We start from the raw sequence: 72,089 nt of genomic DNA on the forward strand, positions 1-72,089 counted from the left end.
GTCTAGGTGTTCAGAATCTTGAGCAGAAACTATCATGCTTCTACAATATATGTACATGCGTAGTCCCCAACTTCTAAATCCCTTGATATTTGTACTATTGAATGTGTATTTAAGGAAAATCTGTGTCACATATGTCAAGAGGGTAATTCAGATGATAAGAGACACAGATGCTTGTACAGCCATCAGGTTAACCTCACGGGAAAAAGAAAGGAACAAGCCTTCCACACTTACTGCTGTATAATACTTAAATAAGTGAATTATTCCATATTTTGGCATCTATAAATGTACTTATGTATGTGCATGTATTCAAAGGAGAGAAAGTAAAATGAATACAAACTAATTTTAGTAAAAGTGAATGTTTTTAGTATTTATTGCTGAGTATTGTCTTTCCGTGGGAGGCATTCTGAGACACAAGTCAAAAGCTCTTAAAGAAGAATGTTTCAATTGCTCACATATCCATCAAACTTTTATTTTGTCATGTCTGTAAATAATATCATAGTGTACTTAGTGCCTTCCAAATCATATTAGGAAATGTATAGAGGATAGATAACATTGGCCCTGTTATTCAAGAAGTTTACTTTCAACTGAAGTAGATAATGCATATTATGGCATTCTAAAAAGTCATCCAAAATTCAGGTTTGTCATGCATACATATTAAGTTAAGAATAATTAGATGCCTGAACCTTAATGTGATGATGATGACTATGAAAGAAGCAATAATAAAATTCAACAACTGATTCTAGTGGTATGGTTGCACAGTATTGTGAGTGTACTAAAAGTCACAGAATTGTACATTTAAAATTCCACCTTTAAAATGCTCTAAAGAGCAAATTTTATATTATATGAGTTTTACAACATTAAAAAAAAAGGTCATATACCTCTCTAATTGTGTGCATGCTAAGTCGCTTCAGTTGTGTCCAACTCTCTGTGGCCCCATGGGCTGTAGTCCACCAGACTCCTCTGTCTATGGGATTCTCCAGGCAAGAATATTGGAGTGGGTTGCCATGCCCTCCTCCAGGGATCTTCCTAACCCAGGGATCAAATCCATGTGCCTTACATCTCCTGCATTGGCAGACAGGTTCTTTACCACTAGCACCACCTGGAAAGCCCACCTCTCTTACTGAGATTAAGCTATGTTTTTTCTTGGTTAAGCCTTCCCCTAGTTGTAACAAGTTTTTAATTAGTATTGAGATTTGTGAAAGATTGATTCTGACAATTACTTTTTCAGGTTATCCATTGTTTTATTAGAGACAAACTTTTATATTCCTACTTTGCTATTTTTATTGATGTCATTCACCATCTACTGGCTTTTATGTGAACATAAATATTCATTGTTCTGGGATAAGTATCCAGAGATGTAACGCTAAGCTGAAATAGTTACAGATTGTGATTTAAACAAATTTCTAAAATATGTTCCAGAGTGGCTGTATCATTTTACATTCCCACCAGCATTCAGCATTCCCATTCAGTTTTTCCATATCCTTGCCTGAATTTCATCTAAAGTTATACCTATCCATTCTCATATTTGTGCATTCGTATTCTGTTTTAATTTATGCTTAATAATGCCAAACATTTTTCATGTGCACACTTACCATTTGTATATTCTTTCACTGAAATTTCTGCTTGTATTTTCTGTCCAGTTTCTAATTTTGTTTTGTTTTTGTTTTTGCATTTGAGAAATAAACACTGTACCTTAGAGCTGTCAGTTATTGTTTTCTGCATGAACTAGTCAAAATAAGATGCTTATCTTCTTCAGATCTCTGCAGGCATTTTGACCTTTCTAACCCTTGTTCTTCAGTTACTGAAAAAGTGAAAGTAGCTCAGACCTGTCCAGCTCTTTGTGACCCCATGGACTATACAGTCCATGGAATTCTCCATGCAAGAATACTAGAATGGGTAGCCTTTCCCTTCTCAAGGGGAATCTTCTCAACCCAGGGATTGAACCCAGGTCTCCTGCGTTGCAGGCAGATTCTCTACCAGCTGAGCCACAAGGGAAATCCTCAGTTACTGAAAAGACCTGTTTAAAGATCCAACTTTAATTTCACTGTGAATTTGCTAATTTTGCTTGGTTCTGTTAAATTCTTCTGTGTTTATGTATATATGTATATGTGTCCATAATGATATTAAGCACATGCAAATTGAGTCATTTTATATTTTTGTGTTGAAATACTACTGTAATCTTTATGAAATGCTGCAGTTTATCACTCCTAACATTTATTATGTTAAAATCTACTTTGTCTGTTATAGGCAGAACACAAGTTCTTTTTGTATTTGTATACACCTGATGTCTCTTAAAATCATATATTTTTATTGAAGATATTTTCTAAACTTTTATTTCATATTCTATCAGTTTGATTGCTTAGGCAACTTACATTATATAGTTTCTGACCTTTTTTCAGGTTTACTATGTTTCTATCATCTTAGCTTAGTTTCCTCTGTTCTCTTTTTCCTTTGTTCCTCTTGCCATTTTAGACCAGTAAAATAGGTGTTATTATTGTTATTGTATTTTTCTCCAATGGTAGTTTTTGTTATCCATTCCTTTACTTTTCTGTAGAGGTTAACATAGGTATCACATTGTATTTTACCTCCCAGTGTCTAATGTGCTCAAAGTAGCACATTTATCACTGTAATAATATAAGAACCTTACTAGACTTTGACTCCATTAACTCCATTCCTGCTCTTGCTGTTTATTGCTATAAATTTTACCTCTATGTATGTTTAGACCTTACATATTATTTTTCCCATTTAAAAGATAAATATTTGTCATTAATATCCTCGGCTTTTTCTTTCTAGCGGTTTAATTTCTGTAGTTCTTTCTTCCATTAGTAATCATTATTCTATACTCTGAATAACATAATTTATGCAAAGAAGTATTTATTTTTGATGGATATTTTCATTGGATTAGAATTCTAAGACAGAAATTGTTTTTCAGCACTTCAAAAATATAATTTCAGGTCTTCTGGCTTTTCGATGGTGTCTTTTGCAAAGTTGACTGCATGTATAAAGGCTACTGTATTAAAGGCAGTGTGCAGAGATTATTATTCGGCAAGCTCACTTCTTTGTGTATATTCTAAATAAAATATCCCTTGTTTCATAAGAATGTGCCCATGTGTGTATGTGTGTATGTAAGAGATGTTTGTCATAAAATTATTCTTGGTGACAGAGAAATTAGAAAAGGTTAGATATCAATAATCAGATAATAATTTTTAAAAATAGGGTCAGTTGCATGTTATGAAAGTCTATAAAGTAATTAGAAGCAAAAGTGAAATATAAATTACATAAACATTTAAAATGATTGAGTTGAAAGTAAGCAATATAATAATAGTTAACACAATATAATGAATACAAGTTTCTAAAATAAGCATTCAGTAAATGACTTTATATTTATGTATCTGAGGACATACGTCAAACACAGTATGAGTGAAGTCGCTCAGTCGTGTCCAACTCTTTGCGACCCCGTGGACTGTAACCTACCAGGCTCCTCCGTCCATGGGATTTTCCAGGCAAGAATACTGGAGTGGGTTGCCATTTCCTTCTCCAGGGGATCTTCCCGACCCAGGGAGTAAACCCGGGTCTCCCGCCTTGCAGGCAAACACTTTAACCTCTGAGCCACCAGGGAAGCCCAAGGATGCCAATGATTGATGGGCCTAAGGATTAGGAGTGAAATTGGAACATAAAAGTACAAACAAAAAGCAAAACGAGAACTAGACTCAGAAAAGATGCAGTTTGTGTACCATTAAGAAAAAGATATTAGGAAGCTTACTTCACCTTGAACTTGCAACTGAGCTTCAATAAATTTATTAATGAGTTAATCAGTTTTGGAGTCACTAGCATACATTGATGCTTATGGCCATTTAAATTGGAAGACCTAGGGAAAGAGTGAAAAAGAAATCTAAGTCCAAGGATGTCCTGGTGTAAAGAAATCCAGAAAAAAATAAAGGGCCAGAGGACGATCAGAAGAGTTTCATGAGAGTGAAAAGTAAGTTTGAATGTGTGGTATGCTCCAGAAGTCAAGCAAAGAAAATGTTTCTAGACAAAGGGACAAATCAGTTATATTTAGGATTGTTGAGAAGTAGAATATAATTGACATAGAGGTGAAAGTGCTAGATTTAATGACATGAGAGTAATATGTGAAATTGACAAATGCTATTTCAGTGAAATGTTCAGATGTAAGGTATTCTGGAGAAAGCCAGAGGTGGCTAAAAATTATTTTGTGATGAATAGGTAGAGAGAATAAACACTGGCAATCTTTCATTAAATTTTGCTTTCAAGATAAACTATTAAAATATGGTGAGTTTGTGATGAAAGATTGCTTTGTGCCTTTAAGAAGTGAAAAACACAAAATGATATATCAAAACATAGAAATTAGTGTAACAACATTGGGGAAAGTATTGTGAAATCTTGAAACTGGGCAGGAAGAATTAATGCTGAAATCTTTGCTATGATACCTGTGACAAGTCTATTAAAGTAAAATTACTCATTGTGTCTCACCTTCATATTAATTTTAAAAGATCCAGAATATTATACAGAAAACATTTAAGTCAATCTACTAATCTCATTTTCAGCTCAATGGGAAAAGCAACCACTGCTCTCCATAACCTTCTACTCATAGAAATACATTTGTTATAATATTTTATAAATGTCATTATTGTACTTCTCCCTCCAAAATGTGCATTCTTTGAAAGCCCTCTTAAAGAAAGGAGACAACTCAATAGGTGGGAATAAGCAAATACAAGTAAGACTCATGCAAGGAGAGACCTGGTCAGATATCAAGTCACTATGTTTCTCATAAGACAAACAGAGGCTTACAATTCATTATATTATTGACCTCATGGTAAACTCTCTATTTCATCTTTAAGATATCATTGAGAAACAGAGAACTTTGGTGAAAAATAAGAATGTACAGTACATTTTGTTCAGAGTTAAATCACAGTTATTAAATTGAAATTTCTTTCACAAGTGAAAACAGCAATTTCAGTCATCTGGCCCCAGATCATTGGTTTCTGTAGATATATGTTCAAGATGACTGCTCAGTTTCCCATTCATATTTTTCTTTCCTGGAACTTGATGTTATTGAGATTTGAATTACAGGGAGAACTCATGTGGAGGGTAAGATCGCATGAAATTTACTTGGTATTCTGCAAAAAATATCATGGAGATGGACATTCAAATTTAGAGTTTCTTAATAACCAAAGAGTTTGTTTAAAAAAATTAGCAAACAGAAATTTCAATTAAATAGAGTTGGGAGTTCAGAAAGGGAAGCTTTCACAGATTAGAGCCCAACAGGAAGAAAGACCTTGATTCTTTCAGGCAAGGATTCAGCCAGTAAAAAACACATGAAGCCTTAGTTCACTATGACTCTCCCAACTTTCTTTCTCCTGCTGCAGAAAAGTTCTTTCCTTGATATGCCAGATACTCATATGTTTCAGTAGGGTTTCAGAGCCCAGATTGCAATTCCCTTGTGATTGCAAATAGACCTATCTGTACTGGAAAAATATCTGTCAGTCTGTTTGCTTCAGGTCAATAGTATTGACATTTCAAAAAATCTCTAGTCTTATTGTACTCAGTTTTGAAATATTTTTTATTATTTCTCCTGTGGACCTCATTGAGGTTTTCTTTTTGATCTAATATCATCTTTTTCAGAACATGAAGGAAAACGTTGTAGACTTAGAAGAAAAGATAGGATAGTGTACTATCAAGGAAGTCAATAGCAGACAGATGGTGGAGAAGTACATTGGTCAATAATACAGCTTGTTGAAAAGTAGTCCAATTAGACAAGATACTGCTGACTTTGATGACCCACACTTCACTGGAAACTTCAACCTGCATTTGAAGCCAGATTATAATGGAGGGAAAAGATAGGAAGCAAGAAAGCAGAAATTATTAGTTCCAAATATATTTATCAAAAACTTGCATAAAAACGAAAAGTCACAAGGTCTCTGCTATTAGATATAAAAGTCAGTAAGTTCAAACACATTGTGAACATAAGAAATAGAGAAAGTGAGGGATGGTCTGAGCTCCCAAGAGCATGTTTTGAGAACTTTGCTTGATCAGAAAAATAAATTAGTAATAAACAAATACAATAATATGAGAAAATAATGACTGTAGATGTCAAAAGATTGGAATTTGAGATAGTTCGCTTCTATAGTAATAGTGAGATAGTGTTAGTCTTTCAGTCGTGTCCAATTCTTTGCACCCCCATAGACAGTAGCCTCCCAGGCTCCTCTGTCCATGGAATTCTTCAGGCAAGAATACTGGAGTGGGTTGCCATGCCCTCCTCCAGGGGATCTGCCCTACTCAGAGATCGAACTCGGGTCTCCTGCATAGCAGGCAGATTCTTTACCATGTGAGCCACCAGGGAAGTCCAGTTTACTTCTAATACTTTTATTTTTCTTTATGGAATAGAAATTAATGGAATATGGAAGCCACGAGGGGCAGCAGGTACATAACAGATTTAGTAGGATAAAAAATTTATTGCTCTAAACCATGTAATAGGTAAAGCATAGTTATGAAATGAGATACGAATTAAAATCTGAAATTATGAGCAAATGGTGCTTGAAATCGGCCCATTCTTATGCTTTCTTCAGAAGTGCTCCATACAGGGAGTATAGCAACACGTGACACAGAGCACAGAATTGTTCCAGAGTTGGTGTTGTAGGGCTTGTATGCCAGTATGATGGTCATTTTGAAGGATAAAATAGAAATTTAGTTGAGGAAACATGCTGTTAAGAATTGTATGCAATTCTTAAAAGTCTGTTAAGAACATTTCCATTTGAGGACTATAATTAAAAAAAAAAAATTAAAGTCAGTGCCACTCCACGCAATGGCAATCTTCCTATAGAACAGTGTAATGATTACCTTTCCTTTGAAAAATAGTGTTCGACATATTTTATTGACGTCTAATATTTGCAAACTGTTTATTCCCATCTATGTGAAGTATCAGAATTATTCATATTCATGAGAATGGAAGCTTTAGAAGCTCATCTTAGTATTTTGCCCTTGAGACTGGTGTGGAAAAATCTGTTAATTACAACAGGGAATTTCATGTCTCTTCCACCTAACAGTGTGAGATGGCGAACTGAGAGGATGGCAAGCAGACAATGAGAACCATCTATAAATTCACAACTGAAAATTAATTTGTCAGTTAAATGTGTCAGGCTGATTGTCTGAAGCTATTCTTTTTGGAAAGCAGAAGACTTAGGCTGTACAGTAACAATTTCTAAGCCCAGTTTCAAAGATGTGATTAAGACCTTTCCACTACATTGTGTTAGCTAAGACTGAAAGATTAAGATCAACTTGGGACCTTTTTCCTTCTACATAAATGTATGAATGAATGGCTAAGACTTCCTATCCCTACTAGTTTGAGCAAGTGATTATCCTGACTCCTAGGTTCAGAGTTACAAGTCAACGATCTCTGGAAAGACCTCTTAATTACATGAATGCATCATAATATTTAGAAACCTTTGTCCCAGAATGATTTCCAGGTCACTTGGACTTAGGTTGGATCCCTAGAGACTGGAGTCAGAAATGTATCTGTGAGATGAATATTCCAAGTTTAGAAACAGCTCTTCCTTACCTATGCTGTGCCCTCATCCATGAAGGCCTTAATGTTTTAGGAGTCTAGATTTCAAGCCCTTGATCTGCCACTTGCTAAAATTGAGAGTTTTGGTTAGTCTTTTTTCTCTTCCTGCCTTCAAGCTCTAATGGAGAAATATACCATTAATGCAAAAGCGCATAAGTTCCTTGCAGTTCTGATTTCTTTAACTGTGTATGGTCCTATTATTTGATCTTTCTGATGGTAGTGAAAGTGAAAGTGAAGTCTCCCAGTCGTGTCTGACTCTGTGACCCCATGGACTGTAGCCTACCCTCCTCCGTCCATGGGGTTTCCAGGCAAGATACTGGAGTGGGTTGCCATTTCCTTTTCCAGGAGATCTTCCCAACCCAGGGATGGAACCCAGGTCTCCCACATTGTAGGCAGACACTTTACTGCCTGAGCCACCAGAGAAGTCTGGTAATATACCTGCCTAAATTATGAGACTAGAAATCCATGCCCGCAGAACTGGAAGAGGGCCAGGTAGCGAGGAGAGTTCTGATGACTATGCCAAAGCTCCTCTAACCAAGTTTGGAAGAATCTCCCCATGTTATACTTCCTTGGATGAAAATTAAGAAGCACGAACCAACTTGACCTTCACTGTGATTTTTTATGCTTTAGAATGGTCTAGAAAATCCTGTAACCCAACATAACCTTGTTTAAACCTCTATCCAAGTATCAAAAACTAAGGACAGTTTAATCTTGAAAAGCTTATTACCATATGGACTAAGTCCCTTCAATACTCCTAGGTCACTCTGACACCTTGAGTCCAATTCCCTGCCCCTTTTGAAACACCCTGACAACTCTTTCCCGAATTTCTTTGGTCTTAACTCCATATACCATAGGGTTAAGAGCAGGTGGAAAGAGCAGATACACATTGGCCAAAAGAATGTGGATGTGGAGTGGAACATGGTGACTAAAGCGATGGGTGAAAAAAGAGAAGAGGGCAGGTGTATAAGAGATTAGGATGACACAGACATGAGAACCGCAGGTCCCGAGGGCCTTGGACTGAGCTTCATGAGATGAGAGGCGAAGGACAGCTCGTGCAATGAGGAAATAGGAAAGACCAATGCAAAACAAGTCCACCCCAATGACCAAAAGTGCTGCCGTCAGCCCATAAACACGATTAGGCCTGGTGTCTCCACAGGCTAGCTTCACTACAGCCATGTGCTCACAGTAGGTGTGCGGGATCACATGGCTTTGGCAGAAGCTCAAGCGCTGAATGAGGAAGGGGCATGGGAGCATGAGAATGGAACCTCGTACCATAGCTACCACCCCAATGCGGACAATGATGGTGTCAGTGAGGACAGTGGTATAGCGGAGTGGGTGGCAAATGGCCACATAACGATCAAAGGCCATGGCCAGCAACACGGTGGATTCCATCATGCAGAAAGCATGAATGAAGAACATCTGTGCCAGGCACGCAGAGGCAGACATGTGTCCAGCTCCACACCAGAGGATGGCCAGCAGCTTGGGAACTGTGGAGAAAGAGGCAGCCAAGTCAATGGCTGAAAGCATACACAGGAACAAGTACATAGGCTTGTGCAGGGCTGGTTCAGTGGCAATCACCACCAGGATGGTTATGTTCCCCACAACTGTGACTGTGCCCAGGAGGCACACAGGGAGTGAAAGCCACAGGTGGAACTGTTCCAGACCTGGGATGCCCATGAGTATGAAAACAGAAGAGTCCAGCGAAGTATGATTAGGAGACTCCATGGTCTGGCCAAGAGTACTAGGCAACTTCTTGGGTCAGAAACCCTCATACAGTATGACATCACCTAAGGAAACAACACAGAACAGGGATATGAATCAGCTAGAGCCACATTTCTCTTTCTTACTCCACATTTGTATTTAACAGAATACAAGCGAAGCAAACTCTCCTATTGCTTAGTAGACCAGACACTGCATGTGCATAGTCACAGGATAAGAAAAATCAGGGAATAAACTTTTTCATTTTGGACGTCACAGAATATCCTTCCTTACAACGTGGATGAATTTAAGAGATAATGTACCAGATAGCCCAAATGTGTAGAACAAGATCAACCATTGTTGTTTGTTCTCATAAACATAGGGATTAAGAGGAGAGAAGGTTGGTGACAAGCACTATTCTATCAACAGGTCAAGACCAATAAACTACATGACCTCCACAGAAGGTGGATAAATATGGCTTATTCCATTAAGTATTTATGTAGATTATTGTTGGACACACTGTCCCAAGAACTTATATCTGAGGAGGCAGAGACAGCAAAGATCTAATGTTCTGATCTATTTAACTTAGGATCTTTTCACTCCTAAATGAAAAGTCATTGAGGTAAAAGTTTTTACTGTTCCAAAAATGTGAACTTTGAGCTCTCTAGATCACCACCAAATATTCAAGTGAGAGTATATTCTAGACTTTTTTTTTTTTTTTTTTTTTGCCTTCTCCCACTCTAGTACTCTTGCCTGGAAAATCCCATGGACGGAGGAGCCTGGTAGGCTGCAGTCCATGGGGTCGCCAAGAGTCGGACACGACTGAGCGACTTCACTTTCACTTTTCACTTTCATGCATTGGAGAAGGAAATGGCAGCCCACTCCAGTCTTCTTGCTTGGAGAATCCCAGGGACGGGGGAGCCTGGTGGGCTGCCGTCTATGGGGTCGCACAGAGTCGGACATGACTGAAGTGACTTAGCAGTATTTTCTAAGAGAGGCAGGAATATTTTAGAGATACAGAATCTTAGAATTTTTAAAGCTGGAAGGTGTGGTCACACACACACACACAAAGCTTGGGACCCATATAACTGGGAACAAATCTCTACTGACAGTATTGCCTTGGACAAGCTAATTTTCCTCTAAGACCAGATTTCCATTTCTGGTCTGGAATATGGTAATAAAACTTTGTAAAGATGTTGAAATGCAAACACCACCTTGTACAGTGTGTGGCTCATAGAAGGTGTTCAGTAAACAATGTCATTTGCTGTTACCGTTGCTTTCATATTAATAGGTCAGTGACTTCATATCCTACCTTAACGTAACTTCCTTAACCTGTTATTTATTAGAATCTAATCTCATCTTGAGTATTTATACAATAAGAATTAGAAGGTAAACCTACTGACAAAATACATATTCTTTCTGTTTTCGATATGATCTCTACAGTTAAATGATGATCATTCAGAGACTGGAAAACAGCTTCCCAGTCTGATCTCAGCTACACTATATGTCTTCAGGTCTTACTTTTATGACACAGATTTGCTCACTGAGCTAACGTGAAGTGCTCAACAAGGATAGCGGAGCAGGAGTCAGATTGTGAAAGCAGTAAACGTCTGCTCACAGCACTATCCCAACCACTTAGTTTATGCCAGACATCCCTATGGCTTTCAGTCTCTCACAAATTCACTCACCCTTAGCCTGACGTTTAATTTGAGGATGGTTCTCTGAGTTTCCTTCCCACTTCTTAAGTCACTGACTTTATGTCTTAAGACTTTTTTTCTTGTAGAAGTTGGACTTATCACGTGTTGCTCATATCACCTGACTAGATTGGCTCATAATTTGATTGATGCAAGTGAACATGACCTGTAGTTCCTATAGTTTTCATCTAGGGAATCCCAAACTTTATGCATACCACCACCTTCATAAGGCCATGTCATCTTATCATGTCACTCTCTCCCACTACCATCTCATCCAGCTCACAGGAATAAACCCTTATCTCACACCATCTCTTACATAAAATATTTTATGATTTTGATAAATATTTGGGATCATTCTTACTCACACCGCAGTTTGAACCTGGCCTTCTGACTAAATTTCTAATCCAATTCTTATTGTGACATTAAAGCCAATGCCCTCAGTAAGATCAAAGCTCCAACATCACCATTTGGAGAAACACAGGTTGGAGAAAACTTTCCATGCCTGAAACTGCAGCACAAATCAAAGCCTGTCATTCTGTCTGTGTAAGAGCACAGCTAAACTGGGGTACCTCTGGCAATTGTAAGACCATTGAAACATGAAAAAAGTCAATGGAATCAATAAGGTTCTGCTGATCCCTCTGCCCTGTTGTTGATCTCTGCAAAGTGTCACTACACACACATTCCTCTCAAGTGCTTAGTGAGTAATTAGTTCTTAGCAAATGTCTTGAATTTACTTCATAATGCCTCCCATTTCTCTGGTTTGATTAATAAATCACTTGCTACTTGCTTTGTTGAAGGCTCTCCACTCAGCTTCCCTTTCCAACTAGAGGGCTTAATGACAAATTAAAACTCCCATTTTAGGAAATCTGCTGAACAAAATTCAAATTAGATTCCATAGAATTGTTATTTAGCAAAATCCCCTTTCCATACCTCTAAATCTCACTTTCTCTTCTTTGAAGTAAATTTCCCATCACCATCTACACCTACATGAAAGATTTTTCTTGAGGGCTAAGAAACATCTTTCCTAGAATCTTTCCCTAGCCCAAACTCACATAACCTCATGACAGCAGAGAAGAGAAGGCACAACATTGTAGAAATATTCTCCGAAGATGGAAAGAACATTACTAGTCTCCTTCCCTCAACTTTCTGAATGCTGAGCCCAGAGGTTGTTATGCTGATGAAATCTGTCTCACAGTCCCACTTGGGAGTTAGGTGGATTGCATTGTGTTTAAGGCCAGAGCCATCTAGGGAGCATCTGTGTTTCCCAGAAAACAGAACATCCAAGCCTTTCTTCTCCAGATGATCAGATCAGATCATAGAGGTGAAGCTAGAGGCTTTTGTCAAAGAGTCAGGGAAGGAGTATTTATAGTCTATATCCTTGAAATTCTTGCTCTATTTTTGTTTTGTTTTTTTTCTAATTCTCCACCTCTCAGAGATGGGACTATTTATCTAAGGGCACCTAACATTTTTAACTTGCAGATATAAGTGCTATGGTTATCTGACCTGGATCCCTGTTTCCAATGCAGCTCCATTTTCCAAGGATCCCAGGATGGATATGCCTTCTCTTTCATGTCCCTGTTTATCCCAGAGTCATTCTACCTTGTTTACTTTTTTCTGGGACTACACTGTTATAGAGGATTTATTGCACATGTCCCCAGACCGCTCACTGTTACGTAGTTGCACAACAATTGGCTTTGTTAGACACTTTGTCTTTTTTTTTTTTTTTTAGCTTGTGCATGATGTAGCAAGCTGATAATGGAATTCAATAGGAAGTTATACTGGTATCTAGGAGATGTCAATACTAAAGGCAGTTTTTCACCATATGAAGTAATTATATTAAAAAGTCATATACATTAAACATTACTAAACCTCTATCTCCTGTTGTTCTTTGCTGAGAATTTATCAACTGTGCTAATCTCAATGAGGGTTTCCCAGGTGGCTCAGTGGTAAAGAATCCATCTGCCAATGAAGGAAATGCTGGTTCAGTCCCTGAGTCAGGAATATTCACTGGTGGAGGAAATGGCAACCTACTCTAGTATTCTTGCCTGGAAAATCCAATGGACTGAACAGCCTGGCAGGCTGAAGTCCATGGGATCACAAAAGAGTTCAACATGATTTAGTGACTAAGCAACAAATCTCAGTAAACTGTACTGTTAGAGAGTTTATCTGCATTAAAACCATAATCCTGTCTTCTCTGGGTCTAATTCACTCTTGGTAACAATACTCTCATATGCAAAGAGTCTACTTATTTGATGTAACTTTACCACTCATAGAGTTTACTTACCATGCATCCCAAGACTCTTGAAAAAATGTCTTAAACTTCTATTCCCAGTAAACCAGCCCCAGCCATCATCTAGGGCCTTATATTATGTGGGGATATTCTAAGAATTCTCTGTAGAATTATGGTCTCTATCCATAATTTGCTGCAAGATTTGGTCTCCTTATCACCATTCTAAATGCTTCTCCTCTAGTCCCACCATATTCAAACAGATCAATTTTCATTTGTAGACACTTCACACAATTAGACTAGATCTATGTTCAATCAACTGCATGCATGCTCTTGATCCTAGTTTTGGAGAGTCTCTCCAAAGTCAACAGTTTTCAAACTTAATGTTCTTCAAAATTACTTGTAGCTCCTGTTAAGACACAGATTGACAGTCCATACCTTCAGAATTTCCGATTCACTAAATTTGGAGCAGGGTCCTAATGCATGCCTTTCTTATGACTTTCCAATTAATGCAAATGGCACTGGTAAAGGAATTACACTTTAAGAAACACTGTTTTAAGAAAATGAACATTAAAAAAAATCTTTTGGTTGGATTTTCCTTATCAAATTGCTCTATGGTCTGCACTTCTGGTGAGTGCTATTGGACAATGTAGCTATCATAAACACCCTTCACATGTTACCTTAAAAACCTAGAGCAGAACAACTTTCCTTTCCTGAAACTTGCCTTGAATGGTCTTATCTGTCTACAGCTAAAAGTTCTTTAGAGAAACTTTGAATCCATTCCACTCCTTTTAGTTAAATGAAAAATAAAAATAAAACAAGGGAGAAATAAAGGTTTGCAATGCCTTTGTTCCCCCCTACCCAAGTCTAGTTCTCAGCAAGATACAGGGCAAGTCCTGGGTGGTGCATTCTATGGAGCTTACAGCATATGATGTGTCAACTTGGATAGTCTAAACTATGGTTTGATAGGGGAAAATTGTCCCTTCTATTCCTCTTGAGTTCTTATGGCCAGATGAATAATAAAATTGGCACATAAAGATTAGCAGGAGAAAAGGAAACAAATTTAATCCATGCACATTGAGGTTTTGTAGAAGTAGAACTTAACAAATGGCAAAGCAGGCAGTTTTTATACATTTAGAGAAGGAAACTAAATTTGTGAAGAATTGATAAGACAAAGAAACTTAAAATAATTAATGAGGAATCTAAACAGAGTGTGGGCTTGAAGTAGTAAATTAGCAAAGGAACAGCATTTCTTTATACAGGCTTCTTGGTTGGCCCCAACATCCTGTCTCTGGTGAGGAGGTTGTCTTTTTGACATGAGAAACTTATTATTTGCTCTCATGGAGGGAGAGAGGAGGGTTAAAGTATATCTCTTTCCTTTTTTTTTTTTTTGAGATCCATCTTTATTATTTTTAATTTATTTATTTTAATTGGAGGCTAATTACTTTACAATATTGTGGTGGTTTTTGCCATACATAGACATGGATCAGCTGTGGATGTACATATGTCCTCCTATCCTGAACCCCTCTCCCAACTATCTTCCCACCCCATCCCTCTGGGTTGTCCCAGAGCACCAGCTTTGAGTGCCCTGCTTCATGCATCAAACTTGACTGGTCATCTATTTTACATATGGTAATATACATGTTTCAATGCTATTCTCTCATATCATCCCACCCTTGCCTTCTCCCACATAGTCCAGAAATCTGTTCTTACATTGTGTCTCTTGCTGTCTTGCATATAGGTTCGTTGTTACCATCTTCCTAAATTCCATATATATTCATTAATACACTGTACTGGTGTTTCTCTTTCTGACTTATTTCACTCTATATAATAGGCTCCAGTTTCATCCACCTTATTAGAATTGACTCAAATGTGTTCTTTTTTATAGTTGAGTAATATTCCATTGTGTATATGTTACCACAGCTTTATCCATTCATCTGCCGATGGACATAGAGGTTACTTCCATGGCCAGCTATTGTAAACAGTGCTTCAGTGAAATTTGGGTTATGTGTGTTTCTTTCAATTCTGGTTTCCTCAGTGTGTGTGCTTAGCAAGAGGATTGCTGGGTCATATGGCAGCTCTATTTCCATTTTTAAGGAATCTCCACAAAGAATTGATGCTTTTGAACTGTGGTGTTGGAGAAGACTCTTGAGACTGCAAGGAGATCCAACCAGTCCATTCTAAAGGACACCAGCCCTGGGATTTCTTTGGAGGGAATGATGCTGAAGCTGAAACTCCAGTACTTTGGCTACCTCAGGCGAAGAGTTGACTCATTGGAAGACTCTGATGCTGGGAGGGATTGGGGGCAGGAGGAGAAGGGGACGACAGAGGATGAGATAGCTGGATGGCATCACTGACTCGATGGACACGAGTCTGAGTGAACTCCGGGAGTTGGTGATGGACAGGGAGGCCTGGCGTGCTGCCATTCACAGGGTCACAAACAGTCGGACACGACTGAGCGACTGAACTGAACACTGTACTCATTTGCATAGTGGCTGTACTAGTTGCATTCCCACCAGCTGTGTAAGAGAGCTCCCTTTTCTCTACATCCTCTCCAGCATTTATTATTTGTAGACTTTTTGATGGCTGTCATTCTGACTGGCATGAGATAGTACCTTATTGTGGTTTTGATTTGCATTTCTCTGATGATAATTTTAAGTATCTTTTCATGTGTTTGTTAACCATCTGTATGTTTTCTTTGGATAAATGTCTGTTTAGTTCTTTGGCCCATTTTTTAAATTTCATTGTTTATTTTTTTGGAATTGAGCGGCATAAGCTGCTTGTATATTTTGGAGATTAATTCTTTGTTAGTTGTTTCATTTGCTATTATTTTCTCCCATCCTGAAGGCTGCCTTGTTTATAGTTTCCTTCATTGTACAAAAGTTTTTAAGTTTAATTAGGTCCCATTTGTTTATTTTTGCTTTTATTTCCATTACTCTGAGAGGTGGGTCATGAAAGTTGAGAGAGTCAATTCCAAGGCAGGTTGATAAGAAGTCCAGGGTACCTGAGGAGAAGAAAGGGGTCTAGGGCTCTAAAGGAGACAGGAGTCTGGAATTCTCAAGGAGAAGGAAAGGACAAACTTTTTTTCTACATCGTTAGTCTTAGAGATTCCCTGGTGGCTCAGAGGTTAAAGCATCTGCCTGCAATGTGAGAGATCTGGGTTCGATCCCTGGGTCGGGAAGATCCCCTGGAGAAGGAAATGGCAACCTACTCCAGTATTCTTGCCTGGAGAATCCCATGGACAGAGGAGCCTGGTAGGCTACAGTCCACAGGGTCACAACGAGTCAGGCACCACTGAGAGACTTCACTTTCACTTTCACTTTAGTCTTAGTAAGGATTATATAACAACAATGTATCCTGCTTGAGGACACATTTCTCCTTCTTGAGAAATTTCAGACTAATCCTATTATCCTAAAATGTATATAATGGGATTGGGTCTGGTAAGATCTTTCTATTATTAATTCTAATCCTGTCATCTTAAAATGTAAATGGTGGGAGGTCTAGTAAGATCTTTACAACCTTAAGACATTCTTTTGATTTATTGTAATAACCAATTGAAAAAATATGTAATTCCCTTTCCAAAGACTAGCAAGGGGGGCATTCTCTGTCCCCCTTCTGATGTTTATGTCAGAAGCTCTCTATCCTTTTTCACTTTAATAAAACTGCTACACAAAAGCTCTTGAGTGATCAAGCCTGGTCTAGATTGTTCTCTATATTTGGGAGTTTCTTTCTGTTTTGCTAGTCATTCCTGATATTCATTCATGATAATTGATAACACTGTATTTGCCTTTCTCTGCTTTATTTCACTAAGCAAAGTACCCTCCAGGTCCATTGCAGTAAAAAGTTCAGAAATATTACATGTTAAGGTGATATTTAAGATAATGAGTATGTCAAGTCCCTTGCAACAATACAATACTATTTAAAAACAGGCAGAGAATTAGAGAAATAAAAAATAGAAACCTTCCACAAGATAGAAAAAAAGTTTACCTTGGATCATTCACAGAAAAACTTTGTCTGCAGTTAGCAAACATGAACACATATGTAAAAATTATAGAGACCCGTGTCATAAGAGTGGTGCTGTTAAACAGACATAGAAAGAGCTATCTTGGCTTTCCCCTTTCTAGTTGACAAATCAATGAAAGTGCAATCATATTTATTCTTCATATAAGCCAGCATATGCAACACACACTTCTCCATGGTTTCCACAGTTCATCTGGAGATACAACTGGACCCTGGGTGGTTGGGCAAAGGTATACATAATCATCCTTATTGTTCACTTACTCACAGGTACTTGATCAAGACTTACAACCTATGAATGTCTTCCACACAGGCATTTGGCCACCTTGACCTTTATATCCTTTGTCTTCATGCCATAAATGATGGGATTGAACATTGAGGGTAGAAGAAGGTAGAGATTGGCAAGGAGAATGTGGGCATGAGGTGGGATAATGTGACCAAGGCGGTGGGTGAGAGAAGAGAAGAGTGCGGGCACATAAGTGATAAGGATGACAAAGAGGTGGGCTGAGCAGGTGTTAAGGGCTTTGCAGATGGCATCTCGAGAATTGAGACGTATCACGGCCTGCAAGATGAGACCATAAGAGAAGCCAATGATCACTAAATCAAGCCCCACCACAAGCAGAATCACAAAGAGCCCATAGATCCGGTTAGGCCTGGTGTCATCACAGGCCAGTTTCACCACAGCCATGTGGTCACAGTAGGTATGAGGAATGACCATGTGGCAGAAGGTCAACCTTTGCAGTAGAAGAGGCATAGGCAGGATAAGAATCACCCCCTTGGCTAAAGCCATCAGTCCCAGGCGTCCAACTAAGGAATGGCTCAGAACTGTGTGGTAGCGTAGTGGCTCACACACAGCCACATATCGGTCAAAGGCCATTGCAACAAGTAGGGCTGATCGTACCACGGATGTTCCATGGATGAAAAACATCTGAGTGAAACAGGCATTAACAGCTATGTCCCGATCATTGAACCAGAAGAGGCAGAGGAGCTTAGGCAACAGAGCCAGAGCGGATATAAGGTCAGCCACCATCAGCAGAGCCAGGAGCAGGTACATTGGTGTGTGAAGTGTGGGCTCCCTGTGCAGCATGTAAAGGATGGCGCCATTGCTGATGAGGATAGCCAAAAACATGGAGAAGAAAGGAAGAGATAACCACAAGTGCTGTGCCTCTAAGCCAGGTATGCCCATCAAAGTGAAGGTCATAAAGTTGGAGCGGTTGAAGATAGCATAATAGAAACTGGTGGTGGTTGATAAAGGAAGTTTTGACACTTCCCAATGAGACATGGCAGTGTGCTGTTTTTTCATATCAGTTTGGCTTTCAATGACTCACTTGAGTTGGGTTTCAGAGAAAGATGGAAGAATACCCCTTTGGAAACATGGAGTTTTCAACATGGCTTCAGTTGTATCACAACATCATTTTCACACTCACTTCTTTATGAGCCTCAAGCTTCTTTTCCGTATAAGGAATGTTGTAAGGACTTTAACTCTCACCTCTTTCAGTTCAGCAATTCTCTACATCAAAAATTTTGTCTGAAATTCTGAAAGAATAGGAGAAAAGATTTTCAACCTTGATTAAAAGATGGAAGAACATGATAGAAGAACTGTAATATTCCCATTGGGAAGCTTCCTACAGAGAGGAAATATGCTTACCCTTTATTGCAAGAGTGATGAGTTGTCGGGAGTCTCCATGTTCTTTATGTTACCCTTCTTTCAGAAATCTAGTCTCTGGTTATGATTCTGTTTCTTCCCACTGGATTCCTCTGTTTGTTTTTTTTTGGACAAAATGTCATAGATATGTTATCTAAATGAAGACAACATCAGCTTGCTCCTTTGTAGGATAAGCCCTGACAATTGGATTTTCTCTTTTTTTGTAATGTGTTTGCCTTGAGCTTTGATTGCCTAGGCATACACTTCAGAGATGGCTATCTCACATAAACACCTTGGCAGCCAGAGGACTAGATGAATAGGGAGGCCAGGTTCCTTTATTTTAGAGTTCTTGGTTTTTTTTGATATCTGGCCATTTGGGTCCTTTGTTTTCTCTATCCCCACACTTTAGATTTCTGCTCCTATGTTTTATTTTTTTATTTTATTTATTTTATTTTTTGCTCCTATGTTTTAAATTCATCAACAAACAGTGAGCCTACAAAATCCTAAGCCCACACACTTGACTCCAATAAAAGAAGAACCCAAGATCTAGGTGCTACTAATGACCTCACTGTGTCGTCCCAAGTTTGCTATATAATTTCTAGCATTTCTTAGTAATAAACATTCTTCTCCTTCCCCACTTGCTGCAGTTTCCTGATGGCTATTGCTGAGGGCATCTTCCATTTATGCCAAGAACTACAAGGACAGGTCCAACTACCACACTGGTTATCCATAGGTAGTGTCAAGTACAAAACAATCTCCTACTCTCTCTCTCAAGCTATGTATTTATGCACTTGATGGACAGTCTTCTGTGGTTTTTCCCCTGATTTGTGCATCTTTCTTTCATTACAGTCAGCCCTCATGAATTGCCTTTAATCATGACTAGTTTAATTCAAATTAGTCCACTGGGCTACTAATTTATTCTTCAGCCATATCATGAAGTGTTTGAAGCATGATCAGTTTGTTCCTGCTTCAGGGTATTTGCCCTCACTGTTCAACTTCTCTGTGTACTTTCACATGACCCACTGCCTACCCTTATGTAGGTCTGCAAAAAAAAAAAAATAAAATACTGGTTTATTAAACTTCTGTTTTTATCACAATAACTGTATATCATCTTCTAAAGCAGCCATTTTTCTCTATTCTCTCTCCTGGCTTATTTTCATACTTCATAGAGTCAAAAGAGTGGTTCCCAGTCTTGGTTGCATATTAGGAGAATCTGAAAAGTTTGTAGGCTTCTGATTCCTAGGAAACTTAGGTATATTAAGGAATAGTGATAAATTCAGTGTGACCTTGCTATCAAGTGAGTGGAGTTCTGGAGACAAGGTTAGAAGTGGATCTATGACTGATAGTTCCTATTACCTAAAATGCTTTCCTAAAATTTACCTAAAATTTCTTTCATTTTTTCCTGAAAACTCAAGAATTATCCTCGCCTCATAGTTACCTTCCCTTTCCTGCTGTTGCTCACATCATGGGGTGAGTTTAGTCGCTAAGTTGGGTCCTTGCAACCTCATGGACTCTAACCTGCCAGGCTTCTCTGTCCATAATATTTTCCAGGCAAGAGTACTGGAGTGGGTTGCCATTTCTTTCTTCGGAGGATCTTCCTGACCCAGGGATCAAACTCTGGTCTCCTGCATTGTGGGCAGATTCTTTACCAACTGAGCTACCAGGGAAACCACATCATGCTTCTGTCCATATCTCTGCCCTATTGCGTAGCATTAAGCTAAGTTTTCTTTTCTTAAGCAATTTCTCTACTTAAGTAATACTTATTAAGTATATTATGAGCCAAAACTATGGTTTTTCCAGTAGTTGTCTATGGGTGTGAGAGCTGGATCATAAAGAAGGCTGAGCACTAAAGAACTGATGCTTTCAAATTGTGGTACTGGAGAAGACTCTTGAAGGTCTCTTGGTCTGCAAGGAGATCAAAACAGTCAATCCTAAAGGAAATCAGTTCTGAATATGCATTGGTAGCATTGATGCTGAAGCTGAAGCTCCAATACTTTGGCCACCTGATAAGAATAGCCGACTTATTGGAGAAGACCCTGATGTTGGGAAAGATTAATGGCAAGAGAAGGGCCAACAGAGGATAAGATGGTTGGGTGGCATCACCGACTCAATAGACATGAGTTAGAGCAAACTCTGAGAGTTAATGAAGAACAGGGAAGCCTGGCATGCTGCAGTTCATGGGCTCACAAAGAGTCAGACACAATTTACTGACTGTATGATAACAATGAGCTGGGACTTATAAATCAGCCCTACATGCTCATATATAAATAGATTTCTACATTATTTGAAAGCCATCTGATTCTTGAAACTTTTATTCTGTTACCTCCTATATACCCTATAAACCTGTTTACTTTTCTGAAGTGAGCCACTACTTTCAGATATCTGGGGTAGAGGTTGCTAAGTGACTAGCAGATGAATGGCCAGTTCAAAGTAGTGGGTGCTACAGATGGAAGGGACTTACAGAAGACAGTCTGATTAAAAGAAAGGGATTTAGGAGTAGTTCTAATGATTTACATCAGAAATTACCTGAAAAAGTTTTCCCATAGTCTTACCAGCTTCGTTTCTTCTGATAACCAGAGCTTGTCATTCCAAAGTCACAATTTGAGTCTGCCTATTTCGTGTTTCATAGAACACTATTTTTCTTTTCTGCCATAGTCAATTTTAGCCCCTGGGAAAGGGATCTCTGCCAGCCTGGGTCTCCTCCTGTTTCTTTTTCTTGGGGCACAACATATAGCATCCTTTCTACATGGACTAAGGCTCTGACACAATATAAGGAAAATTTTGGACTCTATGATTTCATCATCCAAGAACTTAGGCACAGCCTGATTCTATAGAGATCAAAGAAAGAGGGAGGGTTAAAAAAAACAAACAAACAAACAAAAACTAGCTCATTAGAGTATCCCACTGGGCTGGATTCATTCAAAGAACAACATAACCTGAAAAGCAACTCTCAGGGGAAAAGGGATAATTTTGACCATTCCCAGTTTTTATGTAATGTTGGTTTTGTATGACTTAACCTCTATTTGGTGGATGCCTACAGATAGAGCTTTAGCTTTTTAATATAGACTTCTTTGCTATTTCTTTTAAAAAATATTTATTTTTAATTGGAAGATAATTGTTTACAGTGTTGTACTGGGTTCTGCAATACATTAAAAGAATCAGTCATAGGTATCAACAAGACTAAGCTCACTCTGCTCACCACATAAGAGGCCAATGAATTGAATCAGAGATGAAATATTGAGGCAAGAAATACTACTTCATCCTGAGCCAGCTGATTAATGTCGCAAAAAAACCATCTTATTGAGGTCTAGAAGTGCTCTTTCTTTATGATCAGAGATGGGAGGGAGGTGAGGAAACAAAGTAAAAAGGCCTTGAATCTTGCAAATATCTCCTAGAATGGCAAGCTTTAGGCAGGAGATGTGTTAATTTCTTCCTTCCTGACATCCATAGGTGGACAAAGTCCTGAACCAAGGCTCTTAAACTTAACACCAAGGCAGAGGGGCAGGATTCTCTGAGGTAAGTCATTATATATGATTATAATAACAAAAGCAAGTCAAAGAAACTGTTCCAACTTGGAGTCTGAACTGACTTTTCCTTGCAACAGGTATGCATACATATGTTCCCTCCGTTTCAACCTTCCCACCAACCTCCCCCTCCACCCCGCCTCTCTGGGTTGTCACAAAGCAGTAGAATGAGCTCCCTGCATCATATGGCAAATTCCCGTTGGCTTTCTATTTTACGTACGGTAATGTATATGTTTCAGTGCTACTCTCCCAGTAGATCTTTGAATAAGGCCATGCTTCAGATGATAATAGTCTAACTCACATAGCCCTTGTACACAACAGTGCTGTGGTGGCTCAGTGGTAAAAGAATCCATCTGCAATGTAGGAGATGTGGCAGTGATCTCTGTGAGGCAGCAGTGAGTGGTGGCAAGAAGCGAGATCTTAAATCCTTGTCCAGTTGTTGAACCTGGGTCCACCTGGATGAAAACCAGGAATCCTAGCCACCAAACCAACAAGGGCTGGAAGCTAGAGGCTAATTTTCCCTGGATCTTTGCCCCCAGAGAAAAATGCATTTATCATGAAGACAGAAACTGTAAATGCTGGTACAAAGTTTATTATAAGAGACACAGCACAACAGCAAGTAGGAGAGCACACAGAGACGCAGTTTGTTTAGGTGAGGTAGAAGCAAGGCAGAGATGCATACCTGTAGGTGTCCCCTCTAGTGAGGAAGAACATAGCAAAGAGACAGTTAAGTCTTTTACATTGAAGGAGGAAACAGACAGAACAGGCTCCATCTTGAAAGCAGGCCTCCATCTTGGGCCAGACTGTGGACTTTGAGCTATATGCCCAGTATCTATGGAAGCAACATACCAACTGGAAAACCAGACCCCCCCAAATGGAAGAGCCCCAGGGCATAAGACTCTCTGTAGCCTAAAAAAATACCTTAATTATCTGTGTAATCAAATACAGTCATAAATTCTATTATGCTTATTGGGGTATGACCACAGGCCTACTGATAACTCTCCATTGTTAACTACCTAGGCTTGTTGCTACTGCTGCTGCTAAGTCGCTTCAGTCATGTCCAACTCTGTGTGACCCCATAGACGGCCGCACACCAGGATCCCCCGTCCCTGGGATTCTCCAGCCAAGAACACTGGAGTGGGTTGCCATTTCCTTCTCCAATGCATGAAAGTGAAAAGTAAAAGTGAAGTCGCTCAGTCGTGTCCAACTCTTCGGGACTCCATGGACTGCAGCCTACCAGGCTCCTCCGCCCATGGGATTTTCCAAGCAAGAGTACTGGAGTGGGGTGCCATTGACTCACGGGTTAACTTTGATTGTATCTTTCTTTTCCATGGGGCTTCCCAGGTGGCGCTAGTGGTAAAAGAACCCACCTGCCAATGCAGGAGATGTAAGAGATGTGGATTCAGTCCCTGGGTTGGGAAGATCCCCTGGAGGTGGGCATTGCAAACCACTCCAGTATTCTTGCCCAGAGATTCCCATGAACAGAGGAACTTGGCAGACTACAGTCCATGGGGTCACAAAGAGTCGGACATGACTTAGCACTGTGCCATCCACTGTCATAGGCCTGGGTTAACTCCCACAGCATTCAATGCTACTGCTATTTGTTTTTCCTTTGTTCAGACTAGTTTCAGGGAATTTGGAGAGGTGGGTTTGGGCATGTACACTTAGGGTGTATAAGGTTTTCACAAAAACTGGTTGGGGTCCGTGGCTAAGAGACTTTGCCTTGGGCCCGCCAGTATGATAAACTGCATTCCACTATCTGCACTGTCCTCCTGAGTGTTTGTTTCCCGGAATGAACACGGCTACAACAATATAAGGCAATTCTTCGGACTTTGCCTTCCTTCAGGCCAGTTATCAGGTTTCTTTTTCCGCACCTGCCCTGCCCTGGGACTCTCTCTTAGGGTGCACATGCACCCCTAAGCCAAGATGGATCTCAAAGTGAAGGCTTCTGGCAGGAACAAGACTCATTATGGCCTGGCATTATGCCTTGGCTTTTGACTGCAAGGAGCCTTTCTGTGCATGTATACTGTCTCCCTTACCTTTTACTCAGGAGAATCTGTGCCTCTCTTTGTCCTTGCCATGATTATTCCCTTGAGGTGTAAACAAGAGACAAAGACTAGCTATTTACCTTGTTCTGCTTTATTGACTATGCCAAAGCCTTTGACTGTGTGGATCACAATAAACTGGAAAACTCTGAAAGAGATGGGAATACCAGACCACATGACCTGCCTCTTGAGAAATCTGTATGCAGGTCAGGAAGCAACAGTTAGAACTGGACATGGAACAACAGACTGGTTCCAATTAGGAAAAGGAGTACATCAAGGCTGTATATTGTCACCCTGCTTATGTAACTTATATGCAGAGTACATCATGAGAAACGCTGGACTGGAAGAAACACAAGCTGGAATCAAGATTTCAGGGAGAAATATCAATCACCTCAGATATGCAGATGACACCACCCTTATGGCAGAAAGTGAAGAGGAACTGAAAAGCCTCTTGATGAAAGTGAAAGAGGAGAGAGAAAAAGTTGGCTTAAAGCTCAACATTCAGAAAACGAAGATCATGGCATCCGGTCCCATCACTTCATGGGAAATAGATGGGGAAACAGTGGAAACAGTGTCAGACTTCATTTTGGGGGGCTCCAGAATCATGGCAGATGGTGACTGCAGCCATGAAATTAAAAGACGCTTACTCCTTGGAAGAAAAGTGATGACCAACCTAGATAGTATATTCAAAAGCAGAGACATTACTTTGCCGACTAATGTCCGTCTAGTCAAGGCTATGGTTTTCCCAGTAGTCATATATGGATGTGAGAGTTGGACTGTGAAGAAGGCTGAGTGCCGAAGAATTGATGCTTTTGAACTGTGTTGCTGGAGAAGACTCTTGAGAGTCCCTTGGACTGCAAAGAGACGCAACCAGTCCATTCTGAAGGAGATCAACCCTGGGATTTCTTTGGAAGGAATGATGCTAAAGCTGAAACTCCAGTACTTTGGCCACCTCATGAGAAGAGTTGACTCATTGGAAAAGACTGTGATGCTGGGAGGGATTGGGGGCAGGAGGAGAAGGGGACGACAGAGGATGAGATGGCTGGATGGCATCACAGACTCGATAGACGTGAGTCTGAGTGAACTCCAGGAGTTGGTGATGAACAGGGAGGCCTGGTGTGCTGAGATTCATGGGGTTGCAGATAGTCGGACATGACTGAGTGACTGACTTGAACTGAACTGAACTGTTGTTACTTTCATTCCCAGATGTGGAGCTGGTTGTAAATTCCTCAGCTGGAGCACACATATCTCTTATCTCAGGAAATGCAAAGAAGAGGCTGGCTGACTGGGAATTTTCAACCTGGAGCCTGTCTATCTCCTACCCAGGAGGAGCTGAAGGTTCCAACCCTGGCCTGGGAAGATCCCCTGGAGAAGGAAATGGCAACCACTTCAATATTCCTGCCTAGGAAATCCCATGGACAAAGGAGCCTGGCAGGCTACAGTCCATGGTGTCACAAAGAGTCAGACATGGCTGAGCCACCAAACAGCTAATGGCAACAAAATTTGCCACTTTAAAATTCTAAAAACACAATACATAACAAGATCCTGGAAACAAATGTATGTCTATCAATAGATGACTGCTGAAATAAATGCTGACAAACATCTACAGGAATGCTATAGAATCATGAAATGAAATAAAATAGGTCTAGCTATGCTCATATGGAATGATTGCCAAGAGATATTATTAAATAAACAAATTTTAAAAACATACTAATGTATTATCATTTATGTTTTTCATCTGTAATGCTGTCAACAAGTTATCTCTAGTTTAGTTTTCCCAATGCATATATTTTTTCCATAGAAGACATGTAAAGATACCTGTCTTATCTTTTTCCTTTCTTTTTTATTTTTTAAGTTATGAAAGTATGATAACACATTTACAGAAGACTTGGAAAATACAGAACAAAGTTACATATAGTGACACCTTTTCTTAAAATGCATTTTTCTTAAGTTCATTTAGTAAATAGCTAAAATTAGAATATTCTACCAACAGATTTATGGTGGTTGCTGAGCTGTAACATCTATCCAGATTTTCATGTCCTGATCCTAGTTTTCAAGATTCCTATTTATCTAAACAACACAGTCTGGTTACATTATAGTGGACAAGAGTGTTGTGATGCTTTGTGGCATTAAAAATAAAAATAATATCTTTGGACTATTTAAATACAAAATTAATTGGTTTTATCATCAATATATTTAAGCAAGACCAGACTCTTCAAATATAATGGGGTAAGGAGATGATTCAAATTGGAGTCATTTTTATTTTTCACCTATCAGCCATTACTGAAACTTTTTCTGATGAAATTACAGGTATATAGCTCAGAAATCCACAGTGAACTTCCCTGAAATCAGGCCACTTCTGAAATAGCTCAACAACAGTTCAACTGATGTTGACAGACCACAAAATCTACCAAACTGTGATGCAGTTTTCTTCCATTGTGGTCAGTAGTGTTTTGCATGACCTATGTGAATATTCCTCTTATTCTTCTGATATCAACTATTTGAATTAATATTTACATATTCAGTTATGGTCCTCTGCCCATTCTTGACAAAGAATCAAATTTGTAGCTTCTTCTATAGAGCAATAATATATAAACTCTGAAAACTTGCTAATAATTCCCAGAATTATAATAGGACGTCTATTTGGATAGATCTTTATCAGCTCAGTTCAGCTTAGTCACTCAGTTGTGTCTGACTCTTTATGACCCCATGGACTGCAGCACGCCAGTCTTCCCTGTCCATCACCAACTTCCAGAGCTTCCTCAAACTTATGTCCATTGAGTCAGTGATGCCATCCAACCATCTTATCCTGTCGTCCCCTTCTCCTCCTGCCTTCAATCTTTCCCAGCATCAGGGTCTTTTCCAATGAGTCAGTTCTTTGCATCAGGTGGCCAAAGTATTGGAGTTTCAGTTTCAGCATCAGTCCCTCCAATGAATATTCAGAACTGATTTCCTTTAGGATGCACTGGTTGGATCTCCTTGCAGTCCAAGGGACTCTCAAGAGTCTTCTCCAACACCACAGTACAAAAGTATCAATTCTTCGGTGCTCAACTTTCTCTATATAGTCCAGCTTTCACTTTCATACATGACTACTGGAAAAGCCATAGCTTTGACTAGACTGGCCTTTGTCGCCAAAGTAATGTCTCTGCTTTTCAATATGCTGTTTAGGTAGATCATAGCTTTTCTTCCAAGGAGCAAGCATCTTTTAATTTCCTGGTTGCAGTCACCATCTGCAGTGATTTTGGAGCCAAAAAACAGTCTGTGACTGTTTCCATTGTTTCCCCAACTATTTGCCATGAAGTGATGGGATCAAATGCCATCATCTTCGTTTCTTGAATGTTGAGTTTTAAGCCAGGTCTTTCACTCTCCTCTTCCACTTTCATCAAGAGGCTTTTTAGTTCCTCTTCAGTTTCTGCCATAAGGGTGGTATCATCTGCATATCTGAGGCTATCTTGATCCCAGCTTGTGCTTCATCCAGTCTAGCATTCTGCATGATGTACTCTACATAGAAATTAAATAAGCAGGGTGACAATATACAGCCTTGACGTACTCCTTTCCCTATTTGGAACCAGTCTTGTTCCATGTCCAGTTCTAACTGTAGCTTCTTGAAATCTGCATACAGGTTTCTCAGGAGGCAGGTAAGGAGGTCTGGTAGTCCCATCTCTTAAAGAATTTTCCAGTTTGTTGTGACCCACACAGTCAAAGGCTTTGACACAATTAATAAAGCCGAAGTTTTTTCTGGAATTCTCTTGCTTTTTAGTTGTCGTTTCACGTACTATTGAAGCCTTACTTGGAGAATTTTGAGCATTACTTTGCTAGTGTGTGAGATGAATGCAATTGTGTGGTAGTTTTAACATTCTTTGGCATTGCCGTTTTTGGGGGATTGGAATGAAAAATGACCTTTTCCAGTCTTGTGGCCACTGCTGAATTTTCCAAATTTGCTGGCATATTGAGTACAGTACTTTCACAGCATCATCTTTTAGGATTTGAAAGAGCTCAACTGGAATTCCATCACCTCCTCTAGCTTCATTCGTAGTGATGCTTGCTAAGGTCCATGTGACTTTGCATTCCAGGATGTCTGGCTCTAGGTGAGTGATCACACCATCATGGTTATCTGGGTCATGAAGATCTCTTTGGAATAGTTCTTCTATGCATTCTTGCCACCTGTTCTTAATATCTTCTGCTTCTGTTAGGTCCATACCATTTCTGTCCTTTATTGTGCCTGTATTTGCAAAAAATGTTCCCTTGATGTCTCTTATTTTCTTGAAGAGATCTCTAGTCTTTCACATTCTATTGTTTTCCTCTATTTCTTTGCATTGATCACTGAAAGCTTTATAAATGTGAACCAATGAAGAAACAAAGAAAAATAAAGCAATGTTTGTCTGAAGCTGAAGTATTCACCACCTGAATAATAGGCCCTCAGTCAGTTGCACATATGTAAAGTATCAGACTCCGAAATTTAGATCTAAATATACAGACCTACCTGCTGACATCATTGCCAGAGAACTGAATATTGAAATGTTTTGATAGAGTTGTTAACAAAGAATGCAATGAGATACATGGCTAGATAAATACATATTTTTCTCTAAAGTTAAATAAAGTAAAGCTGAAAAGTTATGAATATACTACATTATTCTCAGATGTATTAGTTTATTAAAACAGCCACAGGGACTAACATTTTAAGAAAAAAAAAAAAAACTTCTGAGCGGTATTATTTTAAGTAAAGGCATAGAAAACCTATCTAAAAATCTATGTTAAACTGATGATAGGTTTGTTTGGAAAAAGCACATTCAGTCACATGATATGAAATTTGATACCTCACAAGCAGAAACAAATTACTATTTTAAACTACAAACTAAAACCAGTAATCTTAGAAAGCTTCATTTGACACTATTGGATAGGAAGAAGAGAATACTACCAAGCCTCAAACAAAGAAATCAGCTCTCCTGCATATACATGGGAGATTCTCAGGAGAGGCATGTGGAATGGTATTTTTATTTTATCAAAATGGAGCATGAGCTCCAACTGGGAAAGATTTCTCAATGGAGGAAAAATACAAGAAGCACTTCAGGTAAAAGAACCCTGCAGCAGTGGAGGAAACATCGTCCTGGTCAATACAGGAAGTCTGTGACTGGCAACCTGATAATACAAAGGGAAGGGGAACTATAGGCTTATTTGTCTTTAATTTTCATGTGAAGTAGGTCTGTTTTTGTCTCATGTATGGTGAAGAAGAATGAATTATACATAGGGAAGTGTTGCTGACCAAAGAGCCAAAGTAGAAAAGTTCAGGACTCGATGAACCAAATGAAAACAAAGAAAAATGCTCCTTGGTCTTGTCAAGAGGCAGAAAAAGGGAATTCACAATTGGCAACAAAGAGAGGAATTTTTAAAATCCTGCTGCACATAAAATTTCAAAGTTAAATAAATATGAAGAATTGTAGCTTTTGAACTGTGGTGTTGGAGAAGACTCTTGAGAGTCCCTGGACTGCAAGGAGATGCAACCAGTCCATTCTGAAGGAGATCAGTCCTGAGTGTTCTTTGGAAGGAATGATGCTAAAGCTGAAACTCCAGTACTATGGCCACCTCATGCGAAGAGTTGACTCATTGGAAAAGACTCTGATGCTGGGAGGGATTGGGGGCAGGAGGAGAAGGGGACGGCAGAGGATGAAGATGGCTGGATGGCATCACTGACTCGATGGACGTGAGTCTGAGTGAACTCCGGGAGTTGGTGATGGACAGGGAGGCCTGGTGTTCTGCAATTCATGGGGTCGCAAAGAGTCGGACACGACTGAGCGACTGAACTGAACTGAACTGAACTGAAGTCATATTTATGAAAAAAGGAATCATATCTAGATGCTTGTATCTATATGCTTACTTTAAATAGCAAAGTAATTGCAGTTAGTAAATTATGCATAAATTCTATTTAAAGGGCTTACTTCCAGGGACCAGTTTCATGTAAAAGGAGAAGGAAAACTTTTACACTTCATTGTGTATCTTATCACATTTGTTTGCTTTACAAAGTATATGTATTATTCTAACAACAAAAATAGAAAGAACAACAATAGTAAGTAGAAATCTTTATTCTATTCTGTGTAAAAAAGAAGACAAAAAGAAGTAAGAATTAAGAAGAACTATACATGTGAACTGTGAACTTCCTGATGTTTAAGCTGGTTTTAGAAAAGGCAGAGAAACCAGAGATCAAATTGCCAACATCTGCTGGATCATTGAAAAAGCAAAAGAGTTCCAGAAAAATATGTTTTTCTGCTTTATTGACTATGCCAAAGCCTTTGACTGTGTGGATCACAATAAACTGTGGAAAATTCTGAAAGAGATGGGAATACCAGACCACATGACCTGCCTCTTGAGAAATCTGCATGCGGGTCAGGAAGCAACAGTTAGAACTGGACATGGAACAACAGACTGGTTCCAATTAGGAAAAGGAGTACATCAAGGCTGTATATTGTCACCCTGCTTATGTAACTTCTATGCAGAGTACATCATGAGAAACGCTGGACTGGAAGAAACACAAGCTGGAATCAAGATTGCCGGGAGAAATATCAATCACCTCAGATATGCAGATGATACCACCCTTATGGCAGAAAGTGAAGAGGAACTGAAAAGCCTCTTGATGAAAGTAAAAGAGGAGAGTGAAAAAGTTGGCTTAAAGCTCAACATTCAGAAAACGAAGATCATGGCATCCGGTCCCATCACTTCATGGGAAATAGATGGAGAAACAGTGGAAACAGTGTCAGACTTCATTTGGGGGGGGGCTCCAAAATGACTGCAGATGGTGACTGCAGCCATGAAATTAAAAGACGCTTGCTCCTTAGAAGAAAAGTGATGACCAACCTAGATAGTATATTCAAAAGCAGAGACATTACTTTGCAGACTAAGGTCCATCTAGCCAAGGCTATGTTTGTTCCAGCAGTCATGTATGGATGTGAGAGTTGGACTGTGAAGAAGGCTGAGCGCTGAAGAATTGATGCTTTTGAACTGTGGTGTTGGAGAAGACTCTTGAGAGTCCCTTGGACTGCAAGGAGATGCAACCAGTCCATTCTGAAGGAGATCAACCCTGGGATTTCTTTGGAAGGAATGATGCTAAAGCTGAAACTCCAGCAAAGAGTTGACTCATTGGAAAAGACTGTGATGCTGGGAGGGATTGGGGGCAGGAGGAGAAGGGGCCGACAGAGGATGAGATAGCTGGATGGCATCACTGACTCGATGGACACGAGTCTGAGTGAACTCCGGGAGTTAGTGATGGACAGGGAGGCCTGGCATGCTGCGATTCAAGAGATCGCAGAGTCAGACACGACTGAGCGACTGGACTGAACTGAACTGAACTGATACACATCTATAGAAGCTCTTTTCTTTTTAGGAACACTTTTAAATATTTTAAGAATACTTTTTAGTTAGCTGTAGTTATGGACGTTGAACCATGTTAATGAGATAACTTTTTATTTAAAGTTGAAAAATTAAAATAATGAATCTATTGGATGAACTCAAGGTGTGAGCCCTTCTTAATTTCAAAGAAAGTTCACAGCTTACGGTGATGCTGCCTGCATGCTCACTTGCTCAGTTGTGTTCAACTCTTTGTGACCCCATAGACTGTAGCCCACCAAGTTGCTCTGTCATGGAATTTTCCAGGAAAGAATACTGGGGTTGGTTGCCATTTCCTATTTCAGGGGATCTTTCTAACCCAGGAATTGAAACTGCATCTCTTGTGTCTCCTGTATTAGCAGGCAGATTCTTTACCGCTGTTCCACCTGGGAAGCCTGTGAGGCCTTGGTTGTGCAGATTTTTACATTAGACAGTTCTTGCACACCATCCACAATCCTCTTGTATTCATTCAAGCAGTGCTGCTGTGACCAGTTCTTAGCAGGTATATTCAGACAGTCAAGCTCAGGTCATGCCTAGTAATGTGGAACATCTTGCCATGGGGCTTCCCCAAGTCCATGGATACCCGTAGCAAACAGCTCTGCTGTCATGTGTAAGTACCTGGAGTTAACACCTGTTGGGCAGGCCAGGAACCCTGTTTGAGCCACTGGGAGAAGTCCTTTCATCCCCTGGGGATGAAATACTCTGAGATGTATTTCAGAAGGCTCTTTAGATGGTTCTGGCAGGGCTGGACAATAGTCTCCACTAACAGTGTGCAACCGGACCAAAAAATCCTTATATTGGCTTTTCCTCTTTCCTGTTTCACTCTATTTTACAAAGGCCCATATTTTGTGACTACATATCTAAATGAGCTGCCAATATGCAAGCTTTTGTCTCAAGCCTGTTTTCTTGGGAATCTAGATTTATATTCCCCAATGCTACAAAATCTTTTGCCCCAATACCTGAAAGTCTAGTCAGGTGTTGCCGCCATGAAAATTTATTACAAGATACTTATTTATATATTTACTATTATATAATTTTTTCTAATTGTTTGTATTTTGGGAGCTTGAGACTCTTACTAGGCATATTTGCTATTTAGTTGCTCAATTGTGTCTGACTTTTGACTTCATGGCCTGTAGCCCACCAGAACCCTCTGTCCATAGGATTCTCCAGGCAAGAATACTGGAGTGGGTTGCCGTTTCCTCCTCCAGTGGATCTTCCCATACCAGGGATTGAAGTCTCTTGCATTGCAGGCAGATTCTTTACCTTAAGTTCTCCATAAAATGGAGATGATAGAAGGGTAGTCAACTCTGTATTAACTCAAATCCGAATACCTAGCAGACAGAAAGCGATTTAAACTTGACCATGATACAAAACATGTGAATATTTTTCTAGCTTTGCATGGCTAGAAACAATTCTATAGACATGAGAAAAATAATAGTTTATATTTATGTCATATACTATCTTGTTAGCAAGTCTACAGGAGATGAATCAAGCTGATCTTACAGTAGAAACAATAAAACATTTTTAAATAAGAAGAAAACAGGCCAAGAGAAAAAACACAAATGGAGTCGGACTTGCTTCTTTTTCTGAGTTTCTCAGCTCTCTCTGTTTTCTCAGAATCATCTCCTGTTGACAGCTTTCCTGCCACAATTGTCCCAATATGCATTTTATTCCCAAGTTAATAAATGTTTTGCTTATAATTTCAGTAAAAATAGACTTCTTATTTTTATAAAATACCCAGTCATAAAGCAAAAGAAAGAAAATAAATATGAGAGATAGGTAATATTTTATTATGCAGATCTCTGCTTCTGTAACTCATTACATCAGACAGAGAGCTCAGCAAAATTAAGTTTTGTGCTACCACAGCCCCTCCAGCTAATGAGTGCCTCAGGTTCCTTCACAAACTGCTACTTATTTGTCAATTAAATGTTTAATCATAAAATATTATGCTGAGTAATTTGTGCATATGTGTGTTTAATCTTCAAGTTTGTGGTGTCAGATGGGCAGTACTCTGTACCTCAACCGTTTTTTCTCCTGTAAGCTTTCCTTCATCTCTAGTTCTCCATTTGTAGAAGAAATATTTCCTAGTAAGCCTCATATTTTTTTCCTCCTGAAGGCTGTGCCCATTATTTCAAGCTTTGAAATATTCCATCTTTCACAGCCCTTGTTAATGAATTGTTCAATATACTGGATTGAACAATATAATGAATTGTTCAAAGAACAATATGTATAATTGTTCAATAAATAATTTATTAGTATTTATTATAGCTGGTATCACTCTCTGGAGGAGTATCATTTATTTCCCTCTAGATTAGTGTTTTAAGAGTCTCATGTAAGAATTAAAGATTTTAAAATTAAAAAAATAAAAAACTAATTAAAAAAAAAAAAAAACAGTCTCCTTTTAGGGAATTCCCTGGTGATCCGTTGGTTAGGGTTCTGCGCATCCACTGCAGAGGGTATGGGTTCAATCTTTGGTCAGAAAACTAAGATCTCACATGCTGCGAGGCATGGCCAAAAAAAAAAAAAAAAAAAGTCTTCTTTAAATGGTAGCTATGTGGCTTCAAGGGTGTCTTTTCACTGAGCTTTGTCTTTAAGTATTAGTTCTACAATAAAATGACCAACCCTAGAATTTGGGGACTTCATACATCTTGAAAGACTTGCACTATATCCTAAATCATTGTCTGAAAGTGATAAATAATATCTTCTGAACTTTATGAATTCCTAAGTTTGGGCACAAGATCTGAGCTCTACAAACTGTCCAAGAACTTGTTTCCATGTTCCCAGAGAAATTGTCTTTCACAGGTGTATAGCCAATGACTTCCAGTATAAAACTGACTTATAACTACAAGCAGTAACAAAACATTCTCAAAATTTTCTCAGTAAGAGATTCTTAAGAAACGCTGGAATTAGTAGAGACAAGCAAGAGAGTTGACAACAAGAATTTTTTAAAATATGAAATTAGTTTAAAGGCATATCCACCTTTTAAGCTTAGGAGCTTCCCATTTCTCCTTTTCCACTGGAATTTCTCTAGGAATTGGGAATTATGTTTCTTGTCCATATTCCCCCTAGTTATACAAAAAAGCAAGTCCTGTAAACCAAACATTAAGTCTCCTGCAGCAGGTATAATAAATTAGTGTACTTTCCCTGACCTACTCATTCACCCTCAAATAATCTTAACCTCTTCCCACACAACTTGACCAGCCTTGGCAAAGTGGTTGTTTTTGTTTTAGTCACTAAGTCATGTCTGACTCTTTGTGACCTTATGGACTGCAGCATGCCAGGCTCCTCTGTCCATGGGATTTCCCAAGCAAGAAAACTGCAGGGGGTTGCCCTTTCCTTCTCCTGGCAAAGTGGTAGACACGTTCTACCACTATTCTCTTCTACCAATATTCTCTTTATTTGGAAACATTCCACCTCATGTTACTTGCATTCAGTGTGTGTTGTTCAAAGTTCTCTTATGTACATCGTCGCATTCAGTTTTCCCAATTACCATGTCAGGATGGAGAGAATATGTGATTTTTTCATTTAATGTGAGACTGTAGCCTTGCTTTGGAAATAGTGAGAGTAAGTTCTCCTGTGTCTTAGACTCTCAATTTAAGAATTTTGGCAGATAATTTGTAATATGACATATTTCTTCCATGAGCTAATTCCTCAAGGAACTTCATTTATGTTGATATTTTTTATTTTCTTATAACCAGCAGTGCCTGGTAATCAGACAGGTTTCTGACCATAGGTAATATTTATGGGCTCCTTCCTCCAGCACCCATATTTTGTCAATTTGTCCCGAAACTCTTTGGTTTTCACTGCATAAATAATAGGGTTGAGCATTGGAGGTACAAGGAAGTAGAGGCTGCCAAGAATTGTGTGCACATGAGGTGGGATTCCATGGCCAAAACGATGAGTGAGAAAAGAAAACAGTGAGGGAGTATAAGAGGTAAGCATGACACAGATATGTGTGGTGCAGGTATTTACTGCTTTTTGGTGAGCTTTCATAGAAGAGAGCCGCATTACAGCCCGGATGATCAGCACATAAGATGAGGCAATAGCTAAGATGTCTACCCCAACAACCAACAAGGCCACCACCAGACCGTACACCCTGTTGAGTGTGGTGTCCACACACACCATCTTCACCACAGCCATGTGCTCACAGTAGGTGGTGGGGATGACATGCTTGGCATGAAAGGGCATCTTCTGGAGGAGGATGGGCATGGGGAGAATGAGCAGGACAGCTCTCACTAAACTCATGAGGCTGATGAGCCCGATGCGGCTGTTGGAAAGGATGGTGGCATAGCGCAGGGGCTCACAGATGGCCACATAGCGGTCAAACGCCATGGACATGAGGATGGCAGACTGCAAGACAGAGATGGAGTGGAGGAAGAACAGCTGGACCAGGCAGCCCTCAAAGCTGATGCCACTCTGGTCAAACCAGAAGATGCACAGCACCTTGGGGATGGTGGTTGTGGACATGCCCAGGTCCGTGAGGGCCAGCATGCCAAGGAGCAGGAACATGGGCTTATGCAGGGAGCGCTCTGTGGAGATGGTGAAGAGGATGGTGCAGTTCCCCAGGATGGTGACAAAGTACATGGAAGAGAAAGGAATAGACATCCACTTGTGTTTGTCCTCCATCCCAGGAATGCCTTGGAGAAGGAAGAAGGAGGGGTGGCCCTGGGAGGCATTGCACTCAGTCATGCTGGCCCCCTGGTGGAGCACCTGAAAAGAGTGATTCAGAAACAACTGAGCCTGGACTTTAAAAAGAATCAAGATTTTCAAAGTGGAAATAAAAGTTGGAATTTTAAGATACACAAAAATAATCGTGGGGGAGGTTGGATAAAGACAATCAAAAGGTACAAAGTTTCTGTTATAATCAGTACTAGGGATGTAATGTGCAATATGATAAATATGTATGACAGTTAAGAGTAAATCCTAAGAGTTCTTATCAAAAGGAAAAATATTTTTTCTATTTCTTTAAAATTTTGTTTATGCATGAGATGATGGATGTTCACAAACCTTAGTGTGATAATCATTTCATGAGGTATATAAGTTAAATTATGCTGTACTCTTTAAACTTATACCGGTGCTGTATATCAACTATATCTCAATAAAACTGAAAAAAAGAGAATATTTTCAAAACCACCACAGACTGTTTCACTTCCATTTGATCAGAATTGTAGGTTTCCACAGTGTTTTCCAAAGTTCAACACTGAAGATTCAGCACAGTTTGGATTTTCCTGCAAGCCCACATGTGTCCATCTGGCAAGAAATTTAGAGTGTTATAGTTGAAAATATCCTCTGAAGCACTGACTCCCCTGTTTTCTAGACTGTATTCAGATAAGTTATAATTTGTAATAACACCTGGATATGCTAATGCTGCTATTGACTTCATGCTCCTGATTCCCCCTCTATGTTGCAGTCTAAAAGAACAACCTGGGACTCCAAATAAAAAAATAATAATAAATGAGAAAAAAGGTGGATTTAAAGTAGCATAAAAAATAATTCTGATATCATGATATATATAATCAATATAATATAGTAGCACACTGTAGTATTAGAGTAGTAATAATGTGGTGTAAAATTAATATCTAAGAGAATATGTTTTATCATAACTATTTTATTAAGGACAGATTGATTCATTGTTTATTATCAGAATATGCTAATTTTTAAGAATATATTACATCTATTTTTAATATATTTTTACTTAAAGACTATAACTTAAAATATGTGAAACAAAAATAAATTCAATGAGAAATTAATAAAATATTACAAAACCCTCTCAGCAAACAAGTTCAAATAGGTCAACAAAAGTTTTTTTAAAAATAATAAAACTTAGGCTTATAATATAATTTCCTATTCAAAAATTTTAATATATACATTTATGATGTTATACATACAGTGTAATATTATTCAACCATAAAAAAATCTTGCCATTTGGGACAATGTGGATAGACTCAGAGGGTTTTTTGCTAAGTGAAATAAGTCGGACAGGGAAAGAAAACTATATTTTCTCTTTCACTTTTATTTGGAATCTATTTGTATATTTTCACTCATATGAGGAATCTAAAAAAAAAAAAAAAAGCAAGAAATAGTCTCAAAGATACAGAGAACAGACTGTTGCCAGAGGGGAAGGTGGAAGAATAGATGAAAAAGGTGAAGGGGACTAAAAGGTGCAAATTACCTGTTATAAAATAAATGAGTCACAAGGATGTAATGCCTAGAACAGGGAATATAATCAATAATATTACAATAAACTTATGTTTGTAATCTAAAAAAAATTGGATAACTAAACTATAAACCTGAAGCTAATATAATATTTTAAGTCAACTACACTTTAATTTTTTTTAAAAATGTATTGTTAAAAAGGAAAAAAAAAGGAAGAAAAGGAAAACTTATGATGCAGATAAGGAATATATACATTTATTAATGAGGAAAAATTTTTAAGAACATGTATCACTTTCACACAGGAAAGCAATCCGCAGTTATTTAAAAAATACAGATTTACTGTTCATATGGGACTCAAGGGGACTCTAGTGACTAGAAATGTACAATAATGAATAAGAAGGAAACAGGGGATGAGATTCTGATCACCTGATGCTCAGAGATGAGGCCACCAGAATGTGACCCTTACTCACCTAGAATCACTTACCTGAATGTAAGGCAATAACAGAGTGGAAAACTAGTCCCACACACTGTCTTCAAATATGGACATGTGAGTGTGTACACATGTATGTAGGCATATCTTAGCAAACATCCATTTGCCTCTTGGAGAGCACATTCATTGTCCTGCATTTCTCCACTCTTCACCCTCAGGCTTTCTTCATGGTGTGGCTCTTTAAGTGACCTAAGTAAAGTCCCCCATAATGCCCAGAATTAGCTCTTTTTTAAACTCCCTGATTCCCCGAACATAATCACTATGCATCACTACTATTATGTGTAACATTGACTCTGGAGGTTGCCTTGTGCTCCCAGTAGATAAACCTGGTTGACTCTAGGGATTCTGGGAAGCTTCTAGTGTTTTCCAGTCCTGGAGGAGCCTGAGAGACAGGATGTGAAACTAAAACTTAATCTAGAACTAGATTAGGGCTTTGCAGTTTTGATATCCCAATGGCCCTCATTCCCATACATGTGTAGGTAGGAGAGCCAGGAGAGATTTACTCCACAGCTGGAGTAGTCGTGCTCACAAATGCAAGAGGTAAACCTTTGTTGTTGATATCCTGACTTTCATGCTAACCTTTTTGCAGGTCAATGGCTTTTCTATGGACACTCCCCAGGTCATTTTCTGCAACTCACATTTCCCCAGCCCTTATAGTCTCTCGTGTTATTAGAGTCCCAACTTTCTGCAGTGGAAGCTGTGTGGTTGTGTCCCTCAGCAGATACATCTTTGCTGGCCTGTTTATATGTTCTCAAGCACTGGATCCAGATTTGGCCAACGTTTCTTTTCTCATGAGTCCAGAGGAAGCAAAGTATTAAAGTTCATCAAAAAGTATGCTGCCAAGACCATTGCAAAATGTACAAGGCAGAACAAAACCATCACAAAATTTTGCAAAAACTAAACAGGAATAGGACTCAGAGAGCTAGACTTAAAACCTGATGTACTGCAAGTTCTTCCTGCAGACAGGCTCTGTAGGGCAACTATGTTCAGGGTCAGTGTCAATAAGAGTGAAACAGTGGCAGAGGAATGTGAGTGCTAAAATAAAGGTGCTGGGTCAATCGATATATTAACAGAAAGAGTACATCAATATAAACATAGATGCACCTGCTCATAGACACATCCACACAGATTCCCCTGCAGAAGCTGTGGCTCTTCAGTACACTTCAGTTCAGTCACTCAATCATGTCTGACTCTTTGCAACTGCATGGACTACAGCATGCCAAGCCTCCCTGTCCATCACCAACTCCCAGAGTTTACTCAAACTCATGTCCATTGAGTCAGTGATGCCATCCAACGACCTTATCACCTGTTGTCTCCTTCTCCTTGCACTTTCAATCTTTCCCAGCATCAGGATCTTTTCCAATGAGTCAGTTCTTTGCATGAGGTGGCCAAAGTATTGGAGCTTCAGCTTTAGCATCAGTCCTTCCAATGAATATTCAGGACTGATTTCCTTTAGGATGGACTGGTTGGATCTCCTTGCAGTCCAAGGAACTCTCAAGAGCCTTCTCCAACACCACAGTTCAAAAGCATCAATTCTTCGGTGCTCAGCTTTCTTTATAATCCAACTCTCATATCCATACGTGACTACTGGAAAAACCATAGCTTTGAGTAGACAGACATTTGTTGGCAAAGCAATATCTCTGCTTTTTAATATGCTGTCTAGGTTGGTCATAACTTTTCTGCCAAGGAGCAAGCATCTTATAATATCATGGCTGCAGTCACCATCTGCAGTGATTTTGGAGCCCCCAAAAATAAAGTCTGTCACTGTTTCTATTCTTTCCCCATCTGTTTCCCATGAAGTGATGGGACCAGATGCCATGAACCTTGTTTTCTGAATGTGGAGTTTTAACCCAACTTTTCCACTCTCCTCCTTCAGTTTCATCAAAAGGCTTTTTAGTTCTTTGCTTTGTGCCATAGGGTGGTTGTCATCTGCATATCTGAGGTTATTGATATTTCTCCTGGCAATCTTGATTTCAGCTTGTGCTTCATAAAGTCCACCATTTCTCATGATGTAATTTGCATCTAAGTTAAATAAGCAGGGTGACATGATACAGCCTTGATGTACTCCTTTCCCTATTTGGAAACAGTCTGGTGTTCCATGTCCAGTTCTAACTGTTGCTTCCTGACCTGCATACAGATTTCTCAGGAGGCAGGTCGGGTGGTCTGTTATTCTCATTTCTTGAAGAATTTTCCACAGTTTGTTGTGATCTACACAGTCAAAAGTTTTGGCATAGTCAATAAAGCATCAGTAGATGTTTTCCTGGAACCCTCCTCCTTTTTTGAGAGCTCATTAGCATGATCCAACAGATGTTGGCAATTTGATATCTAGTTCCTCTATCTTTTCTAAATCCTGCTTGAACATCTGGAAATTCATAGTTGACATAATATTGAAGCCTGGTTTGGAGAATTTTGAGCACTAATCTACTAGTATGTGAGATGAGTGTAATTGTGTGGTAGTTTGAGCAATCTTTGGCATTGCCTTTCTTTGGGATTGGAATGAAAACTGACCTTTTCCAGTCCTGTGGCCACTGTTGAGTTTTCCACATTTCCTGGCATATTGAGTGCAACATTTTCACAACATCATCTTTTAAAATTTGAAATAGCTCAACTGGAATTCCATCACTTCTGCTAGCTTTGTTCATAGTGATGCTTCCTGAGGCTCACTTGACTTCGCATTCCAGGATGTCTGGCTCTAGGTGAGTGATCACACCATCATGATTATCTGGGTCATGAAGATTTTTTTTTTTTTTGTATAGTTCTTCTGAGTATTTTTGTTACCTCTTCTTAATATCTTCTGCTTCTGTTAGGTCCATACCATTTCTGTCCTTTATCGAGCCTATTTTTGCATGAAATGTTCCCTTCATATCTCTAATTTCTTGAAGAGATCTCTAGTGTTTCCTATTCTATTGCTTTCCTCTATTTCTTTGCACTGATCACTGAGGAAGGCTTTCTTATCTCTCCTTGCTATTCTTTGGAACTCTGCATTCAAATGGATGTATCTTCTTTTTCTCTTTTGCTTTTCCCTTCTCTTCTTTTCACAACTATTTGTAAGGACTCCTCAGACAGCCATTTTGCTTTTTCACATTTCTTTTTCTTGGGCATGGTCTTGATCCCTGTCTCCTGCACAAAGTCACAAACCTCCGTCCATAGTTCATCAGGCACTCTATCAGATCTAGTCCTTTAAATCTATTTCTCACTTCGACTGTCTAATCGTAAGGGATTTGATTTAGGTCATAACCGAATAGTCTAGTGTTTTCCCTACTTTCTTCAATTTAGTTCTGAATTTGGTAATAAGGAGTTCATGATCTGAGCCACAGTCAGCTCCCAGTCTTGTTTTTGCTGACTGTATAGAGCCTCTTCATTTTTGGCTCCAAAGAATATAATCAATCTCATTTCGATATTGACCACCTGGTGATGTCCATGTGTAGAGTCTTCTCTTCTGTTATTGGAAGAGGGTGTTTGCTATGACCAGTGCATTCTCTTGGCAAAACTCTATTAGCCATTGCCCTGCTTCATTCTGTACTCCATGGCCAAATTTGCCTGTTACTCCAGGTGTTTCTTGACTTCCTACTTTTGCATTCCAGTCCTCTGTAATGAAAAGGACAACTTTTTTGGGTGTTAGTTCTAGAAGATCTTGTAGGTCTTCATAGAACCGTTCAACTACAGTTTCTTCAGCTTTACTGGTCGGGACATAGACTTAGATTACCATGATATTGAATGGTTTGACTTGGAAAGGAACGGAGATCATTCTGTCGTTTTTGAGATTGCACCCAAGTCCTTCATTTCAGACTCATTTGTTGACTATGATGGCTACTTCATTTCTTCTAAGGGATTCTTGCCCACAGTAGTAGATATAATGGTCATATGAGTTAAATTCACCCATTCCAGTCCATTTTAGTTCGCTGATTCCTAAAATGTTCATGTTCACTCTTGCCATCTCCTGTTTAACCACTTCCAATTTGCTTTGATTCATGGACCTGACATTCCAGGTTTCTATGCAGTATTGCTCTTAGAGAATCGGAACTTGCTTCCATCACCTGTCACATCCACAACTGGGTGTTGTTTTTTCTTTGGCTCTGTCTCTTCATTCTTTCTTGGAATATTTATCCACTGATCTCCAGTAGCATACTGGGTGCCTACCGACCTGGTGACTCCATATTTCAGTGTGCTATCTTTTTGCCTTTTCATACTGTTCATGGTGTTCTCAAGGCAAGAATACTGAAGTGGCTTGCCATTTCCTGCTCCAGTGGACCACGTTTTGTCAGAACTCTCCACCATGACCCGTCCATCTTGGGTGACCCTGCATGGCATGGCTCATAGTTTTATTGAGTTAGACAAGGCTGTGGTCCTTGTGATTAAATTGGTTAGTTTTCTGTAATGGTGGTTTTCATTCTGTCTGCCCCCTGATGAAGAAGGATGAGAGGCTTATGTAAGCTTCCTGATGGGAGAGACTGACTGAGGGGGAAACTGGGTCTTGTTCTGATGGTCAGGGCCATGCTCAGTAAACCTTTAATCCAATTTTTTGTTGAAGGGTTGGGCTGCGTTCCCTCCCTGTTATTTGACCTGAGGGGGGCAAATAGTGGGGGTAATGAAGATAATGGTGACCTCCTTTAAAATGTCCCATGCATGCTCTGCTACACTCAGTGCCCCCAACCCTGCGTCAGGCCACCGCCAACCCAAGCCTCCACCAGAGGCTCCTGGACACTCATGGGCAAGTCTGGGTCGGTCTCTTGTGGGGTCACTGCTCCTTTCTCCTGAGTCCTGGTGCACAAAAGTTTCTGTTTGTCCCTCCAAGAGTCTGTTTCCTCAGTCCTATGTAAGTTCTAGCAGCTCCATGGTGGAGTCAATGGCAACCGCCTCCAAGAGGGCTTTTGCCACACCCAGGTCTGCTGCACCAGAGCCCCTGCCCCTGCAGCAGTCCACTGCTGACCCGTACCTCTTCAGGAGACACTCACACACAGTTCTGTCTCAGTCTCTGTGAGGTCTCTGAGTCCTGACACGTACAGGTATGTTTGAGCTCTCTCAGCGTCTCTGGTAGGTATGGGGTTTGATTCCAACTGTGATTTTGCCCCTCCTACCATTCTGCTGGGTATTCTCCTTTGCCCTTGGACATGAGGTGTCGCCTCACAATCACTCCAGTGCCTCACAGCCGCTGCTGAAGCACCAGGCAGCTGCTGTGGCTCTAATAACAGGCAAAAATTCTGGGCCCAGTCATTTATTTTTCCAACTGTCCCAAGTTGGTCCTGAGGGGCTATAATGACAGGTAACAAGAAAAAAATAATCATTTCTTCCTAGTCCTGCTTCCCATTATTTTATCTGTGGTCCTGTCAAATACATGAATGCTACTAAAGAAACTTTTCTTACTTAATATGCCCCGAATTCTATCAAGCACCTTCTGTTATTGACCAAAGGATCCTCACTTTAATTAAAACTTTTAACCTTAAATTTCTGGACAATCACTCCCATCTGATTTCTCTCCAGATTCTGTATGCCTTTCACTAACATCATATATGGCAAATGGTAGGTAGTTTAGTTGCTAAGTCATGTCCTACTCTTGCAATCCCAAGGACTGAAGCCTGCCAGGCTCCTCTGTCCATGGGATTCCCTAAACAAGAATACTGAAGTGGGTTGCCACTTCCGTCTCCAAGGATCTTCCTGACCCAGGGACTGAACCCAGGTTTCCTGCATTGCCGGCAGTCTCCTGCATTGCAGGCAATTTCTTTACCTATTGAGCCAAGAGGTAAGCCCAAATAGTGGGCATATATAAATGTCAAATGAATGAATAAGCAGATGAATCAGCTCATTTTAATATGAACTTAAAATATATCCTATTTCATACGATTTCACATGTTTTTATTTTCTTGTGTCTATAAACACCAAAAGCATGCCTATATTTGAAGACTATAACTTCTCCTTAAATGAATTTGTACATTCAAGGCAAAATTCACACAAATTTTTATCTACTTTGCCTGAAATTTTGGCAAAATGACTCTGAAATTAAATGGGAAATACAAATATCTGAAGATAATAATTTAACAGAGGGGAGCTTATTCTACTAGAAATTAAAATGCATTATAAAAGTCTTTACTTTGAACAATTAGGTTATGGTTTAGAAATAAATAACTGGGCAAAAGGCATCAACATAGATGCCCAAGTGTATAATGTCTATTATGCAACTAAGGTAATATCTCAAAACACTGAAGAAAAGCTAGATTCTAGATAAAATAATTAATAATTAAATATATGTTTTCAGATGACTTATGATGTTATCTTGCCTACCAATGTCAAATCTAGGTTTCTTTTATTTTAGTCTATTTTGGACGCATAAAGCTTATAAAGAATAATATAGAATACATTCTTACATTCATTAGGTAGATTAAGAAACAAAGTGCTACAAAAATATTAAGAGCCTCCTGTGCAGTTGATTCATGTAATATTTGTTTTATTTTTATTCTTCAGAGCTGAATTATACCACTCCCATTTCCATAACATTTTATATATTTAATTTTTACTACTTAAGTATGAATCCTTAGTAAATTCATAATATTTTAAAGTATATTTTAAACTTGATATAGATAGTGCTTTGCCATGCCATTTTTCTGAATTTTAATTTTTGCTCATTTGTGAGATTTCATTTGTGAGATACACATATGTTTATGCAGGTATAAAATTTTATTTGCGGATACAGTTATGTTTCTGCATGTATGTCTAGAGAAATATTTATTATGCAAAAAAGCAAAATGGCTCTCTGGAGAGGTCTTATAAATAGCTGTTAAAAGAAGGGAAGAGAAAAGCAATGGAGAAAAGGAAAGATATAAGCATCTGAATGCAAGTTTCCAAAGAATAGCAACAAGAGATAAGAAAGCCTTCCTGAGCGATCAATGCAAAGAAATAGAGGAAAACAATGGAATGGGAAGGACTAGAGATCTCTTCAAGAAAATTAGAGATACCAAGGGAACATTTCATGCAAACATGGGCTCAATGAAGGACAGAAATGTTATGCACCTAACAGAAGCAGAAGATATGAAGAAGAGGTGGAAAGAATACACACAAGAACTGTACAAAAAAGATCTTCACAACCAAGAGAGTCACGATGGTGTGATCACTCACCTAGAGCCAGACATCCTGGAATGTGAAGTCAAGTGGGCCTTAGAAAGCATCACTACGAACAAAGCTAGTGGAGGTGATGGTACACCAGTTGAGCTATTTCAAATTCTGAAAGATGACGGTGTGAAAGTGCTGCACTCAATATGCCAGGAAATTTGGAAAACTCAGCAGAGGCCACCGGACTGGAAAAGGTCAGTTTTCATTCCAATCCCAAGGAAAGGCAATGCCAAAGAATGCTCAAACTACCACACAAGTGCACTCATCTCACACGCTACTAAAGTAATGCTCAAAATTCTCCAAGGCAGGCTTCAGCAATACGTGAACCATGAACTTTTAGATGTTCAAGCTGATTTTAGAAAAGGTAGAGGAACCAAAAATCAAATTGCCAACATCCGCTGGATCATGGAAAAAGCAAGAGAGTTCCAGAAAAACATCTATTTCTCTTTTATTGACTACGCCAAAGCCTTTGATTGTGTGGATCACAATAAAGTGTGGAAAATTCTGAGAGAGATGGGAATATCAGACCACCTGCCCTGTCTCTTGAGAAATCTGTATGCAGGTCAGGAAGCAACAGTTAGAACTGGACATAAAACAACAGACTGATTCCAAATAGGAAAAGGAGTATGTCAAGGCTGTATATTGTCACCTTGCTTACTTAACTTATATGCAGAGTACATCATGAGAAACCCTGGGTTGGAAGAAGCACAAGCTGGAATCAAGATTGCCAGGAGAAATATCAATAACCTCAGATATGCAGATGACACCACCCTTATGGCAGAAAGGGAAGAGGAATTAAAAAGCCTTTTGATCAAAGTGAAAAAGGAAAGTGAAAAAGTTGGCTTAAAGCTCAACATTCAGAGAATGAAGATCATGGCATCTGGTGCCATCACTTCATGGGAAATAGTTAGGGAAACAGTGTCAGACTTTATTTTGGGGGGCTCCAAAATCACTGCAAATGGTGATTGCAGCCATGAAATTAAAAGATGCTTACTCCTTGGAAGGAAAGTTATGACCAACCGAGATAGCATACTCAAAAGCAGACACATTACTTTGCCAACAAATGTCCGTCTAGTCAAGGCTATGGTTTTTCCGGTGGTCATGTATGGAAGTGAAAGTTGGTTGTGAAGAAAGCTGAGTGCCGAAGAATTGATGCCTTTGAACTGTGGTGTTGGAGAAGACTCTTGAGAATCCCTTGGACTGCAGGGAGATCCAACCAGTCCATTCTAAAGGAAATCAGCCCTGGGATTTCTTTAGGAGGAGTGATGCTAAAGCTGAAACTCCAATACTCTGGCCACCTCATGTGAAGAGTTGACTCATTGGAAAAGACTCTGATGCAGGGAGGGAGTGGGGGCAGGAGGAGAAGGGGACGACAGGGGATGAGATGGCTGGCTGGCATCATTGACTCGATGGACATGAGTCTGAGTGAACTCCGGGAGTTGGTGATGGACAGGGAGGCCTGGCGTGTTGCAATTCAAGGGGTCGCAAAGAGTCGGACACGACTGAGTGACTGAACTGAACTGAACTGATAAATCTTTTATTACTACTATATGCATCTATATGCTCCTCCTATGTTTTATTTAGTTAAGACACCACATTTAATTCATTCCTTTGTTTGAATTTAAAAATTGTATTTAATTAATTCATTTTTCTTTGATGAGTATCTAGGTGGTTTGTAACTGTTTGTAAATATAATATTATTATTAATATTCTAATATGAGGCTATCTTGTTTACTTGTGAAGTGTGCCTGAAGCACTTATATTTGGGGTGAAATTTCTTGGGTGTAGAATATCTCTAACTTTTCTAAAGATTAGTAAATTGGTTTGGAAAGTAGTTGATCCATATTTAGCATCCCAACAACTGTGATTCCTATTTGCTATATTAACAGTTAGTGAGGACATAGAGACGATAGTGTTTCTACTTCTCAAAATTGACACTAATTTTCAGTATTATTTGATTCAGTTCAGTTCAGTTCATTCGCTCAGTCGTGTCCAACTCTATGCGACCCCATGAATAAGAACACACCAGGCCTCCCAGTCCATCACCTACTCCTGGAGTCCACCCAAACCCATGTCCCTCGAGTCAGTGATGCCATCCAACCACCTCATCCTCTGTCATCCCCTTCTTCTCCTGCCCTCAATCATCCCCAGCATCAGGGTCTTTTCCAATGAGTCACCTCTTTGCATCAGGTGGCCAAAGTGTTGGAGTTTCAGCTTCAACATCAGTCCTTCCAATGAACACCCAGGACTGATCTCCTTTAGAATGGACTGGTTGGCTGTCTTTGCAGTCCAAGGGACTCTCGAGAGTCTTCTCCAACACCACAGTTCAAAAGCATCAATTCTTCAGTGCTCAGCTTTCTTCACAGTCCAACTCTCACATCCATACATGACTACTGGAAAAACCATAGCCTTGACTAGGCAGACCTTTGTTGGCAAAGTAATGTCTCTGCTTTTGAGTATGCTGTACTCCTCTTCCTATTTGGAATCAGTCTGTGGTTCCATGTCCAGTTCTAACTGTTGCTTCCTGACCTGCATACAGATTTCTCAAGAGACAGGTCAGGTGGTCTGGTATTCCCAATCTTTCAGAATTTTCCACAGTTTATTGTGATCCACACAATCAAAGGCCTTGGCATAGTCAATAAAGCAGAAGTAGATGTTTTTCTAGAACTCTCTTGCTTTTTCCGTGATCCAGCAGATGTTGGCAATTTGATCTCTGGTTCCTCTACCTTTTCTAAAACCAGTTTGAACATCTGGAAGTTCACGGTTCATGTATTGCTGAAGCCTGGCTTAGAGAATTTTGAGCATTACTTTAGTAGCGTGTGAGATGAGTGCACTTGTGTGGTAGTTTGAGCATTCTTTGGCATTGCCTTTCTTTGGGATTGGAATGAAAACTGACCTTTTCCAGTCCAGTGGCCACTGCTGAGTTTTCCAAATTTCCTGGCATATTGAGTGCAGCACTTTCACACCGTCATCTTTCAGAATTTGAAATAGCTCAACTGGTGTACCATCACCTCCACTAGCTTTGTTCATAGTGATGCTTTCTAAGGCCCACTTGACTTCACATTCCAGGATGTCTGGCTCTAGGTAAGTAATCACAGCATTGTGATTATCTTGGTCGTGAAGATCTTTTTCGTACAGTTCTTGTGTGTATTCTTTCCACCTCTTCTTCATATCTTCTGCTTCTATTAGGTGCATACCATTTCTGTCCTTTATCGAGCCCAGCTTTGCATGAAATGTTCCCTTGGTATCTCTAACTTTCTTGAAGAGATCTCTAGTCCTTCCCATTCTATTGTTTTCCTCTATTTCTTTGCATTGATAGCTGAGGAAGGCTTTCTTATCTCTCCTTGCTATTCTTTGGAACTCTCATTCAAATGGGTTTATCTTTCCTTTTCTCCATTGCTTTTCTCTTCCCTTCTTTTCACAGCTGTTTGTAAGGCCTCCTCAGGCAGCCATTTTGGTTTTTTGCATTTCTTTTCCTTGGGGATGGTCTTGATCCCTGTCTCCTGTACAATGTCACAAACCTCCGTCCACAGTTTATCAGGCACTCTATCAGGTCTAGTCCCTTTGATCACTTGATTATTTTGTTTTAATTTTACTACTATGAGAAATGTGAAAGTGATTCTTACTAAGTTACTTTATTACTCAGATGGTGGAGGAAAGTTTAATATATTTATATTTAATATATTTATAATTCTTTATGCTCAAAGGCTCATGTGGGTATCCCTTGTTGGCAGTACATTGTGTATTGTCACAAATGGTGACCAAGAGGAAGTAGTACTCTTAAGAGTTCCTTGGCCTGCAAGGAGATTAAACCAGTCAATCCTAAAGGAAATCAACCCTGAATATTCATTAGAAGGATTGATGCTGAAGCTGAAGTTTCCATACTTTGGCCACCTGATGCGATGATATGACTCATTTGAAAAGACTGTGATGCTGGAAACATTGAGGGCAGGAGGAGAAGGGGGCAACAGGGAATGAGATAGTTGGATTGCATTGCCAGTTCAAGGGACAAGTGTTTGAGCAAACTCCAGGACATAGTGAAGGACATGGAAGCCTGGTGTGCTGCAGTCTATGGGGTTGCAAAGGGTTGGACATGACTTAGCAACTGAACAACAATGATTTCACAGGGAAAAGATGACTAAAACTCCCCATTTGGACCCTTCCTGGACTCTGTTCTGTATATCTTCTACTTCCATTGTTTCACTCTATATCTTCTTGTTATAATAAAATTTTAATCATAAGTATTTTTCTAAGTTTTCATGATTTCTCTAGAAAAGTATTGAACATGAGGGTAATCATTGTGACCTCCCAATTTTTAATCATCTGGGGAACCTGAACTAGCTGATGACATCTGAAGTAAGAGTGATTTTGCGGGAATTACTCTCTCAGAACTTACAGTTTGGCCAATTCTAGATAACTATAAACACTGGGTAGAGAAAATTTTTCTTAGTCATATTAGGCTAAATTAACCATAAGGAAAAATTTTAATGTAAATCATGGTATCAGTTATTTATTGTTGATAACAAACCACTTCAAAACTAGTTGTTGAGGACTTCCACGGTGGCACAGTGGATGGGAGTCCACCTGGCAGCACAGGGGACGTGGTTCCAATCTCTGGTCCAGGAAGATGCCACATGCCATGAAGCAACTCAGCCCATGTGCCACAACTACTGAAGGCCATGCACAGTAAAGCTTATTCTCTGCAACAAGAGAAACCACTGCAATGAGAGGCCCATGCACTGCAATGAAGAGCATCCCCTACTCACCTCAACTGGAGAAAGCCTGCATGTAGTAATGAAGACCCAGTGCAACCAAATAAATAAATAAATTTTAGTAAAAACTAGTAGCAGATACCAGCAATTTTATTTTGCTTACAAATCTGACTTTTTAGTCAGTGCTCAGAGGGAGACTTTGTTTCTGCTCCTGTAGGTACTGGCTGGGGCATTTGAAGACTAGTTCAATTTGGTATCAGATAGAATGCTTAAATCACCTAAATACTGACTTACTCCGAAGTCTGGTGTCTAGGCTGAATGATAAATAGGTAAGGACTTGAACAGCTAGGAAGCCTCATTAATCTCTCTCCATCTATACATATCATGGCAGCTTCGAGGAAGCTGGAATGCTTACACATAAGTGAGAGAGAGAAGAAAGAAAAGGAAATGGAGGAGGAAGAGATGAAAAGGATAAGGGAAGGAAGGCAAAGCTCAGGGAGAGAGGAGAAAAAACGTCTGTATTTCCTTCTATAACCTAGATTCGAAAGTTCACATTAGTCATTTCCAACACATAATATAAATATTATGATTAATCATAAAACATCGTGCTGAGTAATTTGTGGGTCTTTTTTATCTATATGTTTGCAGGTGTGTTAAATACCTACTCTTGGTATGCATTAGAGATAGGCAGTGCTCAACCATTATTGCTTCTGCAAGTTTTCTCCATTTATAGAAGACACACTTCCTACGCAATCCATAATTTTATTTTTTCTCCTTGTGGTTGCACCCATTATTTCAAGCTTTGAAATATGCCTCCTCTCTCGACTTTGTTATTGAATTATTCAGTATATTGGAATACTTTATTATTATTTATTGTAGCTGGTACTACACTGGAGAAGTTTTTCATTCCCCTGTAGTTTAAGTATCATGCTGCTGCTGCTGCTGCTGCTAAGTCACGTCAGTCGTGTCCGACTCTGTGCGACCCCATAGACGGCAGCCCACCAGGCCCTGTCATCCCCGGGATTCTCCAGGCAAGAACACCGGAGTGGACCGCCATTTCCCTCTCCAATGCATGACAGTGAAAAGTGAAAGCGAAGTCGCTCAGTCGTGTCTGACTCTTCGCAACCCTATGGACTGAAGCCTACCAGACTCCTCCGTCCATGGGATTTTCCAGGCAAGAGTACTGGAGTGCGGTGCCATTGCCTTGACTCTCCTTTAAATAGTGGCCGTCTTGACCCTATGGTGAATATTCTTTTTCACCAAATTCTGCCTTCATAGATTGGTTCTACAATATGATGACAAATCCTAGAATCATTTTGGTTTCATCCTTCATGCATCTTTAATTATTTGCAGAATATCCATAATCATTGTCTAGAAGTCTTAAACAATAACTTCTAAACTGAATGAATTCCTATATCCTAGCAGAGGATCAGAGCTCCAGAAGCTGCTTCAAGTTCTTGTTCATGACTTCCTCCCATGTCCCCAGAGAAATTGCCTTGTAGACGTCTGTAGCCAAAGATGTTCAGTATAAAACCAACTTTTATAACTATAACCATCAACAGAATTTCTCAGAATTCTTTCCTTTTAAGAGATTCTGACAGACACTGGAATTAGTTGAAAAGGGTAGGAGAGTTGACTTGAGGAATTAAAATATAAAATTAATTAAAATACATATGAACCTTTTAAAATTAGAATTTTCCCATTTTTCATTATCTGTTCAAATTTCTCTGTTAATTGGAGATGATATTCACTCCCCAAATTGCTTAGTTCTTCAAGGAAGCAACAATTCTTGATGCCCAAATGTAAACCTTCTGCAGCAGGGATAAAAAAATAATGACCCTAAATGCAATTTAGAACGTTCCCTGTTCCTTCTCACTCACCTCAAGCTTTCACCACTTTCTATTTCTCCTTAAACACACAGGTACATTACACCTTAGCCTTGATGTGACAAAGTGGTGAGCAAGGCATTGTTTGCTCTTATGTTCTTATGGAAACATACCACCCTACTTTGTGTGTATGGTATGTTACTGTTCCAAGTTCTTGTTCTTACATGTATGACCACATATAATTTGCCCAACATGTATGTCTGTTATGGAAGAATATGTCATTATTTTTATTTAACAGAGGATAACTGCCTTGCTTTGAAATTACTGTGAATAAGGGGGGTCTCCTATGTCTTAGCCCATCTGTCCAAGGATTTTGGATGCTAATCTACAAGAATGACATATTTTTTCCATGAGCCAATTCCTCCAGGAACAGCATCTACTTATTTTTTTTTTCTCTCATACCCACCAGCACTAATAATCAGAGAGGTTTCTGGTCATGGATAATGTTTATAAGCTCCTTCCTCCAGCACCCATATTTTGTCAATTTGTCCCGAAACTCTTTGGTTTTCACTGCATAAATAATAGGGTTGAGCATTGGAGGTACAAGGAAGTAGAGGCTGCCAAGAATTGTGTGCACATGAGGTGGGATTCCATGGCCAAAGCGATGAGTGAGAAAAGAAAACAGTGAGGGAGTATAAGAGATAAGCATGACACAGATATGTGTGGTGCAGGTATTTACTGCTTTTTGGTGGGCTTCCTTAGAAGAGAGCCGCATTACAGCCCGGATGATCAGCACATAAGATGAGGCAATAGCTGAGATGTCTACCCCAGCAACCAACAAGGCCACCACCAGACCATACACCCTGTTGAGTGTGGTGTCCACACACACCATCTTCACCACAGCCATGTGCTCACAGTAGGTAGTGGGGATGACATGCTTGGCATGAAAGGGCATCTTCTGGAGGAGGATGGGCATGGGGAGAATGAGCAGGACAGCTCTCACTAAACTCATGAGGCTGATGAGCCCGATGCGGCTGTTGGAAAGGATGGTGGCATAGCGCAGGGGCTCACAGATGGCCACATAGCGGTCAAAGGCCATGGACATGAGGATGGCAGACTGCAAGGCAGAGATGGAGTGGAGGAAGAACAGCTGGACCAGGCAGCCCTCAAAGCTGATGCCACTCTGGTCAAACCAGAAGATGCACAGCACCTTGGGGATGGTGGTTGTGGACATGCCCAGGTCCGTGAGGGCCAGCATGCCAAGGAGCAGGAACATGGGCTTATGCAGGGAGCGCTCTGTGGAGATGGTGAAGAGGATGGTGCAGTTCCCCAGGATGGTGACAAAGTACATGGAAGAGAAAGGAATAGACATCCACTTGTGTTTGTCCTCCATCCCAGGAATGCCTTGGAGAAGGAAGAAGGAGGGGTGGCCCTGGGAGGCATTGCACTCAGTCATGCTGGCCCCCTGGTGGAGCACCTGAAAAGAGCGATTCAAAAACAACTGAGCCTGGACTTTAAAAAGAATCAAGATTTTCAAAATAGAAATAAAAGTTGGAATTTTAAGATACACAAAAATAATTCTGATTTTTATTAGAATAGAAAAGAATTATATACTACGGTAGTAGATTAGTAATAATGTGGCATAAAATTAATATCTGAGAGAATATATTTTATAGTAACTATTTTATTAAGGACAGACAGATTCATAATTACCAAAACATGTCATTAAATTTACAAGAATACATTGCATATATTTTGAATGTATTTTCACTTAAAGACTATAACTCAAAGTATATGAAACAGATGTAGATAGAAATACAGAGAAAAATTGATGAAGTATCACATTCCTTTCTCTACAAACCAAAGGCCAAATAAGCAGGTCAACAAAAAACTGTTTATAAAATAAGAGAACTTGAAAACTTACAGCAGAATTCTTATCCAGCTAAATAATACACATTTATTGCAGGCTTAGGAATCATGGCAACTGTCTAAAGCTGAATTAGAATAAAGCAGGCAGTAAGATTCTGATCATTGTAATCTCTGAGGTGAGGCCACCAGAATGTGAGTATAAAGTCCATAGTCACTTAGAATCACTTACCTGAATGTGAGGCAATGAGAGAGTGGAAAGCTAGTCCCACACACTGTCTTCAAATGTCTGTTTGTGAGTACATACACACGTATGCAGTCATGTCTTAGCAAACATTCATTTGCCTCTTGAAGAGCACACTCATGGCCCAGCATCTCTCCACTCCTCTCTTTCAGGCACCCAGAATCCATGGTGTGTCTCATTAAATAACTTAAGTAAAGGACCCCAGGGTGTCCAAAATTAGCTCTTCGTTACTCCTTCATCCCCTAAACATGCACACTACTGGTGTTACTTTAAGATTGATGCTGGAGGTTGCCCTGAACTCCCAAAAGATAATGCTGGTAGACCTTAGGGATGTTGGGAATAACCCTGTTTTTGGCAGTGCTAGAGGAGCTTGAGAGAGGGGAAAGGGAAAGTGAAGTCACTCAGTTGTGTCTGACTCTTGCGACCCCATGGAGTATAGTCTGCCAGGCTCCTCCATCCATGGGATTTCCCAGGCAAGAGTACTGGAGTGGGTCCTTATTCCCTTCTCCAAGGGATCTTGGAGATGGGGGGTGAAGTTAAATCTGAATCTGGAACTAGATTAGGGCTTTGCAGTTCGGACACCCCAAAGACCCTATTCCCACCCGTGTGAGCATTTGAGAACCAGGGAGACTTTGCTTCCTGGCTCAAGTATTCAAGCGCATGAAATAGTCAGAGACAAACCCTGTTGTTGAGATCCTGGTAAAATGGTGTTAGTAGTCTCAAGTTCTGTCTGTCCCTCAGTGCTTCCCGACTTCACTCTTTTTTCTCAGGTTAATAGTTTTGATCCAAACAGTCTCCAGGGCATTTTCTTCGATACCACCTCCTTCACTCAGCACCCACAGCCTCTTCTGTCTCAGTATCCTATCAATCTCTGAGTCCAGATGTGACCGTGTTTCCTTTCTCATAGTTCCAAAGAAAGCAAATTATTAAAGTCTTCAAAAGTATCTCTCCAAGTCCATTGCAAAATGCACAAGACAGGACAAAACCATCATAAAAATCTTTCAAAGATGTATCAGAAATGGGGCTCAGCGAGCCAGACTAAATCCTGACGCTGTGCAAGTTCTGCCTGCAGACAGGCTCTGCAGGGAGACTTTGTTCACAGTCAGGTGTCAGCAAGAGTGAAACAACGGCAGAGGAATGTGAGTGACAAAATTAATGTGCTGGGTCAGTAGTACATCAGTAGAAAGAGTACATCAACGTACTTATGTGCTTAGCTGCTCAGTCATGTCCAACTTCGTGCGACCCCATGGACTGTTGATCACTAGGTTCCTCTCTCCCTGGAATTTTCCAAGCAGGAATACTGGAGTGGGTTGTCATTTCCTACTTCAAGAAATCATCCCAACCCAGGGATCTAACCCACATCTCTTGTATCACCTGCATTGGCAGGCAGATTCTTTACAACTGCATCACCCTAAGGGCAAACATAGACGCACCTGCTCATAGACAGATCCGCACAGTTTCTCCTACAGAAAGCTGTGACTCTAATAACATGCAGAAATCTTGAGCTCAGTCATTTGTTTTTCTCTATGTCCCATGGTGGTCCTGAATGACAGGTAATAACCAAAAATAACCATTTCTTCCTAGTCCTGGGCCTGTCATTATTTTATCCTCAGGCCTATCAAATACCTGAACACAATTACTAAAGAAACCTTTCTTCATAGTATTGCCCCCAATTCCAAAAGCACCTTCTATTATCAACCAGAGGATTTTTATTTTAGTCAAAACTTTTCATCTTAACTTTCTGGATAATCCCACCACTCTGGGATAATAGCCCCATCTGATTTCTCTGCAAATAGTGTGTCCCTCTCATTAACATCATAGGCTTCCCTGGTAGCTCAGCTGGTAAAGAATCTGCCTGCAAGTAGGAGATCCCGGCTCAATTCCTGGGTTGGGAAGATCCCCTGGAGAAGAGATAGGCTACCTACTCCAGTATTCTTGGGTTTCCCTGATGGGGCAGATGGTAAAGAATCTGTCTGCAATGCTGGAGCCCTGGGTTCAATCACTGGGTTGGGAAGATCCCCTTGACGAGGGCGTGGCAATCCACTACAGTATTCTTGCCTGGAGAATCTCCATGGACAGAGGAGCCTGGTGGGCTACAGTCAATGGAGTTGCAAAGAGTCAGACACGACTGAGATAAGCACAGCACAGCACATGGCACATTAGTGAGTTCAGTCGCTCAGTCGTGTCCAACTCTCTGCAACCCCACAGAATGCAGCACGCAAGGTCTCCCTGTCCATCACCAACTCCCAGAGTTTACTCAAACTCATGCCCATTGAGTAGGTGATGTCATCCACCCATCTCATCCTCTGTTGACCCCTTCTCTTCCCATCTTCAACCTTTCCCAGAATCAGGGTCTTTTCTGAGTCAGTTCTTCACATCAGAAGGCCAAAGGATTGGAGATTCAGCTTTAACATCAGTCCTTCCAATGAATATTCAGGACTGATCTCCTTTAAGATGGACTGGTTGGATCCCCTTGGAGTCCAAGGGACTCGTGAGAGTCTTCTCCAACACCACAGTTCAAAAACATCAATTCTTCGGTGCTCAGCTTTCTTTATAATCCAACTCTCACATCCATACGTGACTACTGGAAAAACCATAACTTTGACTAGATGGATCTTTGTTGGCAAAGGAATGCTTTTGCTTTTTAATATGCTCTCTAGGTTAGTCATAGTTTTCCTTCCAAGGAGCAAGCATCTTTTAATTTCATGGCTGCAGTCACCATCTGCAGTGATTTTGGAACCTCCCCCAAAATAAAATTCGTCACTGTTTACATTTTTTTCCCATCTATTTGTCATGAAGTGATGGGACCAGATACAATGATCTTTGTTTTCTGAATGTTGAGCTTTAAGCCAGCTTTTTCACTCTCCTCTTTCACTTTCATCAACAGGCCCTTTAGTTCTTCTTCACTTTCTTCCATAATGGTGATGTCATCTGCATATCTGAGGTTATTGATATTTCTCCTGACAACCTTGATCCCAGCTTATGCTTCATCCAGCCCAGTGTTTCTCATGATGTTCAGTTCAGTTCAGTAGCTCAGTTGTGTCTGACTCTTTGTGACCCATGAATCACTGCACACCAGGCCTCCCTGTCCATCACCAACTCCCAGAGTTCACTCAAACTCATGTCCATCAAGTCAGTGATACCATCCAGCCATCTCATCCTCTGCCGTCCCCTTCTCCTCCTGCCCCCAATCCCTCCCAGCATCAGAGTCTTTTCCAATGGGTCAACTCTTCGCAAGAGGTGGCCTAAGTATTGAGTTTCAGCTTTAGCATCAGTCCTTCCAATGAACACCCAGGACTGATCTCCTTTAGGATGGACTGGTTGGACCTCCTTACAGTCCAAGGGACTCTCGAGTCTTCTCCATCACCACAGTTCAAAAGCATCAATTCCTTGTCGCTCAGCTTTCTTCAAAGTCTAACTCTCACATCCATACATGACCACTGGAAAATCCATAGCCTTGACTAGACAGACCTTAGTCAGCAAAGTAATGTCTATGCTTTTTAATATGTGATCTAGGTTGGTCATAACTTTCCTTCCAAGGAGTAAGCGTCTTTTAATTTCATGGCTGCAATTGCCATCTGAAGTGATTTTGGAGCCCCCCAAAAATAAAGTCAGACACTGTTTCAACTGTTTCCCCATCTATTTCCCATGAAGTGATGGGACCAGATACCATGATCTTCGTTTTCTGAATGTTGAGCTTTAAGCCAACTTTTTCACTCTCCTCTTTCACTTTCATCAAGAGGCTCTTTAGTTGTTCACTTTCTGCCATAAGGGTGGTGTCATCTGCATATCTGAGGTTATTGATATTTCTCCCTGCAATCTTGATTCCAGCTTGTGCTTCTTCCAGTCCAGCATTTCTTATGATGTACTCTGCATATAAGTTAATAAGCAGGGTGACAATATACAGCCTTGACGTATTCCTTTTCCTATTTGGAACCAGTCTGTTGTTCCATGTCCAGTTCTAACTGTTGCTTCCTGACCTGCATACAGATTTCTCAAGAGGCAGGTCAGGTGGTCTGATATTCCTATCTCTTTCAGAATTTTCCACAGTTCATTGTGATCCACACAGTCAAAGGCCTTTGCATAGCCAATAAAGCAGAAATAGATGTTTTTCTGGAACTCTCTTGCTTTTTCCATGATCCAGTGGATGTTGGCAATTTGATCTCTGGTTCCTCTGCCTTTTCTAAAACCAGCTTGAATATCTGGAAGTTCACGGTTCATGTACTGCTAAAGCCTGGCTGGGAGAATTTTGAGCATTACTTTAGTAGCATGTGAGATGAGTGCAATTGTGCGTTAGCACATTCTTTGGTATTGCCTTTCTTTGGAATTGGAATAAAAGCTGCCCTTTTCCAGTCCTGTGGACACTGCTGAGTGTTCCAAATTTGCTAGCATATTGAGTGCAGCACTTTCACAGCATCATCTTTCAGAATTTGAAATAGCTCAACTGGAATTCCATCCCCTCCACTAGCTTTGTCTGTAGTGACGCTTTCTAAGGCCCACTTGACTTCACATTTCAGGATGTCTGGCTCTAGGTGAGTGATCACTCCATCGTGATTCTCTGGGTCATGAAGATCTTTTTTGTATAGTTCTTGTGTGTATTCTTTCCATCTCTTCTTAATATCTTCCGCTTCTGTTAGGTCCATACCATTTCTGCCCTTTATTGAGCCCATCTTTGCATGAAATGTTCCCTTGGTATCTCTAATTTTCTTGAAGAGATCTCTAGTTTCATGGTACATAGTGGGTATAATTGCCAAATGAATGAATGAATGAATAAGCAAATAGTGTCATTTAAATATTAGCTAAATATGTATCCTAGTTTGTGAAATTTTACTTGCTTTTGTTTTCCATATATATAGACACCAAAAGCAAATCTTTAAAAACAATTTATTTATTCATTTATTTGTTGGTTGCACTGGGTCTTCATTGCTGCACATGGGCTTTATCTAGTTGCCACGATCAGGCACTACTCTTTGTTGTGGTGCAAGAGTTCCACAATGTGGTGGCTTGTCTTGTGGAGCACAGCTTCCAGGGCATTTGGGCTTCAGTAGTTTGTAGCACTTGGACTCAACAGTTGGAGCTCAAATGTTCTAGAGCATGGACTGAGTAGCTGTGGCACATGGGCTCAGCTGTTCCAAGCCATGTCGAATCCTCTTGGACTAGGGATTGAACCCATTTCCCCTACATTGACGGGCAGACTCTTATCCACTGTACCACAAGGGAATCCAGCACAACTATTTAAAGGCTATAACTTATTAAATGAATTTATAAATTAATGGCAAATCCAAACACATTTTGATGATTTATTTTCTTTGAAATCTTGCCAAAATGATTCTGAAATTCAACTGTAAAAACAAACATTTGAAGATAATAATGCCAAAATAAATGGTGGTTAATATTCTTATTTAAACATATCTGTCACTTGTGCCGTGTGCCTCAAAGGATAATATTGAGGAGTGAAATTTTTGGTTTGTAAGATATGCATATCTGTAACTTTGCTAAATATTTTCAATTGATCTTGAAACCAATGAATGCACATTTAATATCCCATTAGTAATGCATAATTATTGCTATTTCTCTATATCCTCACTAATTTTTAGTATTTTCTGATTTTTATTCTAAGTATATGCCAATTTAAGGAGTGTAAAAGTGGTTTTCATTGCCTTTTTCTTAGTACTGATATGGTTGAGGTTGATTTTATAAAAAAAATTTTGTCTATATTTCTTCTGATAAGTGCATGCCTTATCTTTCATTATTAGAAAGATATGCCTTACATTTCATTATCTTTTATTAAAATAATATCTTTCATTATTTCTATTTTTTCCTATTTTACCATTTTTCATATCCATGAATTTCATAATATATATTCTTTTTAATTTTTAAAATAATGAATCATAAATTTTATTTCAAAATGTAAACTTCACTAAACATGCATACACATTAAAACAATAAAATTTACAGTTTCATTAATTTTTTTTTCTTTTTGCATAGGGCATCATTACAATATAGAATCTATGTCTTACAAAATACATACAAAGTTTTATCCAAGCAAGCCAAGGCAAGATTGGGAACCGTACAACTGTACTACTTCAGTGTAGTGATGGGGAAAGACGAAATGTGGCCTTCGGAAGCACGGTGTGGTGCTGGATGGGAAAAAACAACAAAACCACAAGTTCCTACAGAAAAGGAAACGTGTTCAGATGGAAATGGTCTTGGACCCTTGGAGTCTAACGTGGGGTTTGGCAAACAATCCCAGAGAAGCTCCATCAATAGCTTTGGGAGGAGGAGGGCCGTCTGAGAAGTCCAGGGAGGCTGAGACCCCGAGTGCACCCAGCAGACAGAGATTCCCACGCAGATTCCTGGCTGTTGGGATCCATGGCGGCCCTGCCTCCTACAATGCACGGCTGCTCAGCTACCCTCCAGCCCTCAGAGTCTCAGCGCTTGGGACAAGGACTCTTCAAGGTGAGTCTCCCACCACACGCCTGGGCACCCTGAACTAGGAATGGACCCTGGGAGGTGGCCCCCTGCTCCAGGGATGGCAGGCTGGCCTAGAACAGGCGCCCCTGAGCTGAGCAAGGGAGTCAGCGTTCACCCAGACCTCTGGCTGCCTGGCAGGCATTCGGCTTGGTTTGCACATTCGGCCTGTTGCCATGTTGCCGGGAAGACGTCCCCAAGCCCGGGGAGAAGGTGTTCATGCATCACTCCCCTACCCTCTGTGCCTCCTGTGTCCCCCGCAGGGAATGCAAGGTGTTCAGGGCAGGGAAAGCCACTTGCTCCAACCCAGTTCCTCTTTAAATAAAAGTAGTAAGGTTTTAAATCTGTAGGCGAAGGGGACAGGCTGGGTGGGGCCAGGGGGCACACTGTGAGTCCCATATGGCAAGAAGGGTCCGTAGAAACCAAGCACACACATCCCTGGGCTCCTGCCTCCCCCCACATCCAACTCTTCTAATTGCTGAGAGACAGGGTAGCTGACGGGAGAAGGGCCTCTTCTGAAACAGCGTTCAGGCATTTATCAGTAGTCAGCTGGACGGTGCATCCGAGTTCTGGTACAAAATTCTCTGGAATGTGTCTGGGACAAACCTCTGAAGCTCAGGTCTTGAAGTCAGGAGAATCAGTTACAGGACCTGGCTTTCCACAGGGTGATCTGTATATTCTTTTTTATTTTTTCAAATATATCTCAATTACTTTCTTAATTGTTTAACATAGAGACCAGGCACATTTCTGTTAAATACCACAGATTTTGTTGCTATTGCTATAAATTTAAAATATGCATTCCTAATGGTGGCTTTACATAAAAATGTTTTAGTTTGTGATTTTATTTATTTACTTTGAGCTCAACAAATTTCTTGAAATATCATTAGTTTTAAAAATCCGTCTCTAGAGGCTTAGGGGTTTTCTCTGTAGAAAAATCCTGTCATTCGTTAGTAGTGATATTTGTCTTTCTTCCTTTATGATCGTAAGGCTCTATTTCTTTTCATTGTTCTATTATGTCAATTTGGATAACATAAGCCGAAAACTCTATGTCCTGGAGTTTCTAAGATACACAATGTGTTGTTGCTTATATGAGATAAAGAAAATATCAGGATGTGTCCATAATGACCCACAAAATAATTGGCATGTAAAACTTAATCGCTCTGACAATATCGGGAAAATGCAAAGGTCATTGGTCATAAAGTAAATATATTAGCAACAAAGTGTCACTTTGAAGTAGTTTGTTGAGAAACCTGTGCTGTGGCTTTCCCAGATTTATGTGCTTCCAGACTTCTCACAATAAAGCACCCAGCAGTCATCTTCTCACAATAAAGCACCCAGCAGTCATCTTCATCTCTTTCAAATCTAATTCCAGATCCAAAAGATCCTGCCCTCTGACAGCCATCTCTGACCTAGGACTGACAAACACTCTTGCAAACACACTTGATCAAAGAAAGTGTAAACAATCAATTAATCAGTGTGTGTATGTGTGTGTGTGTGTGTGTTATTCTCAGTTCCTTGGGGCTGACTATAAGTCAATAGTTCTTTTTTGACCACTTTTTATCTACTTCCAGCACATAGGATTTCTTATGTAGAAAGAATAACTTTCCATGGTTCTCACTACCAATTCAAAGTTACTATATTGCTTCCTGATCTTCTCCTAAGAAGATTCAAGACCTATAGGCCCATGAACAGGCCATATAATAACATTCTAGGGAAATAATTTTCTATATATTTAGCAGGTATAAATGAGTTGTTCTTCAAAACCTCTCAGATAATACATGGTACTGACTTGCTATGACTGTGTGGATCACAACAAACTGTGGAAAATTCTTTAAGAGATGGGAATAACAGACCACCTTACCTGGCTCCTGGGAAAACTGTAGGCAGAGCAAGGAACAACTGTTGGAACTGGACATGGAACTGAGTATGTCAAGGCTGTATATTGTCAGCCTGCTTATTTAACTTATATACAGAGTGCATCATGTGAATGCCTGGCTGGATGAATCACAAGCTAGAATCAAGATTGCTGGGAGAAATATCAATGACTTCAGATATGCAGATGACACTACCTTAATGGTAGAAAAAACACAGGAACTAAAGAGCCTCCTGATGAAGGTGAAAGAGGAGAGTGGAAAAATTGGCTTAAAACTCAACAGTCAAAATACTAAGATCATAGCATCTGGTCCCATCACTTCATTGGCAAATGGGTTGGGAAAAAGTGAAAACAGTGGCAGGTTTTATTTTCTTGGGCTCTAAAATCACTGCAGAAGGTGACTATAGCCACAAAATTAACAGATGCTTGCTCCTTGGAAGAAAATCTATAACAAAGTTAGACATTATATTAAAAATCAGAGATATCACTTTTCTGATAGTCAAAGCTATGGATTTTCGTATAGTCATGAATGGATATCAGAGTTGGACCATAAAGAAGGCTGACCACTGAAGAACTGATCCTTTCTCATTGTGGTGCTGGAGAAAACTCCAGTCCCTTGGACTGCAAAAAGATCAAACCAGTCAGCCCTAAAGGAAATCAATCCTGAATGTTCATTGGAAGGATTGTTGCTGAAGCTGAAGCTCCAATACTTTGGCCACATGATGCAAACAGCCAATTCATTGGAAAAGGCCCTGATGCTGGGAAAGATTGAGGGCAGGGGGAGAAGGAAACAAAAAAGAATGAGATGGTTGCATGACATCATCGATTCAAAGGACATGAGTTTGAGAAAACTCCAGGAGATAGTGAAGGACAGACAGGGAAGCCTGGTGTGCTGCAGTTCATGCTATCACAGTCAGACACAACCTAGTGACTGAACAACAACTGGCTTGCCAGGATTGGCAGAACCAGCAACTTCTAGTATAAGGATAAGAGATGTTTGAGAAAGTAGAAAATTAATTACAGCTTTACCAGTTCTTCCTTGGGTTATGGAGAGAGTTAACTATCTTCTCCCCATAAAAAAGTCAAATATTCTCAGGTGGATCTGTTTGGTGTTAATGCCATAGACCAAGGGGTTGAGAACAGGGGGCACAAGAAGATAGAGGTTTGCAAGTACAATATGCACGTGAGGAGGTACTTGCTGGCCAAAACGGTGGGTGAAAAAGGAAAAAAAGGCAGGTACATAGAATACAAGAATCACACATATATGAGCTCCACAAGTGCTAAATGCTTGGAACTGGGCATCCTTCGAGGGCAGGCACAACACAGCCCGCAGGATCAGGCCATAGGAAGTGGCGATGAGGACCACGTCCATGCCAGTGACTGAAAGCGCCACAGCGAGACCATAAACAGTGTTGGGCCTGATGCTGGCACAGGCCAGTTTGGCAATACCCATATGTTCACAGTAGGTGTGAGGGATGATGTGATGTCCACAGAAAGGGAGGTGTTCTATGAGGGTGACAAAGGGGAAAACAAAGAGAAGGGCACGGACCACACATGCCAGACCAATCTTCCCAATCACCATGGCGTTGAGGACGGATGCATAATGAAGTGGACGGCAGATAGCCACGTAGCGGTCAAAAGCCATGGCCAGCAGAACAGCTGATTCTGTGGCAAAGATTGTATGCACAAAAAACATCTGGGTGAGGCAGCCTTGGTAGGATATTATGTGGGACTTAAGCCAGAAGATTGTTAGCATTTTGGGCAAAGTGGTTGAACAAAGTACCAGGTCAGTGATAGACAGCAGGCACAGGGAGAGGTTCATTGGCTCGTGCAGAGTTCTCTCCTTCATAACGATGTAGAGGATAGTCCCATTGCCAACCAGAGCAAGGATATACATGGAGCAGAAGGGGATGGCAGCCCAAATGTGCTGGTCTCTCATCCCAGGGATTCCAAGTAGAATAAATGTGGAAGGATGGAAGCTAGTGTCATTGGGGACAGATGCAGAAACCATACTGATGCAGAGAATCAGGCTTTACCTTCCCGAAAGCTATTATAAGGTGAAATAAATTCATCCTAGAAACAATCTATTTCTCCTACAAATCTTTAATTTCATACCTTTCTTCCATTTCTACCAGTTCTACTCCACGTCATGCCTTCCTCATTTCTTTCCTGAGTAATTAAAATAGCTTTGTAACTAATATGCCCACTTCTAAGATTTTCATCTTACAGTGAAACCTCTCCATTTCTGCCTAATATTCTAATGTGTGAAAATCATCAACTATCAATATCATGCAAATATAACCTTTCTTAGTGCATGCTGTGAGGAATATCTTGTATTTTTCTCCTTTGGTCAATTCTCTGCCACTTTCTATCTTGTTCTGGTCCCTGGGACACTGGGCTACAATGACAGAGTCCTTGCCCTCTCATTTCTGGTTTGATGTGACAATGGGAAAAACCATCTGGAGACTGGAGGGAGGTCAGGGATTTACTCCTTCAGCTCTCTCCCAGCAAGGTTACTGCAAGCTGGACACATCTCTCTGCCAGCAGCCTTTTTGGCTCTGATTTTCTCTTTTAGCCATATTTCTCCTCTTGTTCCTTTGGTCCAAGGGTTGTGACAGTGTCTGCTATCACTAACCCAATAACTTCATAAACACTTGTAATTTTCTTATACTTACACCATACCTTTGAAAGTGGTTTCCATGTTATGTATGCTATGAAGAAAAGATACATAAGCCAGTTCCTACTTAGAGAAAGCACCTCTGAGGAAATTAAATTTAGTCTCCAAATCTGAATTTTCCTCAAATGCTTCAAGCATCTCTGGCACAACTCAGTTCCCAGGATTGTCACTTTCTTTATGTGGTCCAATCTGGAAAATAAGAGACTAGATTTAGACTGTCAGGTTCAAACTCTGATCTGATTGCTGTTACGTGCTAACTGGATTATCCTCAGCAAATATTTTATTCCTCAGTCTTCAGTTTTCCAATATAAATTTCAGATAATAATGTTTTAGGGTTTTTTCAAATAATTAATTGAGAAAATCATATAAAGCACATAATGCAGTCCTATATTTTAAGAAACATTTGTTACAATACTCACTGCTACTTCTCATGCATTTGCAAATGTCTGAGTCAGTTAGTCTAACTATATATTTGCCTTTCAGAACAGGAAACATTATTTAGTCCCTCAAGTTGAAAGACATATTGGTCTTTCTTGAGCTTATAAGCCATGGTTGAAGGCACTGTGGTTTCATCCTCTTTTAAATCAAAAACAGTTTTCAGAGGTAGCCAAAACTACTCCCCAGTTAGTTAGGTTAGGTGGACTCTCAAGATACGGGATGGATGGCTCCTCATGAGCCCGTCAATATGGCAATGTCATTGAGGTCCCCTCATTAATCTCCCTTGGAACCAAGAGACAATTCTGATACATGAGTCTTTTAAAATAAAGGGACTGTGTTTTGTGCTGCTACCAAGAAAGAGTAAAGATGAAGGAGTGCCTATCGTTTCTGTTAAAGGAAGAATTTCTCTTAGACAATTCAATAAGACAGAGATCTGATTTTGCCATGGACAGGACAAACAGAACCTAGGGTAATGCAATAGTTATTCCTAGCTTTTGGGGCTTTGAAACTTTCTGTGTGAGAAATTGTAGGACAGAATTAAGAGAATTAGATTTGGGGGATGGAATCCTCAGGCATGGAGGATATTGGAAATCTAATAAGTTTGCTGATTCCCTAGGTTTTCTGAGGGCACTATAGGGTCCTAGGTACTAAGGTACAAGGTTGCTTTCTAACAAATGTATGTATCTTGACTCTTGCCTGGCTGGCCTGACTGATATGAGGGAGAACAAGATGCAGAATGAGACATTCTTACCTCATTATTGCTTTAAAAAAAGCTACTCCTAGAGGTTTGATTGACTTATCTTGAACCCATAAGTAAAATAGTAAGGGACTAAAATCTCTAACTGCAAAAAAAACAATTGAGATACAAATAAAAGAAAGACTTACTGATGGTTCATTTTGGCATGCAATAAGGCTACCTTAATACTTGAAAGATTCAAGAAACTGTACCTCTTGTACTGGAGTCAGGTGCCAATCTGAGATGACTTCTGGAGTAGACAAGGACATCAGTATATTTGTAGGAATGTTATCCCTCCGTATCGCCTCCCTACCTCTGCTCTTGGCTTTACAGAGTCTTCAACATTTTTCTATCCTTCTTGTTCATTAAACACTTACTCCCAGTATTGATGGTCAGCTGCACTAGAGAAATCTTGATTCAGCACAAATAGCATATTTCCAGGATCTGAGATTTGGTCTCGTTTATCTCTCCCCTCTGAAGACTTTTTAGACCCAAAGGGGCTGTGATGTGGCTCAGAGCACCAGTGCTCCCAGCTGCTAGAAGTAAAAGTGAATTTGCAAAGAAGATCTCTGGGGAAACACAGAGTCACATCAGAGTCTTATCTTAAATGCTGAACATTTTTTTAAGTCAGTAGGGATCATCACTGTCTCACAGTAAGTTAATACCTGCTCAGCCCTTGGGAAAAAAAAAATGTATTTTGCCAAATTGTGTCAAATGAGAAGGGAAATTCAAAGAGAAAGCAGGAAACATGGAATAAAAATAGACTGGGAAGAGATCTATATGGAGTTGGATTTTGCACAACTTCCTTTGGTTCTCCTGTTCTCAAGAAAATAATCACTGTGTTTGATCTGAATTCCTCTAGCTTGAGTTTAAGTCTTTATTCTCTTAACATTTTGTGACTCTATTTGGGTAACTTTTTTTCTTTTTTCCTTCATCTAATTGTACCAGATGATAAGCTATATATACTCAAAGGTACTGTTAGTTACAGTCCAGTGTAACATACATGTTTTTCCAACAACGCTCTAAGGAAGTTACATATTTGTCTTCTGAAATATTCTTCAGTGTTCTCCATCAAACTTTCATTTGGTTTCAGCTAGGTATCCTGGAGTGGAAATGCAAAATTGAATGTTAGGTTGATTGGGTCAAGAAAAATTCCTATAAATTAAGGCAACATGTAAAGTGTGTACTTGGGATATATGTGACAGGAAACAATGGCATTTCCTCCTAGGATAGGACCATCATCTAAGGTTATCTAGGACTAGAGTGATTCTGAGCTATGGGAATATAGCTTCCCAGGGAAGAAGAGACACGGTGGACTCAGATTTATTTCAAGTGTACTCACTGGGCAGATCTCACATCACTGTAAACATCTTAGTTATCCTGTCACCACTCTTCTCCTTCTCATACCCCAGACCTAGTATCTGACTCATTGGTATTGAACTGTAAATATGTATTCACTGCAAAATGCTATTCCCAATTTTGTCTGTGAATTTCACGCAAGTTGGTGTTTAAATTTGTGCAAGATTTTTGGAAAGTGATTTGAGAGTAAGCATGAAGAGACTTGGGGTTTCCCAGGTGGCTCTAGTGATAAAGAATCTACCTGCCTGCTAGTGAAGGAGATGTAAAAGACAATGGTATAGTCTCTGGAAGATCCCCTGTGGAGGGCATGGCAACCCACTCCAGTATTCCTGCTTGGAGAATCCCATGGGCAGAGGAGCCTGGCGGGCTACAGTCCGTAGGGTTGCAACACTATTAGAATTGGACACTACTAAAGGGCCTTAGCACACATGCATAAAGAAACCTGAAAGATGATTTCTCTTATTCTAATGCTCACATACACAGGAATCTATTTTATACAGGAAATACAGCAGATGGGAATGAGATATACAGATTTGAATCCCAGCTCTGATATTTACTAACTGGGAAATTTCAAATGCATTTTCAATTTTTCAGATTCTCAGGCTCCTCAGCAATAAAGTAAAGCTATTAATTATACTTAAAGTTGGTGGTTTCAAAAATTCACTGTAGACTGGAAATTCCTGGGGCTTTTTATTATAAAAACCGCTGATGCGTTAATCCTACCCATAACCATGCTGATTTAATTGAAACCTGGGCATTTACAGCAAGTGAATTATCAAGGCCCTGAAGTAGACTGTATTTGATGTGTTTGTGAAGATTCAGGAAAGCAAGTATGGCAAGAGCAAGGGGGTCAGTTAATAGTAGTAGATGAGACCAGAGACAAACAAGTCGAGGTTGTGTTGGATTCTGCAATAGAGATTTTTCATTCTCATATGTCTGACTTGTCTTTCCTTTCTGTGTATGTGCCTCTGATGTATTTAGATGGGGGTATGTGGTAGGTTGGACTTCCTAGCGGCTCAGTGGTAAAGAATTAGCTTGCCAGTGAAGGAGATTCAGGAGACCTGGGTTTGATCCCTGGGTCAGGAAGATCCCTTGGAGGAGGAAATGGCAACCTGCTCCAGTATTCTTGCCTGGAAAATTCCATGGACAGAGGAGCCTGGTAGGCTACAGTCCATGGGGTTGCAAAGAGTCGGAACATGACTGAGTGCCTGAGCACACATGTTCACATGTGGCTGGTTTTAGCCAATGAAGTTAGAATAGAAATGACAAGTGTCCTGTCACTGAAAAAGCACAATAAATTGTGTGTGTGCATGTGCACACGCATGCTAGGTAAAGGAGAGTGAAAAGAGGAAAGCATTTGTACCAAACAGTAATTCTAAGAATGAATCTTAAATGCATGCTGGTAAGGAGGAGAAAAAATGAGGCAATATGAAAATGTAATGAGTTTTATTATTACTGCATTGAAATGGAAGGATTATTGTATTCGAATTCAAGAGAAAGTGAATTAGAAAACAGGAGGTAATGGGTCAGGAACTGAATGCCTATAATTTAGATTATGAAGAATACACACACACACACATATATATATATATGGAAACACAAATTCTAATGTATTTCCAAACAATGAAATAAATGAAGTAGAATGGTTAACAGTTTTGGAGAAAAATTCAGAGTACTGAAAATCAAACTGTTTCAGTTATTTATAATTGCATTACAAACTACTCCTCCTCTTGTTACTTAAAACAATGTATTATTATTGCTATGATTCTGTAGGTTTATTGATTATATGGGCTATTGTCATTTGAGATTTCTCCCACACACACAAATGACTGCAATCGGATTTTTTATGAAGTTGTAGTCAAGGCAATGGCGCCCCACTCCAGCACTCTTGCCTGGAAAATCCCATGGATGGAGGAGCCTGGTAGGCTGCAGTCCATGGGGTCGCCAAGAGGTGGACACGACTGAGTGACTTCACTTTCACTTTTCACTTTCATGCATTGGAGAAGGAAATGGCAACCCACTCCAGTGTTCTTGCCTGGAGAATCCCAGGGACGGGGGAGCCTGGTGGGCTGCTGTCTATGGGGTCGCGCGGAGTCGGACACGACTGAAGTGACTTAGCAGCAGCAGCAGTCATTTCTAAGTTTCATTAAAATTGATGCAATTGATTCTGGCTATTAACTAAGAACTCAGATAGATTGTCAATCACATAAACCTTCCATGTGGGTTGGGATTCTCACAATATAATGTCTGTGTTATAGAGAGAATGTCCAAAAATACAATAACACAAATGAGGAAGGTGTAAGATTTCTTAAAATCTAGTCTTGGATATCCTGAAACATTACATCTATTGCATTCTTTTTTCCAAAATCTCTAAGGCAGCCCAGATAAGAGGGGGTAGAATTACACTGGACTTTTTGAAGCAATAGCAAGACCATATTGCAGACAGTACATGGGATGCAAAATACTGTTTTGGCCATTTTGGGAAAATAAAAGCTGCAACAACATACCCTTTGGCCACAATAATGATCTCCTCCTACATGCAAAATGCATTCACCTTTTCCCTAAGATTTCCAAGTCTCATTCATATCATGGGATTAGTTCGAAGTCCAGAATTTCAACCTTTAAATCAGGACAACGTGTGAATAGGACTACTTGAGCTCAGTTCCTTGCATAGAGATTCTTGAGTGCAGCTCCTCTCAAGACCTGTGGAGTAAAGAAATGGGAAAGAAATCAACTGCTCACACAGGCAACATATCATGGTGATATACAGACAGGATAACTGCAATATTCATTTGTAAAATATTGGGAGAATCGTCTTACAGTCACTAGTCCATTGTAGTTTTTAAAAATCCATTGAAAGGTAAGTATCATCGGTTTCTTAATAAGAACCCACTTCTACTCCTTGGGAATGATTCTCCATGGCTCTTGGCTAAGTTAAGTGTTAGTCACTCAATCATGTCTGGCTCTTTGTGACCCCATGAACTGTAGCCCTCCAGGCTCTTCTGTCCTTGGAATTCTCCAAGCAAGAGTACTGCAGTGGGTTGCCATTCCCTTCTCCAGGGGATCTTGATGCAGGGATCGAACCTGGGTCTCCCACATTATGGACAGATTCTTTACTGTCTGAGCCACCAGGGAAGCCCTTTACGTAATTAGCTCTATATTCCATATGACCTTTGCTTTTCAATGAGAAACAAAATGTGTTTATATCTGTGTATTTTTTTCAGTCTATTTCCAGATGAATAAAGTTGAAAACCCAAAATCCCCTTCTAATTTTGCACTCTGTCCCTTTTAGTCCAAAATGATGGTGCTTATGTCTATTTTGTCTTAAAAATTGTGATTTTCTATGACTTTTTTGGTGTTTACCCCATTAGACAAAAGTCATACCTACAAATATCTTCCAGATTGCCACCTGTCTGATTTTGCATGAGTTATGCTTCTCTGGGAAGATTAAGATTCTTAGAAGCTTCTTTATCTAATTAAAAAGATTTATTAGGCATATCCTTAAATATTTCTGTATTCTTAACAAAGGATTTTACAGACTCATCCTAAAGATGACTTTATACCCTGAGGGCATTTTTTTTCTTTTGTGAGTCCTTTGTCATTTGGAAAGACTGTTGTGTGGGTAATTAAAAAAAAAAAACAAAAAACTTTGATCCCAAACAGTCATGACTTCTTTGTATTTACTTTAACAATGATTAAACACTGAATGTTTTCATTTTAGCTTATAACTCTTTATTTGTACTTTATCATAACTGACATAAAAATAAGGTTGGTATTTTTGGTATTCTACTTCAAAATCTCCTCAGCCAAAAGCATCAGTTAATAGTTATATTTTCTGTTTTTCACAGTATTGCAAGTATGATATTACCAAACTTTCTACAACTATATAGTCCTCATTTGTCTTCAGCCTCTAGTAATAATTTTCTCATTGTTTTTCAAGACTTCATTAACAGCCTCCTCAAGGCCCTTTTCAGCTTCTGCCTGTGGCCTTACTCCACAGCGAATGCTGCGTGTTTTAGACTTTTTGTATACCAACACCATACTTCCTATTACCAATTTTTACAATATTTATCTATTGTTTCATGACTAACCATTCCCACATTTATTGGCCTAAAATAGCAAATTATTTCTCTCATGGTTCTATGGCTTGGCTTTAACTAGATGAAGAGTTCTATCCTTTAGTCTTCTGTGTGTTATAGAGAGATGTCAGTTGAGATACTATAGATACCTGAAGTCTCAGCTGGACTGGAAGTTCTGGATGGCTTACCAACATAACTGGCAGTTGTTGCTGACTGTTAACTGGAGTCTCAATTGGGGCCACCCTCTAG

The 72,089-nt window shown here is 39.8% G+C and overlaps 5 protein-coding genes across 5 annotated transcripts; all 5 read right to left on the bottom strand.

Annotated features, from left to right (window-relative positions):
- Window positions 1–8,341: 8,341 nt before the first annotated feature.
- Window positions 8,342–9,307, bottom strand: LOC138093248 (olfactory receptor 52P1). Its single transcript, XM_068989376.1, has one exon. It carries the CDS (start codon window positions 9,305–9,307, stop codon window positions 8,342–8,344), a length of 966 nt encoding a protein of 321 aa, XP_068845477.1.
- An 8,203-nt stretch (window positions 9,308–17,510) lies between these two features.
- Window positions 17,511–18,500, bottom strand: LOC138092337 (olfactory receptor 52P1-like). Its single transcript, XM_068988116.1, has one exon. It carries the CDS (start codon window positions 18,498–18,500, stop codon window positions 17,511–17,513), a length of 990 nt encoding a protein of 329 aa, XP_068844217.1.
- Window positions 18,501–35,520: 17,020 nt separating this feature from the next.
- Window positions 35,521–36,498, bottom strand: LOC138092330 (olfactory receptor 52P1-like). The gene has a single exon (XM_068988107.1). It carries the CDS (start codon window positions 36,496–36,498, stop codon window positions 35,521–35,523), a length of 978 nt encoding a protein of 325 aa, XP_068844208.1.
- A 16,077-nt stretch (window positions 36,499–52,575) lies between these two features.
- On the bottom strand, window positions 52,576–53,553 carry LOC138092332 (olfactory receptor 52P1-like). The gene has a single exon (XM_068988110.1). The coding sequence runs from the start codon at window positions 53,551–53,553 to the stop codon at window positions 52,576–52,578; it is 978 nt and encodes a 325-aa protein (XP_068844211.1).
- A 10,058-nt stretch (window positions 53,554–63,611) lies between these two features.
- LOC138093123 (olfactory receptor 52D1-like) lies at window positions 63,612–64,562 on the bottom strand. Its single transcript, XM_068989237.1, has one exon. It carries the CDS (start codon window positions 64,560–64,562, stop codon window positions 63,612–63,614), a length of 951 nt encoding a protein of 316 aa, XP_068845338.1.
- Window positions 64,563–72,089: the final 7,527 nt, after the last annotated feature.

This window comes from Capricornis sumatraensis, chromosome 16 (genome assembly GCF_032405125.1).
Source record: "Capricornis sumatraensis isolate serow.1 chromosome 16, serow.2, whole genome shotgun sequence".
NCBI lineage: Eukaryota > Metazoa > Chordata > Mammalia > Artiodactyla > Bovidae > Capricornis > Capricornis sumatraensis.

Bases quoted from the DNA above. Each gene is read 5' to 3' on its own strand.
- LOC138093248 (XM_068989376.1), bottom strand. From the start codon at position 9,307: ATGGAGTCTCCTAATCATACTTCGCTGGACTCTTCTGTTTTCATACTC.
- LOC138092337 (XM_068988116.1), bottom strand. From the start codon at position 18,500: ATGTCTCATTGGGAAGTGTCAAAACTTCCTTTATCAACCACCACCAGT.
- LOC138092330 (XM_068988107.1), bottom strand. From the start codon at position 36,498: ATGACTGAGTGCAATGCCTCCCAGGGCCACCCCTCCTTCTTCCTTCTC.
- LOC138092332 (XM_068988110.1), bottom strand. From the start codon at position 53,553: ATGACTGAGTGCAATGCCTCCCAGGGCCACCCCTCCTTCTTCCTTCTC.
- LOC138093123 (XM_068989237.1), bottom strand. From the start codon at position 64,562: ATGGTTTCTGCATCTGTCCCCAATGACACTAGCTTCCATCCTTCCACA.